This window comes from Dasypus novemcinctus, chromosome 19 (genome assembly GCF_030445035.2).
Source record: "Dasypus novemcinctus isolate mDasNov1 chromosome 19, mDasNov1.1.hap2, whole genome shotgun sequence".
Classification (NCBI taxonomy): domain Eukaryota; kingdom Metazoa; phylum Chordata; class Mammalia; order Cingulata; family Dasypodidae; genus Dasypus; species Dasypus novemcinctus.
In genome coordinates, this window is record NC_080691.1 from 68,806,580 (window position 1) to 68,878,668 (window position 72,089).

The window sequence follows — 72,089 nt, forward strand, 5'->3', positions numbered from 1 at the left end:
TTCAAAATCTTGTAGTAGATGGTGGATTCTATACCCTTGGTGGACCTTACACCCACAACATGAGCAAGAATAGAAAAAATAGATAAATGGGACCTCCTCATAATTCAATACTTTAGCACCTCAAAGAAGTTTTTCTAAAGGGAGAAAAGGTCCATGGTCTTTAAAGAGATTCTACAGCTTAACAATAAAAAGAGAACCTTCCCTAAAAATAGGCCAAGGATGTGCATAGGCAGTTATCCAAAGAAGAAATACAAATGGTGAAAAATCTCATGAACAAATTTCAACATCACTAGAGATTAGGGTAATGTAAATAAAATAAAAAATACAGTGAGGTATATCACACCTACTAGAATGGCCACTATTAAATAGTCAGAAAACTCTAAGTGTTGGATAGGATGTGGAGAGATAAGAGTACTTATTCACTGTTGGTGGGAATGTTGAATGATGCAGACACTGTGGAGGACTGTTTGGTAGTTCCTAAGTAAGTTGAATATAGACTTGCCATGTGATCTGGCAATAACACTAGTAGGCAATAACTCCCCAGAAGAATTGAGAACAGTGCCACAAATAGACATATTGACACTAATGAGACATTATTCCCAATTCCAAATAGATGGAAACAGCCCATGTGCCCATCAATACTGTATGATTGCATTACTGTGAGCTAAATATACTGTTGAAACATGGAGTTAATAACTAGAATATAGGTCATCAGAAAAATAAAAGAAGGCAGAGAGTGGAAAGCTGGGGGTTAATTAGTACAGAATTGGTAAAAAGGTTGTAAATCTTTGGAAATGAATAGAAATGGTGAGAGTACATCATGCTGTTTTTAGTTGGCAGAACTATTCCATGGGTATGACAGTGTTTGAAAGGGAAAAATCTAAGGACATGTATATTACTAGAAGGAACGCTAAAAAATGTAAAATGGGACTGTAAAACATCATGAAACCTCATGTGAAATGTGGATATGGGTAATATTGCATATATAAGACTTTTTTACAAAATATAAATACAAATAAACTAGAGGGATGACAGGGAAATTATGGAGAGATTGAGAGGGGATGAGATTTTTTGTTTTTTTATTATTACTGAAATAATGAAAATTATCTAATACTATTTGAAGAATGCACAACTATGTGGTTATGCCAAATAGCAATTGATTGAATACATTGGATGGATTTATGCTTTATTAATATGTATCAATAAATTTGATATGTTAAAAAACAATATGCAGGACAAAGTGTAAACTATTATGTAAACTGTAGTCCACGGTTAGTAGCGATGCTTCAATATGGTTTCATGAATAGTAACAAATGTATAACAGTAATAAAGGATGTTATTATTGTGAGAAAATGTAGGTAGAGGAGGGAGTGGGGCATTTGAGAATTGCTTTTATTAATGCAACATTTATGTAATTGAAATCTTTAAAAACATAAAAAAGAAATATAACACAAAAATATACAGATAATATTTATGTGTGTGTATGCTCTAGAAACATGAGTTCTTAAAAATATTTAATCATTGTATTATCTTAATATATAAATTGTTTAATGTGCTGTTAAAAAACCGCAGGTTCTCAACAAGTAAGGTTGAGGGTGGGGAACAAAATATCTCATTTTCTTGTTCTCATAGCATAAGCTATATTTTCTCTTTCATGTTTCTTTCACTTTGAGACTGTTCATAGTAACTGATATTTAGACTAATGAAGAAAAACATTCATTGCAGAGATATATTTTAGGTACTAAATTGCTGATGGGTAATGGGCTAGAGGATTCAGATCCTGCATTGATGTGGAAGAGGATGTTGCAAGCCGACAGTACCTAGAAAACACATTTACACATTAAGAATAATACTTTTGTACTTTATTGTAACAAGGTAAACATTTTTGCTTTGGGCATTACCAGAACATTTTTAAGAACCTGTTTTTTTGTTTTTTTCTTGGTCATTGTCAGTTCCAGTGTGCTGCCTCAGTTTTTCTATTTTTTTCTGTGTTTGAATGAAGAGTCAGAAAAAGAAAATTCTTAGGTGTTCCCTGCCTTGCCCTTTTCAATGTTTCTTCTGATAAATTCATAGATTAACCCAACACATATTTGTTTAGTGACCCCTCTGATCCAGGCACCTAGGACATAACAGTAAATGGTAGGCAAATTTCCTGACCACATGAAGTTCACAGTCTAGTGGGGAAAACAGGCTTTGTGTGAATAACTGCCATTGTGGAGAAGTTAATACATCATGGTGCTAGTAAAGCCTGGAAGAGAGGAGACTCACCCAGAGAGTCTGGGAGGGTGGTCAGGGAAGGACTTCCAGATATTTAAGTGGAGATGGGAAGAATGAATAAGGAGAGGCAGAGACATGTGTGGTCTTGGTAAAGGAAACAGTCTGCAAGGAGGCAAGACAAAACAGAACATATTCAGATTCCTGAGGAAATGATGAATTGCCAAGAGGCAGGGGGTTTGTGAAATGAGATTGCATAATTGTGGATACTTAGCTGGGTGTTCTGACTCAGTTCTCAGAGTGGCCACACTGATAAGTTCCCATTGGTGAGGAGCAAGCCTTTTATACCTAATTCCTGGCAGCCACTTGCCCCATCTGGACAGAGGTCTGCACTGGTCCCCTTTTTTCATTTTCTTCCATTGCTAAAGTCACTTGATTTTTAGCCAAAACTGGTTGCCATTACTGTTCATAGTTCTGAAAACAATGCTACCTTATCTTTCTCCTAAAGCTTCTGGGTCTCCAGATGTTAAGATACCTTCCCTGAAGGATTTGACCTTGTCTCCTCCATTCCTCATAATATTGGAATTGCCACTGTCTACAACTACTCTTGCTTGTGACCCTGCCTTAATCACCCCACCCCCCACACACCTGAGGAAATGTATAGTATGTTACATAAATAATAGGCTATGTAGGTCTCTAGGAATTTAGAAGTAAGCACAAGGAATTAGAACTTGAATCCTACTTTCAGCACCTGCCAGGACTAAATATAATAAGGTGGATAGTTCACTTGAAATTAAGGCAAATTGGCATTTGTTTTTTAAATGAGACTAAAAAGAATAAGATATTTAGAGAACAGAATTCTTCTGAGTAGAGTTTACCACAAGTAACTAATGGAGTCTTTTTAAATTGATTTTGATGTAAGATCTGAGTCAATCTAATGTACTAATTAAAATAAATATATTGCAAGTATTTTCCTTTAGTCAGATAGTGATCTAAATTCTTTTGAGTCTGAAGATGAAGTTTATTACTCCTGTTTCCTAGAATATAGTATTTGTGAAGATTTTATTTCAAAATCAAGATATTCCCACAATAAATTCCTGGTTCTGTGAAGAATATATTCATAGATGGCATTTCAACTTATACCTAGCAAATTCAGAGATTTATATTTCAGTGGAGTATATTACTTTATATAAAGTGTCTTACTTCATATAATTTAAAAAAAATTTCTATTTTTATTTAATATTCTTTTTTAAGATACATAGTTGACTAAAAAAAGTTACATTAAAAATATATATAACAGTTTCCCGTATACCCCACCCCCAGACCCCTACTCCTCCCAAATCAGCAACCTCATTCATCATTGTGGCACATTCATTGCATTTGGTGAATACATCTTGGAGCACTGATTCACCACATGAATTATAGTTTACATTGTAGTTTACACTCTCCCCAAGTCCATTATGTGGGCTATGGTAGGATATATATTGTCCTGCATCTGTCCCTACAATATCATTCAGGACAAGTCCAAGTCCCCAAAATACCCCATGTCACATCTCTTCTTCCTACCCTCAGCAACTCCTGTGGCCACTGTCTCCACAATGGTACAATTTCTTCCATTGCTAAAGTCACAATACTTCTATAGTAGAATACCAATAGTTCTACTCTAATCCATATTTTATTCCTCCATCCTGTGGACCCTGGAATGTTGATATCCACTTCACCTCTGAATCAAGAGGGAGCTTAGATGCCACATGGCAGATGGATGTGATTCTCTTTTTTGCAGTTGTAGACACTCAGTTCCCTGGTGTGGTGGTTGACCATTTTCACCTCTCTCTTAACTGACCTGGGGAAGTCCATCAAAGTAGATAGTAGGTGTTGCAGTTCTGCTGAGGCTCTTGCCCCAGCTGGCACCAGGCCAGTCCAGAGATACAAGTCCCCTGAGTATAGACCAACCCCAGAGCCACACAGGGTCAGTAAAAGTGACAGAAGAGGCATCTGTAGAAAGATCCCATCTGAGTCCAACTCCATGATACTTCAGAGCATGAATTCAAAAATAGGGCCCACTGGCAAGGCACTGAACTCTAGAGCCACCTGCTATGATTGTGGAACCTCTCTATCCCTCAGGAGTACCAGTATCTGATGTTGTATCTACTTTGGCTATCTCTGGGATCCTGCTGAGATGTGCATAAGCACAACCCCTCTGATGACCTCCCAACTCATTCTGAAGTCTTTTAGCCATATAAACACATTTATCTTTACAATTTCCCCCTTTTATTCAAGGACTTTTTCTAGTTACATCAAATGCTGGTGATTGGTACTAATCCCTGGGCACCAGCGAGGCTCATCCCTGGGAGTCATATCTCACACTGGGGGGAAGGTAATATATTTACAAACTGAGTTAGTCTTAGAGAGTGGCCACATTTGAGCAACATGGAGGCTCTCAGGAGGTTACTCTTAAGCACCCTGATGCTCTAGGCCTAGTTGAAATTTCAACCACACAGGCTCATAGCATAATCATCAGTATCAAGGGCCCTTCACTAGACCATCCTTCTTCACTGGTCTTTGCCCTTGTACTTGGGGGATTTTTTGCTTTTCCATTGGGAATGTGACAGAGCTTCCCTGGTTAGGAACTCAGCACTCCCTCAGTTATGTGTAACTCTACCTACTATGACAATAAACAAATGAATATCTGAACAATTTTATAAACTCTATATACATACCCTGGAGAGCTCCCTCCAAACCATGCATCCCCCATCAATGACTCCCCACACCAGTGCTCCTCTCCTGCCATAGTGGAACTCCTTTGTGATGCAAAACTTCTTCAAAAATGAAGTCTAATATATTGTCAAATTCAATTATTAGGAAAAAGAAATAGTAATGATAGGTTTAAAGATTAGAAATAGAATACATACTAATTTATAAAAACTAAAATAACACAAAAAAAATAAACTGCAGTAGTAAAAATGAAAAATATCATGAAACTTTTTTTTTTCTTCACATTTTGCTTTCATCACTGTAATAGGTGTTGCCCTGTATGTATAGTGGCAAGGCTATCTCTTCAATTTCCTTAGTGTCTGCATCCTTTCTTTTTTAATTTTTAATTTTATCTTCAAAATAATTTTAGAACACAACAAAGTCACATATAAAATGTAGGGGACTCCCACATATCCAACATCAGACAATTTCCCCCCTTCCCCGGCATGATCTTTTTACATGTGGATGTTATATTTGCTATAGCTGAGGTACAGATATTGAAACATAACTATCGACCATGATTCCATTTTGGTTTGCATTATGAATTACATTTTAGACTATACGCTTTTATAAATTTTTGGTGTAATTTAACATAGTCTATATGCACCATTGCATGATCTTGTGGAACACTTCCCTTGAACCCCAGATACCCCCTCTTCCATCTAATCTATTCCTCTCTAATCCTCTCCTTGGCTGCACATTGACAGCCAAGCTTCACTGCAGATTCATAGATACTTGCAACAATGCTGAGGTCTTGACACACTAGACTGTCCTCCCCAATTAGGAACCTCCAATGCTTTCAAGAGACACCCTTCATTCTGTTTGAGGATATCAGGCTTCCCCAGGTTGGGGGTATAACACCTTCCCACTCATTTTATGGGTCTCCACCCAATGATATAACACACTATGATAAGATGAGCACTCCCACATTCCCTAGAAGCCTGCCCCAGGGGCACCCTGTGCCAGATGCCCCCCATCTAACACCTTAAACAAGTAAACCTTCCTTACATTTTCTAAAGAGTTTTCTCAACATTATAGTTTCAACCATATACTTGACAATCTCCAATGCTCACCTGCTCCCCCAAAATCCATGGATCATCTGACCCATCCTCTCAATCGTAGCCTTCCTCAAGCCTGCAAAGCCCCACCCAATAGCAACCCTGTGCCCCCATCTTATCCCTTCCTTGCACAACTATTTACCTCCATTTTATCATAGATTTCATCCATGTAGGCATCAGCTCACAACCTTCTTTTCCCCCAATTTCCTGTAAGGCTATCATCCAATCCCTAACTCTCTGAGGCAGCTTAATTTGCTGAATTCATATCAGAGAGATTATGTAGTATTTTTCCTTCAGTGGTTACTTTGCTTAACATAAGGTCCTCAAGAGTCATCCATGTTATTCCATGTGTTAGTACTGCATTCCTTCTTACAGCTGAGTAGTATTCCATTGTATGTATATACCATATTTTGCTTATCCATTCATTTGTTGATGGGCATTTGGGTTGATTCCAACTTTTGGCAATAGTGAATAATGTCGATATGAACATTGGTGTGCATATATCGGTTTGTGTCCTTGTTTTCAGTTCTTCTGGGTGTATACCCAGCAGTGGAATTGCTGGGTCATATGGTAAATCTATAGCTAGTTTTTTGAGGAACCTCCAAACTGTCCTCCAGAATGGCTTGATCCTTCCCCATTCCCACCAGCAGGGGATGAGGGTTCCCATTCCTCCACATCCTCTCCAACAATTGTAGTCTTCTGATTTTTATTAGCTGCCAGTATAATAGGTGTAAGATGATATCTCATTGTAGTTTTGATTTGCATTTTCCTAATAGCTAGTGATGTTGAGCATCTTTTCATGTGATTTTTAGCCATTTGTATTTCTTCTTTGGAGAAGCGTCTGTTCAAATCTCTTGCCCATTTTTAAAATGGCTTTATTTGTCTTTTTATTTTCAAGATATTGGGTTTCTTTATATATACAGGATGTTATCTTCTGTCAGATATATGGTTACCAAATATTTTCTCCCATTGGGTAAGCTGTCTTTTCAGTTTCTTGATTAACTCCTTTGAGTTGCAAAAGGCTTTAATTTTGAGGAGGCCATATTTATCTATTTTTTTCTTTTGCTACTTGTGATTTAGGTGTGAAATTCCAGAAACCATTTTATATTACAAGGTCCTATAGATGCTTCCCTACATTGTTTTCCAAGGTCTTTATGGTCTTGGTTCTTATATTTAGGTTTTTGATCCATCTTGAGTTGTCTTTATTTTAATCCCACACATCTTTTGCCTTAACTGTGACTTGGTTGCAAATTTTGTATTCTCTATCCACGCTAAATTTGCATTAAATGTAATGGTTTCTGTGGTAACTTAAAACCCATGATTTGAATTTAGAAATTTTATCTCCTTTTGATTTATTACTCACAAAAGTATTTTAGCTTATTGTCCCTTGGTCTCCAGTGAAATCACCTTTCCGCAGTAGTTTTTCTACCTATCAGGCATTTGGGGTTAGAGAGATCTTTGCTCAGCTATATTCTCAGAGGTGCAATTAGACAATAAAATGAAACCAATTAGAGGTTTGTATCAAGTAGCACTACTGTGAGAAAGAAGTTGGAATTCCCAGGGATTCTTTTCTTTAAATCAGCTACCCCTGCCATACTCTGCTGCTGAAATGGAGTAAAGTCATAGTGTGAGCCTCTAAGCCCTGGAATTCTTCCTTTCTTTGAGTTGATTCAGTGGATGGCTGGGGCTGTGTTTTCTCTGTAGGAACCTTGCCCATAAAAATGTCTTTTTTCTCTTAAGTGCCTTACATGGAATTGTGTCTATCTTAAATACTACCTGCTCGTCACAAGCATCTTAAAACACAGGCTACAGTTCTTACTATTGTTACAGAAATTGGGTGGGTGTGTTCATTTCTATAGACTTTTGGCTAAGAGGAAGTTCTGAAATATGAGAGACCTCTGGGTTCTTCTCTAGTTGCTATCAGTTGCTGCTTTTATGTTCATATGGTACTACTCACAATTGCCAAGATGTTAACACAGGCAACACGCCATTTAACAGATGAAAGGTAATCACAATGTGATATTCACATACAGTGAAATATTATTAGACTGTAAAAAGGAATGAAGTTCTGATACATGCTACAACATGGATGGAACTTAAGGAGATCAAACTGTGTAAAATAATTCAGAGAAAAAATAACAAATATTGTACAGTCTGTTATATAAAATAATTCTTGAAGTCATAAACTAGAATACAGATTACCAAGGATGTGTGGTATGGCAAATGGAAAGATAATGCATAATTGTAATGGTATTTCTGTTTAGGGAAATGGAAATTTTTGATAATGGATGGCTTTGCTAGTAATATATTGAGGTTGTAATTAACACCAGTGAATTGAGCAATTGAAAATGGACTGGGAAACAGACTTGGCCCAGTGGTTAGGGCGTCCGTCTACCACATGGGAGGTCCGTGGTTCAAACCCCGGGCCTCCTTGACCCATGTGGAGTTGGCCCATGCGCAGTGCTGATGCGTGCAAGGAGTGCCATGCCACGCAGGGGTGTCCCCCATGTAGGGGAGCCCCACGCACAAGGAGTGCATCCCATAAGGAGAGCCACCCAGTGCGAAAGAAAGTACAGCCTGCCCAAGAATGGTGCCATACACACGGAGAGCTGACGCAAGAAGATGATGCAACAAAAAGAAACACAGATTCCCGTGCCACTGACAACAACAGAAGTGGACAAAGAAACAAGATGCAGCAAATAGACACAGAGAACAACCGGGGTGGGGGGGGAGGGGAGAGAAATAAATAAATAAATCTTTAAAAAAGAAAACGGACTAACAAAATTTCATAATAAAATGAATGTATATATGTAAATATGGACTATAATTAATATTTCATTTATAATAATATTGTTTCACCAATTGTAATAAAGTCACTCAAATGCAAAATGCTAATAATGGGGAAAAAGGTGTGTGGGAGTATATATGGGAAGTACATATTATTTACAGATTTTTTTCCTATAAACCTTCAATTATATTAATAGAAGTTTTTAAAAGGCTATTAATGAAAAATGATACAATGAAAATATCTGCAGTTTCTTAGATATAAATGTACCAATATTAATTGCTTAATTAGGACAAATGTATTATGGTTATGTAATATGTTAACATTAGGTAGTACTGGGATGGAGTAACTCTTTATTTTCTTTGAAATTTTCATATGAATCTAGCATTAGGTGAAATAAAAAGTAAAGTTTGTATAAGAAAGAAATTTTACCATAAAAAATAAAATCACATTAACTTAGGGAATAGGCTTCTTGGAATTCTATTATTGCGTCGAAAATTATGAATTTAAATTTTAGATATATAGTCAACTACTATCATGAAGGTGAAAATAAAGTTTTCGGCAGCAGTATATACAAAGCACATATTTTTTAACTTCATAGATGGAAATCCTATTTATTTTATTTGCTATTATGCAATGGGTAAAAAGTATTACTTCTAGCATTTCTTTGACAACAGTGAGCATGAGAGTATTACAAACTTAGTAATTTCAAATTCTATACGTAAACTTCATAGTTACAGTTCCTACTGCATGAGAGTTTTCCCCCCAGCAAATTTGGTATTATACCATTAATATATCTAACTTCCTTATGGATTCCAATATTACCATTCAAAATATTTTCATTTTTCATTTACTTTACACATTATATTTTAGCGTGTCAAAAATTTAGATTCTATGAAGAGATAACTTTATATTTTATATCTTCTTAATAACACACATACCTACACACACATATCACATACACACCCAGAGTCAATTATGTTTCTATATTTTGGATCTATTAGAAATCTCTTTTGTATATAGTGTGAGCTAGCACTCCAAAAGTTTGCTTTTCAATTTGTATGTATATCTGTTGTATTAGCCAAACGGGTGCTGATGCAAAAATCAGAAATCTGTTGACTTTTATAAAGGGCATTTATTTGGGGGTAGAATCTTACAGTTACCAGGCCATAAAGCATAGTTTACTTCCCTCACCAAAGACTATTGCCATGTATTGGGGTAAGATGACTGCCAACATCTGCCAGAGTTCAAGCTTTCTGGGTTCCTCTCTTCCTGGGGCTTGCTTCTCTCAAGGCTCAGCTCCTCTGTTAGCTCCACAAGGCCTGCTGTAGACTATCAGGTGAATTGCCCCAGGTCCTTTTCTCTTTCCACAATCAAGCTCTCTGTGCACTTACTTCCTGGGGCTACAGCTCAAAAACTCCAACTCTCCTGCCACGTCATTTTCTCTGTAAGTCCCCACCCAACAAGGTGGCAGGGATGTAATGTCCTACTGACATGGTCCAAGCAAAGCCTTAATCATTATTTAATCAAGTAAACCTCTGAATTAAATATAATCTCGTATGCCCAGATGAATTCTTTTTGGAATTCATCAAAAATATCAAACTGCGAGAAACGGACTTTGGCCCAGTGGTTAGGGCGTCCGTCTACCATATGGGAGGTCCGCGGTTCAAACCCCGGGCCTCCTTGACCCGTGTGGAGCTGGCCCACGCACAGGCGCGCAAGGAGTGCCTTGCCACGCAAGGGTGTCCCCCGCGTGGGGGAGCCCCACGCGCAAGGAGTGCACCCGTGAGGAAAGCCGCCCAGCGTGAAAAGAAAGTGCAGCCTGCCCAGGAATGGTGCCGCCCACACTTCCAGTGCCGCTGACGACAACAGAAGCGGACAAAGAAACAAGACGCAGAAGCGGACAAAGAAACAAGATGCAGCAAATAGACACCAAGAACAGACAACCAGGGGAGGGGGGGGAAATAAAATAAATAAATAAATCTTTAAAAAAAAAAAAAAAAAACCAAACAAAAGAAATCCCTCAGGCAAACAACTTTAAAATATATATATATATATATATCAAACTGCTACTCTTATCTATTCCCTGCTTGACTAACATATTTAAAAATATTTTGTTTCAATAGAATCTAAACGCTAAACTTGCATACACAACATGACTGTAAAATGATTTATTTGTATGTTGTGTATTACTTTTCCATTTATGCCAATAGCACTCATTTCACTTCAGGATTTATTTTTTGTAATAAATTTAATTTTTAAAAATGATACTTAGATTACATAAATGTACTATTCCAACTCCTCCCACATTTTCTCACATTAACATCCTTCATTAGTGTGATACACTTGTTAAAATTGATGAACACATTTTGGAGCATTTCCATAAGCATGGATTATAGTTTATGTTGTAGTTTACACTCTCTCCCATCAAATTTTGTAAGTTATGACAAAAAATACAGTGGCTGTATCTGTCATTCCAATGTCATTCAGGACAATTTCCAAGTCCTGAGAAGGTTCCCATTTCACCTTTTTCCCTCTCCCCTCAGAAACTCCAGTAACCACCGTCTCCACATAAATGATAAAATTTCTTCCACTGATAGAATCATGATGCCTATACTAGAATAACAGTAACTCTACTCTAGTCAATCATTCATTCCCCTATCCTAAGTATTCATGCATGGTGATGCCAACTCCACCTCTGAGAGGGAGTTTAGATCCCATGGGTCAGATGGATGGGACTATATTGCCTGCAGTTGCAGACTCTATTCCTTGGGATGTTCATTGTCCAGCATCCTCTCCTTGTTAGTTGTCCTCAGTGAGTCCAATTAAATGGAGAGTAGGTGTTGCAACTGTTGAGATTCAGGGCCCAGCTGGCAAATGGACAGTGCAAAGATTTCTCTCTTGTACATACATTTACCAATTATAGCACTATCTATAGGTTCAAATAGAAGGGGCAGAAGAGCCATGGATAGGGAAACCAAAATTGAGTCCAACTGTTACACTGAGGAGCATAAATTCCCAAGAAGGGCCCACTGGCAGAGTGCCAAACTCCTGAGTTATCAGACCTGCCTATAATGTCTGGATGTTTCCACTATGTGAGGTAATATTTACTTTCATAGTCATTGAGATCCTGCTGAGATGTGCACAAGTGTAACCTCTGGAATGACCTCCTGACTCACTTTGAAGTCTCAGCATATATACTCATTTGCCTTTACACTTTCTCCCTTTTGCACAACGTCTTTTGCCAGTTGCATTGCTAGCTGGTGCTTGGAAGTAATCCCTCAGTGCCAGGGAGGCTCAATCTGGGGGTCAGGTGCCACCATGGGGAGAATTTAATGCATTTATACACCGAGTTTAGCTTAGAAAGAGGCCACATTTGAGCAAAAAGGAGAGTCTCAGGAAGTAACTCCTAGGCACCCTATAAAACTAGTCTAAGTTTCAATTTCAAAAGTAAAGGTTCATAAGCACAGGCATCACTGTCAAGGGCCCACCATGATCAAGCCTCACTTGTCATTGCCCCTATATTCAGGATTCTTGCTATCCCATTAGAGAATTTGGCAGAGCTCCCAAGGATGGGAATTTGATACTCCTTTGGTTATTGTGTTAATGTCCACCCACAGTGACAATGCCCCGTAAAACTTGAACACATTCATATGTCAAGCAGGTATATTCCAGGTGAACCACCTCCCATGCATCCCCCATCTATGACACCCCATAACAATGATAATCCCCAGCCACAGATGAAACCCTTCTATGATCCAAAATTTCTCCTAAATGAAACCAACAAAATAACTGAATACATTTAAAAAGAAAATGAAATGATAGTTTTAAAAATAAAATACAAAAAAATTTTAAATTATGGAATAAAAATAAAAAATATAAAATTAAAAAATCTTTCATCACAGTAAGATGTTATCTTGATATGTCATAACATTTTCTTCCATTTATTCCCCCAGCATCATAATTTTTTCACTTTGGCTTCAAAGAAGCTTTAGGTTACAAAAATGTCACATACAGATTATAGTAGATTCCTGTATATCCAACATCCTCCCCCATTTCCCCTTTCCTTTATTAATAACATTTTACATGTGGACAGTACACTTTTTACAACTGATGTACAAATATTGAAACACTGCTACTAACCATGGTCACTGACCTACATTATGATTTACATTTTGTACACTTTTATAAATTTTGATGAAATTTAACATGGTCTGTATCCATCATTGCAAAACACTTCCATCACCCCCAAAATACCTTATGTTCCATCTATTCTATTCCTCCACCCCTCTTCCCTTGGGACCCATGGCAACCACCTAGCATCACCCTTGAAGAATAAGATGTTACTTGCAACAACTTTGAGGTCTTGACATACTGACCTGTGCTCCCCTATTAGGCACTGCCTATGTTCTTGAAAGACTCTAGTCCCTCTATCTGAGGACATATTAGGACTCACCAGGATGGGAGTTCCACTCCTTCCCACTCAATATATGGGTCTCCAACCACTGATATAGCACACAATGCCAAGATGAACACTCACACACTCCTAGAAGCCTGCTACAGGTGTGCCCTGTCCCTAATGCCCCCAACACCCAACACCCTAAACAAGTAACCTTCCCCTGACATATTGACAAAATAACACTCCCAACATTGTAGTTTTAAGCACATACCCCAAAATACCCACCTACTTCCTTCCCCAACTAACCCCCCCAGTTCCATGAACACTCCAAACCACTCTCCCCACTCTACCCCCATTACAAACCAGCACTGTCCAACCCAATAGCATCACTGCACCACTGTCATGACCCTCCGCTATATAAGCTACACACTTTCCCCTTATCATACATTTCACTCATATGGGCATTAGCTCACAACATTCTTCTATCTTCCTGTCTCCTGTAAAGCTATCTTCCAGACCATAACTCTGCAATTCTGTTCAATTTGCTTAATTCATATCAGTGAAATCATGTAATATTTGTCCTTCAGTGCCTGGTTTGCTTCACTCAACATAAGGTCTTCAGGATTCACCCATGTTATTCTGCGTTAATACTGCTTTCCTTCTTACAGCTGAGTAATATTCCATTGTTATGTATATACACAATTTGTTTATCCATTCATCTGTTGATAGACATTTGGGTTGATTCCAACCTTTTGCAATAGTCAATAATGCCACTGTGAACATTGTGAATATATCTATTCATGTCCCTGCTTTCAAATCTTCTGGGTATATACCCAGCAATGATATTGCTGGATCTATGGCAGTTCTATATTTAGCTTCCTGAGGAACCATGAATCTGTCCTCCACAATAGCTGCACCATCCTACAGTCCTACCAGCAGCAGATAAATGTTCCTATTCCTTCACATCCTCTCCAACAACTGAAGTCCTCTGTTTTTTAATAGCTGCCAGTCTAGTGAGTGTAAGATGATATCTTCTTGTTGCTTGATTTGCATTTCACTAATAACTAGTGATGTTGATCATTTTTTTCATGTGATTTTTAACAATTTTTATTTCTTCTTTGGAGAAGTGTTTGTTCAAATCACTTGCCCATTTTTAAATGGGTTATCTTTTTACTTTGGAGGTGTAAGATTTCTTTATATATGCTGGCTATTAGTCCCTTATTGAGTATATGGCTACTGAATATTTTCGCCCATTGAGTAGGCTGCCTTTAAGACTTTCTTGATGAATTTCTTTGAGGTGCAAAAGTTTTAATTTTGAGGAGGTCCCATTTATCTATTTTTTCTTTCATTGCTTGTGCTTTGGGTGTAAAGATCATGAAAACATTTCCTAATACAAGATACTGTAGAAGCTTCCCTAACATTATTTTTCCAGATATTTATGGTCTTGGTTTTTACATTTTTATCTTTGATCCATCTTGAGGTAATTTTTGTATAAGGTGTGAAACTGTGTTCCTCTTACATTCTTTTGGATATGGATATCCAACTCTACAAGCACCATTTGTTAAAGAGGCCATTCTCTCCCAGTTGAATAAGCTTGATGGCCTTGTTGAATACCACTTGGCTATATATGTGAGGATCTATTTCAGAACTCTCAATTCAGTTCTACTGGTAGGTATGTTTATACTTGTCCCAATAGCATGAAATTTTGATCACTGTAGCTTTGTGTTATGTTTTACAGTCAGGTAGTATAATTTCTCCAATTTCATTTTTATTTTTCAACTTGTCTTTGTCTATTCATGTCTCCTTTCAGTTAAAAGTAAACTTCATAGTTAGTTTTCCCAATTCAGTAAAAATGCTGAGATAATTTTTCTTTAATTGCATTAAATCTGTAGACCAGTTTGTGTAGGGTAAAGATCTTAATAATGTTTGACTAAACATTATGAACAGGGAGTATTCTCCCATTTACTTAGGTCTTATTTGATCTCCTTTAACAGTGTTGTGATTTCTGCACACAAGCCATTTATATCTTTAGTTATTATTAATATTCCTAGGTGTTTCATTATCATATTTCCTACTGTAAATTGGATTTATTTATATCCTCCTTAGGCTGCTCATTATTGATGTACAGAAATGCTACCAACTTTTGCACATTGATCTCATAACTTGCAACTTCACTGAACTAATTTATAAGCTCTAGAATCTTTGTTGCAGATACCTCAGTGCTTTTGAGGTATACGATTGTGTCATCTGCAAATAGAAATTTTTAATTCTTCCTTTCCAATTTGGATGACTTTTATATCTTTTCCTCGCCTAAGGCTCAAGCAAGTACTTTTATCACAATGTTAAAGAAGAGTGGTCATAGTGGGTATCCTTGTTTTTTCCAGATCTTAGATGGAAAGCTTTTATGATTTCATCACTGTGTATGTTGTTAGCTGTGGGCTTTTTATATATACCCTTTATCTTGTTGAGGATCTCTCCTTCTATTCCTATCTTTTGAAGTGTTTTTTTAATCAGGAAAGTGTTCTGTATTTTGTTGAATGCTTTTATTGCATCTTTAGGGTCACTTTATGTAATGCAATTTTAATACATTGAGTGATTTTATGTTGAACCACAACTGCCTACAAGGAATGAAACTACTTGATCAGGGTGTACAATTCCTTTGATGTGTTGTTGAATAAAATTAGGAAATTTTTAAAGAAAGATTTATTTATTTATTTCTCTCCCCTTCCTCACCCCCACCCCGTTATCTGTTCTCTGTGTCTATTTGCTATATCTTCTTTGTCTGCTTCTGTTGTTGTCAGTGGCACAGTAATCTGTGTTTTCTTTTTGTTCCTCTTGTGTCAGCTCTCCATGTGTGCTGCACCATTCCTGGGCAGGTTGCACTTTCTTTCACACGGGGTGGCTCTCCTTACGGGGCACACCCCTTGATCGTGGGGCTCCCCTACGTGGGGGACACCCCTGCGTGGCACAGCACTCCTTGTGTGCATCACCCTGCACATGGGCCAGCTCCACACAGGTCAAGGAGGCCTGGGGTTTGAACCATGGACCTCCCATGTGGTAGACTCCTAACCACTGGGCCAAGTCCACTGCCAAAATTAGGAAATATTTTGTTGAGGATTTTAACATCAACTTTCTTTAGAGAGATTGGTTTATAGTTTTCCTTTCTAGTGGCTTTGTTTGGCTTTGGTGTTAGGGCCATAATTGCATTACAGAATGAATTAGATAATGTTCCCTCCATTTCTATTTTTTGGAAGATTTTAAGCAGCATTGGTGTTAGTTCTTTTTGTCATTTTCATTCATTTCTCAAAGAACCAGATTTTGGTTTTATTTTTTCTAATGTTTTATTATTTTCAATTTCATTTAGCTCTGCTCTAATTTTTGTTATTTTCTTCTTTTTACTACCTTTGATGGAAATTTGTGGTACTTTTTCTTATTCCTCCAGGTGTGCAGTTAGCTCTTTGTTTTAGCTTTTTCTTCTTTTTTTGTCTTTTTTTAATATTACTTTAAAAAAATATGAGGTCCCAATATACCCCCCACCCACCTCATGCCACTCCTCCCCCCATAGCAACAATCTCCTCCATCATCATGAGACATTCATTGCATTTGGTGAATACATCTCTGAGCACCACTGCACATCATGGTCAATGGTCCACATCATAGCCCACACTCTCCCACGTTTCACCCAGTGGGCCATGGGAGGACATACAATGTCTGGTAACAGTCCCTGCAGCTCACCCAGGACAGCTAATATAGGAATTTATGGCTATAAATTTCCCTGTCAATAGAGCTTTTGCTGTATCAGATAGGTTTTGATACATTGTGTTGTCATTTTCATTCATTTGAAGGTACTGATTTCTTTTGCATTTCCTCCTTCATCCACTTATTGTCTAAGAGTGTGCCATTTAAATTTCATATCTTTCTTTGTGCCTAATTGCTTTATCTTCCCCATACTGATTTCCAGCTTCATTCCATGGTGGTCAGAGAAATTACTCTGTGTAATATCAATCTTTCTGTATCCACTGAAAATTATTCTGTCGCCTACCTAGCATGCAGTCTGTCCTGGAGAATGATCCATGTGCACTTGAGGAAAATGTATAGCCTGCTCTTTGATGTCCTGTTGTGTATATATATTTATGTCCAGATCCTCTAATGTATTCTTCAAGATTCTTTATTGATTTTCTTTCAAGATGTTCTAATGGTGAAAATTGTGTATTAAGATCCGTATCATAACTGGAGAGGCATCTATTTCTCCACATAGTTTTTTTCAATGGTTGCCTCATGTATTTTGAGGTGCCCTGGTTAGGTGCATAAATGTTTATAATTGTTCTTTCTTCTTGATAGATTACCCCTTTTATCAATATATAGTGGCCTTCTTTGTCTCCTAAAATAGTTTTATATTTAAAATCCCTTTTGTGAGATATTACTATAGCTACTCCCACCTTTTTTTGGTTATTGCTTGCATGTAAACTTGTATTCCAGCCATTCACTGTCAGCATCCTTGCATCCCTGAGTCTAAGGGGAGTTTCCTGTAGGAAGACTATAAATGGGTCATATTTCCTTATCCTTTCTGTCATTCTGTATCTCTTAATTGGAGAGTTTAATCCATTAACATTCAATGTTGTTACTGTCAAGGAATTACTTACATTAACCATATTTTCTTTAGGTTTATGGATGCCATTTCTTGTTATTTCTTTTACTTTTTAGTTGTTCTTACACTCTCCTCCAATTCTCTCCTTTTTTCCCTTTCAACCTACAGAACTCTGTTTAGTATTTCTTGAAGACATGTTTCTTATTGACAAGCTCTCTTTATTTTTGTTTATCTGTGAATATTTTGAATACATCCTCATTGTTAAACACCAGCTTTGCTGGATAGAAAATTCTTTGCAGGAAGTTTTTCCTTTTAGTACCGTAACTACGTCATAGTGCTGCCTTCTTGCTTCCATGGTTTCAGGTGAGAAATGAGCACTTAACCTTATTGAGCATCCCTTGTATGTGATGGGCATGCCTTGTATGCAATGGATCTCTTTTCTCTTGCTTTTAGCCTTTTTCCTTTGTCTTGAGCATTGGGAAATTTGACAAGAATATTTGTTGGGGTATATAGTGCTTGTGGTGTGCTGTCTTTCCTGGACATGTAGTTCCATATCCCTCAATAGAGTTAGGACATTTTCAGCCATTATTTCCTCTAACATTCTTTCTGTCCATTTCCTTTTCTTCTCCTTCTGGGATGTTTATAATGTGTATGCTTGTAAGTTTTGCATTTTCATTCAAATCCGTAAGACCCTGCTGGAATTTTTATTTATCTGTTCTACTATGTGTCTGATTTTAATTGTAATGCCTTCAATATCAATGATTCCTCTGTCTGTTCAAATGTTCTGTTATGTGCTTCCAGTGTATTTTTGATCTTTTGCATTACATCATTCATTACTGTCATATCTGTTATGTTTTATGCATGTTTACAATTTCTTCAGTATGTTCTCCCAGTGTCTTCTTAACATTCCTAATCTCTCCTTTCACTTCATTAAGTTGATTCATGATATTTGTTTGGACATCTCTGATTAAATGTTCCATATTCTGCATCTCCTCCTGTTTTTTTAGTTTGCTCATTAGACTGTGCCATGTCTTCTTGTTTCTTAGTACAACTTGTAATTTTAGTTGGTGTCTTGGCATCTGTTTCTCTTGGTGCGTTTATTTGGTTGGTTAACTTCTCTTTCTCTTCTAGGGTTTTATTTTGTGGTTGAATTTGTGTGTATGTTAGATTTCAATTTGACACTCGATTCTTCTTATTTTACTTCATTTTAGAAGAGGAACTGTTCAAGACCTACAGAAATAAATAACATGAGTCAGAAATCATGAGAAATACACAGGAATAAGAATAAAAATGTGGAATAGAAACAATGAAAAAGAAAATACAGAAAAATGTATAGAATGAATTAAAAGACTGGAATGATGGGAAGAGAGGAAAAAAGAAAAAAGAAAAAAGGAAGAAAAAAAGAAAAAAGAAAACTTGAAGGTCAAACAAAAAGAGGTAGAATGAAAGAAAAACAACAGAAAACAGAAGATAGATAAAAGAAGGAAAGAAATGTGATAATGTAGGCAGAAAATTTTGTAAAAGAAAAAGAGAAACAAAGAAAGGGGAAATACAATAAGCAAGACAGAAGACAGCAGCAACTAAAAAAACACAAGGAAAAACAATGTTCCTTCTGGGGTCCTAGGTATCTTCTGTCTCAGGTGTTCATCAAGAAATCTCCCTGAAGCCTCCCCTCTGCAAGTGATGTACTGGATTTTAGGGAGTAAAATAAGGAAGAAAAAAGAGAAAACTTAAAAAAAAAAACATATCCAAGAAAACACAAGGCAAAAAGAATATCTATATGATCCCTGTCATAAGGTACCAGCTAGATGCCTGATAACCCAGTGGATCATTCTCTGGATCACTTCTCTAAGGAGACTCAGGAATTGAACCAGGGACCACATATATGCAAGGTAGAAATTCCTCTACTGAGCTAAACTATCTCCTTAACTAAACTAGCCTTCAGAAAGCTATCTGCCGCATTTCCCCAAGGTGTTTTAGACTTCTACAACTTGCTAAAGTCCTATTGATTAGCCTCTTGTCATGGGCCCCTCTCTCATCTAGTTCCTCTCTTTCACTTGCTGCTGGATATGACAGCTTGCCTGAGACGATCCTCCCACCCCTCTCCCCATTGGGTTAGGTCCCTTCTGAAATTCAAAGGAGCCTCAACTGGCTAAACTCAGGGCAAATTAAACATTATCTACCCTTCCAGACCCCTCTTCCTCCAAAAGAATGCCTCCTCCTACTCCACTGGAAGCAATGACCTAGGGGCTCCAGCAAGGCTAATTGTCCTGAGGGCAGAGTAGGTGTGCTGTTTCCAGCCACAGGGGCAAGCAACTCATGGTTTTCCTTTGGCTTCTTTTTCTTCCTAGTACCCTCCTAATTGACTGAGAGCATCTTCCCATTCTATATATATCCAAAGCAAATCCTTTAGACAGGTCTGTGTCTTCTCTATGATTTTTTATTGTGAGAGGGTCAGGCTCTGCCTATATACTTTGGTACCATTTTCCCAGAACTCATTCTTCAATATATAGTTTTTAATCCTATATAACATATGAGAAATGCAAGGTCAGCCAAAATGGTCTTGGGTGATATAAAAAAGATACTAGCTAAAATAACAATATGTCTGTAGTAGAATAACAGTAAGCCTACTCTAATGCATTGTTCATTCTCCAATCAGTAGGATTCTGGGATGGTGGTGACAACCCTACCTCTAATTGAGAGGGGGCTTAGATCCCATGGGACAGATGGATAGAATTATCTTACTTGCAGTTGTAGACTCTCTCTATTCCTTGGGATGGTCATTGTGCATCATCATTTCCTTGTTCATTGCTCTAGAAAGAAAGTGGGAATCACAGGCAAAAACAAGCAAAGAAAAAACAAATAAATAACCTTTGCAAGTCCAATGATTTTAGAAAGCTTTGGGGGGGGGGTGGAAAGAAAGCTTTACGCACGGTATTGTATGTTGATACTGCAGTTACATCTAAAAGGCAATTGGACTGTGTATTCCTCATTTATAACTTATGATCATTAAACCAGTCAAGGCAGCTATAACTGTTATTCACAGGTAGCTTAGACTTCAAAAAAAGTCAGATAAAGATTAGAAGCATGATGAAGAGTGCTATACAAGGGGATACTGCCTCTGTGACAACATGAAGATGATTCTAATTTCATGATATATGGCTAGAAAGCCTTACTGTATTGTATTAAAGAATGACTATCACATAGCAAATAGATGTAATGGCAATTTTGTATCTTTCATGTAACAAGGCCACTTTACTTGATAGGATATGTAAGTTTAGTGCAAATGAATTGCACTCTCTAAATAAAGAAGTAATCGTTTTTCTTGTTTTAACTTTATGAGCTGTTTTATTAACTAAAAAAATGTGAGTTAAAAAAAGAAAGCAATTTAGCTGGGCCCAAAATGGGCAGGAGGAATAATGGGACTCTCTTATTGACTCTTTGTGTAGCATAGCACCACAATATCATTTCCTGACTATTTTACATTAATATGAATTGTCTTCATCTATAAAATCAAGAAATCTATTTCTTATTTCTTTCCCACTAATCTTCCTGGTTTCTTTCTTCCTTGAAGGAAGGTTCAAATAGCACCTCGGTCCATGCTTGTTAACCAACTTCCATACACTCTAGGCCCTTGTCCAAGTCAAGTAAAGTTTCCTGAGTAATATGTGAGCTCCACCTCCAATTTGTTTTAGTTTGTGTGTCCCCTAGCTCCCTTGGAGGACATGTTAAATGAGCTTCTGAGTGACAGGGTAGATGAGGAGGCTATTATCTACTGCCAAGATAAAATCACCTGTTTTTCTCTAAGATAGATATGTTCCTTTCTTGGATTCATTCATTTTCAATTGAGTACAAATAGGAAACCATGATCATGTACATCACAGGTGTTAGTTACCAGTTTTTGGAAGGAGAAATTTTGGAGATAGGACCCATAATAACAGTTATCTGATACAAGAGGCAGTCTCAGCTTATAAATTGTATGGTACGGAGCCTTTTCCTCAGAAGCAATTTTCCACCTTGTAATAAGACTTTTGCAACTGCCACCAGATGGACAGGAAATCTCATGTATTTCTCCCAGGTATCCTCTACACTTATTCTTTGAGTACTTTCACTTGACCAATATTTCTCTCACCTGGTTTTCTAAAATCATCAAGATCTGATCACACACTGCAGAGCATGAACTCTCATAGTGTTTCCTTTTATGTAATTGCAGGTGGTCTCAAGTGCAATAAAAAATGATATGTATATGGAATTGCTCAGTTTTGAGGGAAAAAAAATAGATGATTTCAAATCCAGGGCCTTCTGGTTGAGTCTGGAAACTATCCTGGTCTCTGCTTTCTGATGGGAATGATGATTTGGGATGTGGATAAAGAAACTGATTTTCCAGGTAAAGACCTATGAATATGTTCTAAAGTCTTTGTAGCTCTCTTGCTTGGGGGTGGAATGGGTTTGTTTGCTTGGAGTTTTAGGGTATCCACATGTGGTGTGATTGTGAATATGTGTGAGTGTGTGCATTTCCCAGTTGATATGTCCAATCTACATATGACAACTGCAAAAGTCAATTTCCACAAAAGAAATCCCATCTCTACACATACTTTATACACATTAATTTGTTCAGCCCTCACCACAGCTGAATTCAGGTTTTGCATACTATCCCCACAACACAAATGGAGAAACTGAGATGCAGAGATGAACAGACCAAGCTTTCAAGCTCCTAAATGGAAGGACCCCTATGTAGCACAGGCATATTGTGCCAATGCTGGAGCTCTGAATAAATTCTTGCTCTTATACATTCAGCCATGGCATCATTAGACACCATGACAGGGAGCTCCAGCATCTATGTATGTGACTACACAGGAATTACCTGGGCCTACAGAAAGAACAAAAGTGACCATCAGTATAAGGTAACCTCAGTGGCCACTAGACCTAGAGAAGCTAGCTGTGCAGATTACCACAGAATCTGGCATTGCTATTTGTCTGAAAAGCTCATAGAAAGCCCACATGCTTCTGGTCAGCTCAAGATTTGGAGAGTTGTGAGATATCACATAGGTCAACTTAATCAATTTGTTAGGCATAAGGTCAACCCTCAGCAGCCTGCCCAAACCAGATAAGCACTGGAAAGACATTTTAGTGTATTTGACAACATTATCACCAGGAACCTGAGTGACGCTCAAATCCTGTGAGGGACACACCTCAAGGATATTAACAAATAGAACTCAAATATCACTTGATCCTCAGCCTGGTATCAAACACCATTTGTGCAATGCTTTTTGAGAGTGTTTGCACTCAAGCTGTGCCTCCTCTCCATGATGACTGCCCCATTGTTGATTGGTTACTGTGAAGTTGAACAATCACTCAATGAATACACACACACTATAGAAAAAGAAAAACTGGAAGAAAAATTTTAGATTAATAATGGTGATTTTTAAGTGGTAAGATTTCAATATTTTCAAATTTTGTATAATTGATTGTCTTAACCAAAAAATAATAGTATAAAAATGCAATAGAATGTGTTGCCTAGGATTGAATCCAGTCCACCAAACTGATTGCTTTTTATCAAGTGGAAATTCATATAAAACATATGGTAAATGCAGAGTCAGCATATGTGGATCTGTAGAGGTTAAAATGATCTGGTCAAGAAGACACTGGCAATTTGGGGAACTTAGGTGAGATACAGAACAAACAGGAGGCACAATGGACCCTGTCATTTTATCATAGCATGTATTTTAGTGCCATTTTTAGACTGATTATTGCTTATTACTTTAAGTTGCCATTAACTACAAAGTCATACAAACACTTTGATTTGCATTTCTTTCCTGATACTCTTTCTGCTATTCTTACAGTAAAAAGGATGGACCAGCAGTTCATAATGTCTTTGTTAATCCACAAACTCCAAACACTCTACCCTCTCGTCCAAGGCCAGAATACTCCTTCAATAATTCATGGATAAGACACTGAAATGCTTAGAGATACTCTCTATCCTCATAGCTCCAAGGAGAAAATGATGGTGGAGCTGCTGCAGAATGACCAAGAAGATGAGACAACCCCATCTAATGCTGAGGTGGGGTCACTATTCTTTTTCTAAGATGTTACCTTTTTCATTTCTCTTTCTCTTGACTTCAGATAAGATATCTAATCATGTACATTTTATTTGGAATACACAATTTCCTATGAGAGGAAACGTCAATTAGGGACATCTTCAAACTGACCCATGCATCAAGAAGGCATCCATAAAATGCAGCAACAGATTAAAAACTACATGGTAGGGGACTTTTCCTCAGGAGCAAATTTTCCTTCATTGATGAAGAATTTTGTAATCACAAAGCAAAATGGACTTGAGAGATAAATGTCCAATAAAAGCATGTTCCCTTCCACAGATGTCCTTACACTTGCTTATGTGGCCTTTGACTCGACTGTTTCCCATCTGTTTTTCTAAAGTTACCAGGAGAACAAAGTTCCTGAGCTACATAACATGATCTGATCCTCAGAGAGTTTTGACTTCTGTAATTGTGCATGACACAGAGTAAGAAATACATATCTTGGAATTGCTCACTTGTTGAGGAAAAATCTGCATTAGAAAATCAGAGCATTCTTTCTGGCTTTGTCTGGAGAGCCATTCTGGTTCCATCTCCTTGTAGAAAGGGGGATTGGGTTATGGTTAAGAAAGTGATTTTCCAGGTAAAGTACTGCAGCTCTTATAAGCACCAGCGTTCCCTTAAGGTGGCATGGATTCTGTGTACAGGGACTGGGGAGTGTCTATGTGCAAGTCTGTGTGGTGTTTATGGATGTGGGGGCAGGGTAGGGGGTGAGAGTGTGTGTCCTGGAGAGGTGCAGTGGGATGCATATCCAAGAACATACTTCCAGTCTTCACTCTTCACCCAAATCCAAAATCCCATGATTAGGAATAAAACCTGAATTTGCTTCCACTTGAGAGATTGCTATCCAGCTGACCCTCAATACTTTCCAAGGCTTGGAAGGGTTTCTGGAAGACTTGTGTGATGGGGTCACTATCTGGCTTGTTTTACATACTGGCTCTCACACTCCTGCTGACCTGGTCTCCTAGAGTGAACCAGGACAACCACAGAGTCTCTGGATGGCAGGGCTGGGGGGTTCCTTCTCCTCTCAGAATCCACAGCTCCAGTGAGACAGGTCTGCCCTCTACTCTACTCATGTCCCTCCCTGTGAACTTTCCTTAGGCCTCACAGGTGTTTTCTGCACTGGGTGACTTGGACAGGCTTAAAATCTTTTCTTCCCTTCTTCCCCCAGCACTCAACACTCTTCCAGAACCAGTGTGGTTGAACCAGTAGGTTCAAGAAAAGAGATTTGGGAAGTAAAAAGAGATGAAGAGAATAAAGAGGAAATTTGGATCAGGTAAGAAGAGGGGAAGAGAAAAAAGTGCATATGGAATCCACTACATTTCTTTCTGGCACTTAAGGAAATTCAGCAAACCTGAAAGAAACACTAGGATAGCTGCTGTTTTATGAGAACATGCAAGTGGAAATAAGAACTAGGTGGTAAAAATAGGCACAGAAAGTGAAGGATATCCTGAGTTGTTCTTCTCAGGGAACAGAAACCCTTTCCATATAAGCCCCTAGGCTACTCAGTCATCCATTCAAGGGCTACTTAATGTGGAGAAGAGGGCTGTAGGTGCCTGTAGGGTCACCATGTATAGCTTCCTCCTCCATTCATTTCTATGCCTTCCCAGGTTCCAAAACTTGTGTTTTCTTGTAGATCCTAGTATTGACAGCTATAGCGATGATGCATGACCTGAAGGTCTCAGCCTGAGCCTCAGCTAAACTGGTGTTTGGAGAATGAAAGAAGACATAATACCAAAGAAATGGAGATGCCTCAGAAGTCAACCCTTTATACCCATTCTCTAATCATCCAATTTAGTGAATGTTTGGTTTTTAGTTTGATAGATTGAGAGCGAATTTTAGAAATAGGTTTTACTTTTAATATTAGGTGTTATTATATTAAATAATAATTATCTCCACCTAGTTGTTTTTCTTAACATTTATAAATAAAATAAACCCATATACAGATAAGCACCCTAAACAAAATCAGAGCCTCATGAATTAACACATATCTCCCTAGCAGCTTCCACCAAGGACACTCCCTCTCTCATAGAATCCTCATTTAGTCATAGTTGAACAAATAACTTCAAATTTATAATACAGCATTGTCCTCAGGCCACTATCTTTCTAAAGAGTGAGTATTTTTATTTCATTGATTCATTTTCACCACAACCCAGTGTTGGAGCATTTCTATCATGGTGTCTTTTGAGGCACAAAAATGTTTAATTTTAATCATGTTCAATAATTTATTTTTTCTTTATGATTTGAGCTTTTGGAATCACATCTAAGACTCTTTGGATAACAAGGTTACAAAGATTTTCTCCTATATTTTCATCTAATTGTTTAATCATTGTAGCTCATACATTAGGTCTACAATTCATTAAAATAAATAGACTACCCACATACTGACAGAAAATATTTGCAAATGATGTCAGAAAACAGACTTATATCCAGAATATATAAAGTATTTTTATAGCTCAATAATAAGAAGAGAAACAACACTTAAAAATGGGAAACTTGTGAATAGACATTCAACAAAGAAAAAACATTCAATGTTTTTTATCATTAGGAAAATATAAATTAAAATCTGCTATGAATTATCACATAAACACACTACTAGAATGGCTAAAATCAAGAAAAAAATAAGAAGTGTTAAAGAAGATGGGGAAAAACTGGAACAGTCGTGTATTTCTTGTAAGAATGATACTACTACATGGGAAACATTTTTGACAGTTTCTTAAAAATATAAACTTACCATAATTCTTGCTAATTTCACTCCAAAAAACATATTCAAGAAACATGAAATCATGTCTGTGCAATGAATTGTAGCACAAGTTCGTGGCAGCCAAAACTTTTATAAAAGTACAAATGTCTATCAAACTGGTGTATGGATAATAATATGTACTACATCCATAAATAGACTTAACTTTCACAGAATAGAAGTGTCTATTGGTGTCTGAAAAATGCCAAAGTTTGAAGATACTAATATTGCAAGCTCAAATAAAAATCAAGAAATTGCAGCCCCCACCCTTAATGAATATTACACAATTACTGGAGTAGCCATATATGTGGCAAAAAAGCATAATGATATATTTCAAGTAAATCATTTGATTGAAAACATAAATTATCAAGAGCTGGTATTATCAACAGAAATAGCATAGTAGAAAAACTTGAAGCTCCTCTTTGCTACAGCACTAATTATGCTGGAATCTACAGTCAGAATAACTTTTCAGAGCTCTAGAATCTAATCAAAACTTAAAACAACCAAAAGAATCCATAATGAAGAAAGAAGCATCTAAAATTCAGACGAACACGCAGCAAATGGACACAGAGAACAGACAACTGGGGTGGGGAGGGGGGGAAAGGGGAGAGAAATAAATAAAAAATAAATCTTAAAAAAAGTAAAAAATAAAATAAAATTCGATAAGAGTTTTGTGGCATTTTAACCACCCACCTACCATCCCCATGCCTTAGTTCAAGAGAAGCTATGGAGACTGTGGCCCACATTACTAAGGTAGCAGCTTGCTGATGCCAGAGGAAGAAATACAGAAGTTGTCTAAAAGAAATGGAGTTGTGCCTCTTTATCAAGCTAATGGCTGCCTGAGGGAACACCCCAGGATTTTCCCTTTCTTTTTTCTGCCTTTGAAATGTCTCAGACTTGGAAAGCCTTCCAAATCACATTTGTTGAAAGCATATAAGGGCAAATATAGTACACATAGCTGCCTTTGAGACAAAAAGCATGGAAGAAAGACTCTGTGGAAGAGATGCATGGCATCACCAGGGCTTTGGAAAGCTCCCAAATAAACACACATTGTGGTGTGTACACATGATGGAATATTATGCCACAGTAAGAAGAAATGGAGGATATTATGTAGAGTGAAGTAAGCTAGACACAAAAGGGCATTTACTGTATGACTGTGCTATTACTAACTAAATATTTTCTGTAAACTCATGGAGTTAATAATTAGAATATAGGTCACCAGAAAATAGAAGGAGGGTAGAGAATGGAAAGGGGAGGTGTAATCTGTGCAGCACTGGTAAGAAAGTTGTTTGCAAATATTTGGAAATGAATAGAAATGAGGAAAGTATATGGTGTTAGTAACTAACATTGCTATTTTATGTGTATGACAGTGATTGAAAGGGAATATCTAAGGTCATGTATATTACTAGAAGGAAAAAAGTGTACTTTTTTCTAAAAGTACTTTACTAAAAAGTGTAACATGGTATTGTATATGACCGTAAAACCTCATAATATCACCTCATATTGTGATAAGTGATATTGCCTATAGAGGACTTTTAAAAATATATAAATACAAATAAACTATGAAGAAACTATGTAAAATATATAAATACAAATAAACTAAATAGAGGACTTTTAAAAATATATAAATACAAATAAACTATGAAGAAACTATGTAAAATATATAAATACAAATAAACTATGAAGAAAAATAATAGCAGCTATGTACAGCAGGGGATATGGTTGATATTGCATATAGAAGAACATTATAAAAACATAATTACAAATACACTATTAATTAGCAAGAAGGAAAAATAATAGCAGCTATGTACAACAGGAGAAGCAAAGAGAGATTGAGAAGTGATGAGTTTTGTTAGTTTTTTGTTTATATTATTGGAATAATGAAAGTGCTCTAAGAATGACTGATGTGATGAAGGCACAAATATGTGATTACATCGAATACCACTGATTGTACACTTTGGATGGATTTATGCTTTATAAGTGTGTACCAATAAAATTGATGTGTCAAAAAAAAAAAAAAAAAAAAGGCTCAAGATCACTGAGGCATGCTAAGAAAGTCCTGAAAAAAAAACAACAAATATTCACCTCTGGCTGACTAGACTCCACCTAAGCAGTATGTGAAGGCTAAGTCATAGTGGTCAATGGGTTAAGCATGTGAAGGAGTCCTCCAACACAAAACCAACCAGGACAAACCAGATTTGCCCATCCATAGCCCCTTTAGTTCCAAGCATGTAAGGAAATATCTGTCAAATCACAAACTGACTAGTGAGCTAAAAGAATAGAAACTTCTGTGACTACATACAACAAAGACTAAAATCTTTACAAAAAATATAATTTTAAAAAGTCATTAAGTAAATGACTACAACATACAATTAGCAGCAAGAGAAAACTCTGGCCAGGGGGAGGAATTTAATCTCCAGAATTACAATATTTAATGTTTAAAATATCCACATTTCAGAAAAAAATGAAAGGTTGTGCTGCCACCTACACAGAGCTACTGCTCAGAGCCTGACAACTGGCAGTGCTGCTCAACATTTGTCAGCACTACCCCATACCTCTCCATGTTGGGGGTTTCAGCAGCAAACAGAGTGGATACCTAACGTCTAAACTCCCCTCTGGAGCACTTGGCATGACAGAAGAAATAAGGGGGACCCCTAGAACCACAGACACCTGGGTAGGAAGCTTGGTCCCAGACAAAATGGGAGCCCTGAAGCTAGAACTCCCTATGGTCAGTATGTGTTCCTGTACCATTAAGGATAACACCAAGTCTGGAGGTACCTTAGACCTTTTTTTTTTTTTTAAATAAATCAATTATATTGATACATATAAATGAACATACATTTCATCCAAAGTGTACAATCAATGGTATTAACTATAATCACATAGTTGTGCATTCATCACTTCAGCCATTATTAGAGTATTTTCATTATTCAAATAATAATAAACAATACAGACAAGAAAATTCCTCATCTCTCAAACTCTCTATGTACCCTTACTGTACATAGCTGCTGTTTCTGGCTATTCTATCCAAAGCTTTTGGGGGTGCCATAGTCCTTATTTTTAATTATAGCACCAGGGTCCATACAGGCAGAGTCCACTTACTGCAAGGAGAGGAAACAGCACCGCTGACAGCAAATGCTATATTTAGATGTATAATTGTTCAGCACTTTACTCCAAATAACCCCATCTCTAGTACAGAGAACAAGTAATGGCCTTGTCTATACAGATCGCTACTCCCATGCCCAGAGCTTTGTTGAACAAGGAACTATTGGGCCATGAATAATTTGTTTTCTGTTTCAGGATCCATGATCTTAGGATCTAGTAAATAAAAGTTGGCCTGAAAAAAACACTCTCAAGAAGTAGCCAATGTGCACATAACCCTAGTAGGACCTTATTTTAGTCCTGTCTAGGGGTGTAGTGCAAACTTACCCTTGATCTCTGCTTTCCTCAAGTATGCTGGAGTCCCAAGACTTTAGCTGGGTGTGAAGGAAAGGTGCTAGGATGAGGAATCAGAAAGGTGTACACTTGGCAATGAGTTCCACTGTGGAGCCTGAAGAGAGGTATAACCCTATTGCCAACTTGGTTTCTCCTGCCTCCAGCTGCAGGAAGCCAGCTAGAGCTTCCCTTTCTTTGCCTTGAAGTAGAATTGGGCAGGAATGACAGAATCTTCTTCTTGTCATCTTTGCAAGGGCATAATGAGTCTCCCCAAACCTTCACACAGCCTAGCATGGCAGCAAGAATAGGTTCCCTTCTTCAGGACCCAGGTGTCTGTTTCCCAAGTTTTGGTGCATTATCTCAACGGATTTTTTGGATAATCACTGAGAGAGACAATCATGAATCTAGCTTTGCCTTGGTGTTCAGCTTTTGAGGGAGCAGGGGGAGCTGGGCGTACTGATCCACATTCTAAGTAAGTCATCTCTTTCCCCAGAGATGTGGCCATCTCCTTTCCTGCAGGTTGTCCTTATATATGTGGAGTGTGAGTCAATTGGCCTGGCAGTACCTACAACCCTTGTGAAAAGAGAGGGAGGCTCTCAGCCCATTTCCTTGCAAACATGGGGCAGGTAACATGCACACTGCTGTCTAACATTTCTTTCTCTCCATTCTGCAGTTTCCTCCTAAAATCCTTGACTGTCATATATATTTTATGAATAGAATCCTTTGCTTGTTCCTTTATGTAATTCTCATGCATCTATGCCCTGTAAATCAATTGTAGAGAACATATTGACTTGTATGAATTGTGACATGTTAAATTAGACTTAAGCCAGACTTTATTATTTTAAGTGAGCCATCTAATACAGAGTGAAAAGGAGCACAAATTGATGGCAAATGTGTTCTGAGTTGAAGGGATCTGACTCAAAGATAAAATGGGCTGAGGACAGAAAATGAAAAGGAGACTCAACTCTGCCTCTTGGATCAGCTGTGTCTCACCCACTTCTCTGCCCTTGGCACTGGTGAATCATGTTTAATGTACACTAGGAATTCATACTCTACTCATTTAGCATTTTTTAAAGAATCATTTCCCCCTTTCCCAGATTGTTCTCTCATCTTTCTGCCCACTGTTTGCTTGCTTTCCCCAGGAGGCACTAGGAACCAAACCTGGAACTTCCCACATAGGTGGAAAGTGCTCAATGTCCTGAGCCACATCCACTCCCTAAGGGCTACAGCATCTGCTGGCTTGTGGCATCTGTTCATTTAGGCATCTGCCTGTTGTGGCAGTGTGGTGTCTACCTTGTTGCATGAGGAGCAGTATCTAGCTCATTGCAGCAGGTATGGCACATTGTGACTGGTGCAGCATCTGCTCATCTTCTTTAGGAGGCACCAGGACCCAAACACAGAACCTCCCATGTGGTAGGTAGGCATGTAAATGGTTGAGCCACATCCACTTCCCATTTAGCACTTTTTAATGTGACATTTTCTTTTGGGGGTGTTCTCTACTATTTATTTCAGATTTAGGCAAATCATCCATAAATACTGTTCTTCACCTAGAAAGTTTGTGATGAGCATCAAGGTTCCTGGGTTAAGGCAAACAAGGAAAGAAAACTCACTTCTCTAATGAAGGAAAATGGGAAGTCTTGGATGTAACTTATTTCTGAGCAATTCTTGTCATCCTGCTTATAAAAATAATGACTCCCTGAGGTACAGCTCTTCCTTTTGTCAGGAATACACATGGATGCAGACCACTGTGTGGGAGGAACAAACCAGACTTAGTTAAATTTTTTAAAAAAGAGTATAAATTTTACAACCATCCTCTGATGGAGGTATTTAAAAAATACATATCCTCATTTTAATAAGTAAAGAATAAGCACAAAGATGCTAGGTAATTTGTCTAAAGTCAAAAACTAGTAACTTCCACATCCTAGAAACAGGTAAGTTTGCCTCTAGTCTAAACAATGGCAAATCTCAAACCACAAGAATTTAATTCTACCCAAGTTGGGTTGTCTCCAAATTACATACTGTGTAGTGTCTCTGCTACATTTAAATAGATGAAAATGTAATCCTTTTAAATCACTTCATCACATCAGCATCACAGGATTCCCAAAAGGAGAAGCAAGAAAGGGCAGAAACATTATTTGAAGAAATAATGGTCCAAATTTCCAAAACTGATGAAAAACATGAATCTACATACTCAAGACACTCAACAAACTCTAGGTAGGAAAGATTCAAAGAGATCCACACCTAAACACAAAGAATCAAAACCTAAATGAAAAAATTTTTTAAAGCAGCCCAAGAGAAGCAACTCAGCTCGTACAAGTGATCCTCAATAAGATTAATTGCTGATTTCTCATTAGAATTCATGGAAGTCAAGAGGCAGCAGGATTACATATTTAAAATCCTGAAGAAAAAAAAAAGTGAAACCAAGAATTCTCTATCTCGCAAAATTATCCTTCAAGAATGAAGGAGACTCAATAAAATGGTGGGGTACAAAATCAATATACAAAAATCAGTGTTGTTTCTACACATGGACTTGAAAAATTAAAAAGAGAATAAAGAAAATTCCATTTTCAATAGCAACCAAAAGAATAAAATAAATACGAAAAAAATTAACCAAGTACATAAGGGACTTATATGCAGAAAACTATAAATCATTACTAAAAGAAATTAAAGAAGACCTGAATAAGTGGAAAGATATTTTGTGTCCATGGTCTGGAAGACTTACTACCATTAAGATGTTCATATTACACAAAGCAATCTACACATTTTATGGAATTCCAATAAAAAATTTCATTAGCCTTCTTCACAAATTGGAAAAGCTAATCATCAAATTCATATGGAACAGAAAGGGATTCTGAACACTCGAAAACATCTTGAAAAAGAACAAAGTTGGAGTACTCACAGTCCCCAATCAAAACTTAATACAGGGAAGCCGACTTGGCCCAGTGGTTAGGGTGACCGTCTACCACACGGGAAGTCTGCAGTTCAAACCCTGGGCCTCCTTGATCCATGTGGAGCTGGCCCACATGCAATGCTGATGCGTGCAAGGAGTGCCATGCCATGCAGAGGTGTCCCCGTGTAAGAAAGCTCCACAGGTAAGTAGTGCGCCCCATAAGGAGAGCCGCCCAGCACGAAAGGAATGTCACCACACACACAGAGAGCTGACAGAGCAAGATGACGCAACAAAAAGAGACATAGATTCCAGTGCCGCTGACAACAACAGAAGTGGACAAAGAAGAACACGCAGCAAATAGACATAGAAAACAGACAGCTGGAAGGGAGGAAGGGGAGAGAAATTAAAAAAAAAACAGATTCATCTTTTTAAAAATACCTGTTACAAGTGGCAGTAATCACAAGAATGTGATACTGGACAAGAACAAACATACATGTAAGACTGATTGAAGAAAATTGTGAGTATAGAAATAAACCCACTCATTAATGTCAATTAATTTTTTAGGTGATACTGGGGATTGAACCCAGGACCTGGTACATGGGAGGCAGGTACTCAACCACTTGGGTACATCTGCTCCCCATGTCTAGTTAATTGCCATTATGAATATTTTTTTAAAGATTTATTTATTTTATTTATTTCTCTCCCCTTCCCCTCCTCACCCTGGTTGTCTGTTCTCTGTGTCTATTTGCTGCATCTTCTTTGTCCGCTTCTGTTGTTGTCAGTGGCACGGGAATCTGTGTTTCTTTTTGTTGCATCATCTTGTTGTGTCAGCTCTCCGTGTGTGCGGCGCCATTCTTGGGCAGGCTGCACTTTCTTTCGTGTTGGGCGACTCTCCTTATGGAGCGCACTCCTTGCATGTGGGGCTCCCCTATGCGGGGGACACCCCTGCGTGGCACAGCACTCCTTGCGTGCATCAGCACCATGCATGAGCCAGCTCCACATGGGTCAAGGAGGCCTGGGATTTGAACCGTGGACCTCCCATGTGGTAGATGGACGCCCTAACCACTGGGCCACGTCCGCCACCCGCCATTATGAATATTGATGTGAATATCTGATCGAGTCCCTGTTTTCAATTATTTGGTGTATATACCTAAAAGTAGGATTGCTGGGTCATATGGTAATTTTATGCTTAACTTTCTGAGGAACCACCAAACTTTTCCACAGCAGCTACATCATTTATATTTCAGCCAATATTGAATGATTGTTTCCTCTTCTACACCCTCCCCAACACTTGTAATTTTTAAAAAGTAACCATCCTAATAATGGGTCCACTCAAAGGGACCCTTATAATGGTACCTCCCTGTGGTTTTGTTCTATATCCCTAATGGTTAATGATGTTGAGTACTTTTTCACTTGCTTTTTGGTGACTGCTAGGTAATGGATTCTTATACTTCACAATGAATACATGAGCAATAAAAGAAAAAAATAGATAAGAGGGACTTCAAAATTTTAAAATTTGTTCATCAAAGGACATTTTCAAGGAAGTGAAAAGACAACCAACAAAATGGGAGAAAATATATGCAAACTATATATAAGATAAGGGTTTATATTTGAGAATATGTAAAGAAATCTTACAACTCAATAATAAAAAGCAAACTCATTAAAAATGGGCAAAGTATTTAAATAGATTTTTCTTCAAAGAAGATATACAAATGGCCAATAAGCATATGAAAAGATGCTCCACATCACTAGCCACTAGGGAAAACCAAATCAAAAGCTTGATGAGTTATTACTTTACACACATTAGAATGGCTATTAGTTTATAAATATGAAAATAACAAGTGCTGGTGAGTATGCATATAAATAGGAAAACTTGTAAACTGTTAGTAGGAATGTAAAATAATGTATCCACTGTGGAAAACAGTTTGGAAGTTCCACAAAAATTGAAACTTAGAACTACCATATGACCTGGTAATTCCACTTCTAGATATATATCCAAAAGAATTGAAAGCAAGGAATCAACAGATATTTGTATACCAATATTCACAGCAAAATAAACAAAAGGGAGAAGGGAAATATCCACCAGCAGATGACTGATAAAGAAAATGTGGTAAATACACTCAATAGAAAATTATTCAGCTGTAAGAAAGAATGAAGTCTTGATACATGTGGGAACATGGATGAACCTTGAGAACATTACATTGAGTGAAATAAGCCAAGCACAAAAAGACAAATAATGTATGATCTCACTGATCTGAATTAAAATAAGCAAACTCATAGGTTTAGAATCTAGAATATATGTTACCAAGGGTAGAATCAGGGTAGAGAATAGAGAGCTGATACTTAAATTTGAAGAATTTCTATCTTGGTTGATTGTAAATGTAATTAACTGTGCTGAATTAAGTTTGTAAATGTGGTTGTAAGGGGAAGTTTTGGGCCATGTACATTACCAGAAGGAAAGGTGGAAGCCATAACATGGCTCAGAGATCACGGGTAAGTATGCATTACACCCCTAGACAGGACTCAGTGAACTGAGTGAACATTGTTGTGCATGATGGACTGGGGTTAATAGTACAAATATAAGATTGTTCTTTCATAAAGTATAGCAAATGTATGATACTATTACATAGTGTTAATAGGACGGTATATGGAATAAATACACTTAATGTAAGTTATGGACAATAGATAGTAATACCTAAATATTCTTTCCTCAACCATAACAAAGGCACTGCATTAATGTGAAGTGTCAATAGAGGTATATATGGGAACACTGTATTTTTTGCATGATGTTTCTGTAAACCTAAAACTTCCCTAATCGAAAAAGTTGCAATATTTAAGAAAACATGCTAAGTGAAAAACCAGACACAAAGTACTGCATATTCTATGATTTCATTTACATAAAAGGTAAAGATAAATAAATTTATAGAGATGGAATTAAATTAGTGGTTATGTAGGGCTGGGGAATGATTGAGGGATTGACAGGTGACTGTTAAGAAGTATGGGCCTTTTCTTCTTGGAGTGATGAAAATGTTCTAAAATTGATTCTGTTGATGAATGCACAACTCTGTGATTATACTAAAAGTCATTTTACACTTTGGATAGATTGTATGCTATCTGAATATATCTCAAAAAACTGTCTTTAAAATTTGGGACATACATTGTGGAGTTCCTTGTTGTTCAACAGAAGAACTTTGGATTTTACTGTAAGCTGGGAATGAATGGGGGTTTCAGTAAAGAGTAAGAAGGAACTAGACATGCCTTAGGTTTTATCAGGATCATTCTGACTGACAGGTAAGAATGGAGCACAGTGGCAAGCAGGTAAAAAGTCAGACTAAATCCAAAAGATAGAGGAATGAGCAACTTAAGGGAAGAATGCAACTATGGACTAAAGTAGACATATTATTCTATTAATGGAAGATCTTGTAACATAGATATAGACAGTGATCACCAAATTTTCTGAGGGAAGTGAGAGGGAAGAATAGGTATATCATGGGGCATATTTCAGACATTGGAATTCATTTGAATGATAATGCAATAAGAGATAAAAGTCACTATATGTTTTGTCAAAATATAGATCATGCTTCAATATCCAAAATGTGTGCAAAATGTACCACATTAATGGAAGATGTTGCTAATGGGGCAAAGCAGGGGGTAGGGTATATGGAAAACCCTATATTTTCAATGGTAAACTTACGTCATCTAAAGCTCATTTAAATAGACATATACAGAACATTACACCCAAATACAGCAGGATATACATTCTTCTCAAGTGCACATGGATCCTTCTCCAAAACAGACCACATGCTAGGCCACAGAGAAAGTTTTAATGAATTCAGAAAGATTGAAATCATACAAAATAATTTCTCTGACCACAGTGGAATGAAGCTGGAAATCTGCAAGGGCAAGAGACCCAGATTTGGTAGGAAGATATGGAAGTTAAACAACACACTCTCAGAAAAACAGTGGGGCAAGGAGGAAATCTCAAAAAAGATCAAAAACTACCTTGAAACTAATGAAGATGATAACACAACAATTCAAAACTTATGGGATGAAGCAAAAGCTGTACTGGGAGGGAAATTCATAGCTATAAACTCATATATCAAAAAATAAGAGCTAAAATTGAAGAACTAACTGCACACTATGAGGAATTAGTAAAAACAAAACAAAACAAAAAAACTAAACCCAAACGAAGAAGAAAGAAAGAAATAACAAAGATCAGAACAGAAATAAATGAAATAGAAAACAAGAAAACATTCAAAAAAATAAAAAAACCAAGAGTTGGTTCCTTGAGAAGATCAATAAAATTGACAAACCCTTAGCTAGACTAACAAAGAAAAAAAGAGAGAAGATGCTAATATACAAAATAAGAAATGAGAAAGGGGATATCACCACTGGCCCCGTAGAAATAAAGCCTATCATAAGAGGATACTTTAAAAAAGTATATTCCAAAAGAAGTACAATTTAGAGGAAATGGACAAATTCCTAGAAACACATAAGCAGCCTACATTGATGAAAGAAGAAATCGATGGTCTCAACAAACCAATCACAAGTAAAGAGATAGAATCAATCATGAAAAACCTCACAACTAAGGAGATCCCTGGGCAAGATGGCTTCACAGGTGAATTCTACCAAACATTCTGGAAAGAACTAACACCAATCTTGCTTAAACTCTTCCAAAAAATTAAAACAGAAGGAACATTGCGTAACTCATTCTCTGATGCCAACATTTCCCTAATCCCAAAGCCAAACAAAAACACTACAAGAAAGGAAAATTACAGACCAATCTCTCTAATGAAACTTGATGTAAAAATCCTCAACAAAACACTTGCTAATCATATTCAACAACACATTAAACAAATTATACGCTATGACCAAGTGGGGTTCATTCCTGGTATGCAAGGATGGTTCAACATAAGAAAATCAATTAATGTAATACACCACATACATAAACAGATTGAAGGAAAAAAATAACATGATCACATCTATAGATACAGAAAAGGCGTTTGACAAAATACAGCATACTTTCATGATAAAAACAGTGCAAAAGATCAGAATAGAAGGAAACTTTCTGAACATGATGAAGGGTATATATGAAAAACTCACAGCTAAAACCATTCATAATAGTAAAATCCTAAAATCTTTCCCTCTAAGAGGTCCCAAATAGCCAAAGACATATTGAAAAAGAAACATTAATTTGGAGGAATCACACTTATCTGACTTCAAAACATACTCCAAAGCTACAGTAGTGAAAACAGCATGGTATTGGCTCAAGGAGAGACACTGACCAATGGAACCAAATTGAGAGTTCTGATATAGATTCTTATATACACAGTCATCTGATTTTTGACAAGGCTACCAACTCATTCAACTGGGAGAGAACATCCTCTTCAACAAATGGTGCCCGGAGAACTGGATATCCATACGTAAAAGAATGAAAGAGGATTACCAACTCACACCTTATACAAAAATCAACTCAAGAGGGATCAAAGACATAAATATAAGAGCCAAAACCATAAAGACCTTGGAAAGCAATGTAGGGAAGCACCTACAGGACCTTGTAATAGAAAATGGCCTCATTGAGCAGCAAAAGAACAAATAGATAAATGGGACTTCCTCTAAATTAAAGCCTTCTGCACCTCAAAGGAGTTTGTCAAGGAAGTTAAAAGACAACCTACCCAATGGGAGAAAATATTTGGTTACCATATTTCTGATAGGAGACTGATATCCTGCATATATAAAGAACCGTTACATCTCAAAAATAAAAAGACAACCCATTTTAAAAATGGGCAAGGGATTTAAACAGACACTTCTCCAAAGAAAAAATATAAATGTCTAAGAAGAACATGAGACCCATACAATGAGTGTGAAGGTATACCCACATCCTGGGGAGGACTGATGTTCTCAAACAGAGGGAATTGTGTCTCTCAAGAGAAATGGTGGCTCCCAACAGGTTAGGGCAGTCAAGTATGTCAAGCTCTCAAAATTATTGCAAGTATCTGTGAATATGGTCCTTCAAGTAATGAAGAGTGATTGTCACTGTGGGCCATGAGGTGAGGGGGAGAGAGTTATTGAATAGATGGAATCAGTGTAACTGTGGGGCAATGAAGTGTTCCACAAGATCATGCAATGATGGGTATAGGACATGTTAAATTACACCAAAAATGTATAAAAGTCTATAGGCTAAAATGTAAACCATAATGTAAAATATAAAATAACCAAAAATTTAAAAAATTGTAAGTCTATAATATAAACCATAATGTAAAGCCAAATGGAACCATATTTGAAAGCTATGTTTCAATATCTGTACATCAGCTGCAGCAAATAAAGTATGAACATGTAAAAAGATCATTGCTGGGGAAGGGACAAAATGCTTAATGTTAGATATGTGGGAGTACCCTAATTTGTATATGTGAATTACTGTGATCTAAAACTTTTGTGAAGACAAAATAAAAAATTAGAAAAAAAAAAAAGATGTAGAAACTGAGGAAGAAATGGAAGAAATTGCCTTGCCACTGTACATATAGGACTACTTCTATTGCAGTGATGAAAGGCAAAAGGTCAAAAACAAAGTTTTTTCATTTTTTTCATTTTTTGATACCCTAATTTATTTATTTTTTTTGTAAATTAGTATGTATTCTATATCTAACCTTTCAACCTATCGCAATACTACATTTTACTATTAATGGAACCTGGCAATATATTAGGCTTCATTTTTGAAGAAGTTTTAGACCACAGAGAGGTTCAAATATAGCAGGGGAGGAACACTGGTGTGGAGTGTTATTGATGGGGGCACATGGTTGGGAGGGAGTTCTCCAGGGCATCTGTACAGAGTACATAAAAATGTTTGGATATTTTCATAGTAGTTACAGTTAAAAATGATAACTGAGGGAGTGCTGAGTTCCTAGCCAGGTGAGCTCTATCACATTCCCCAATGGAACAGGAAGTATCCCCCAAGAGCAATGGCAAAGACCAATATAGAAGGATGGTCCAACAATGAGCATTTAATACTGATGACTATGCTTATGAGCCTGTGCACCTGAAATATGAACTAGGCCTAGAGCTGCAGGGTGCCTGGGAGTTGCCTCCTGAGAGCCTCCATTTAGCTCAGGTGTGGCCATTCTCTGGGCCAAACCTGGCATGTAGATGCATTTCCTTCCCCTCAGCATGGGACATGACTCCCGGGGATGAGCCTCCCTCAAGCCAAGGGATTAATGCCAAGCACCAGCTGATGATGTAACTAGAAAAAGACCTTGAATAAAAGGGTCAGCTCAAACCAGCAGAATATCTCAGCCTACATGAATATCAGGTATTAAAAAGTGCTTTTTGACCTTGGATAAAAGGAGGAAATGGAAAAGACAAATGAGTTTATATGGCTATGAGTCTCCAAAAGAGCTGGGAGGTCATCAGAGGGGTTGCGCTTATGCATGCCTCAGCAGGATCCCAGAGACAGCCAAAGTGGATACAACCCCAGGTACTGGTCCTCCTGAGGGCTACAGAGACCCACAGGTTCTATAGTCATGGCAGATGGCTCTGGAGTTCAGTGCCATGTCAGCTGGCCCTATTTTGGAGTTTGTGTTCCTGAGTGTGATGAGTTGGACTCAGATGTGACATTTCTACACATGCCTCTTCTGTCACTTTTACTGAACCTGTATTTGGTGCTGGGGTTGGTGTATACTCAGGAGACTCGAAACTCTGGACTGTCCATGTGACAACCAGTTTCTGATCCTCAACAGACTTGCAACTCCTACCCTCTGGTTTATTGGACTTACCCTGGCCAGCTAACAGGGAGTTGAAGAAGGTCAACCACCACACCAGGGAGACAAGAGTGCCTAGAACTTCAAGCAGGAGAACTGCATCCATCAGCCATGTGGAATCTAAACCCCCTCTCAATAAAGGTGGAGTTGACATCACCATCCCAGGGTCCACAGGATGGAGGAATAGAGTATGGATTACAGTGGACTTACTGATGTTCTATTCTGTAACTATTGTGATTAGTAATCAAAGAAAATATAGCATTGATATGGAGAAAATGGCCATGGTAGCTGATGAAGCTAGGGAGAGGGAAGAAGAGATATAATGTGGGGGCATTTTCAGGACTTGGAGTTGTCCTGGGTGGTACTACAGGGACAGATACACCCTGTATGTCCTGCCTTTGCCCACTGGTAGACTGGGAGAGAGTGTAAACTACAATGTAAACTAAAACCCATGTGGGGCAGCAGTGCTCCAAAATGTATTCATCAAATGCAATGAATGTGCCATGATGATGAAAGAGGTTGTTGATGTGAGAAGAGTGGGGTGAAGTGGGGAGAGGGGGTATATGGGGACCTCTTATATTTTATTAATGTAACATTAAAAAATTAGAAAGAAAATAATAAAGTTCATTTAAATATTAAGAAAAAAATTTACGTATATGACAGAGGAAGAAGAATCAGTGGAGTTATCAGGTGAGGTAAGATAAAGACTGGAGCATCATCAAAAACATTTGATATTTGAAAATTGGAAACAGATTCCTAAGAGAGAGTACATAGAAAGATCCATAAAAAACAAAAATGATCCACTGGTCTTCACCAAATGTTAAAACTACTGGCCTGCAAGGGACAAATTGAAAAGGCAAAATACAGACAGGAAAAATATTTGCAAACCTCTAATATGACAAAGAACAGATATCTAGAATATCTGTTATCAGGAATGAATTAGCCTCAAGCAGTTGAGTTCCTGCTTCCCACATGGGTGGTTCCTGGTTTGGCTTCTGGTGCTTTCTAAAAAAATAAAAACAAACAACAAGCAAACAAATAAAAAAACAACTTGGAGAGTGGATGTGGCTCAGTGGTTGAGCAAAGGCTTCCCACTGAGGTCCTAGGTTCAATCCCTAGCTCCAATAATACTGGGAAGAAAGAAAGAGAGAGAGAGCATAGTTTTATACTTTGAAAAGTTAATCAAATTGCTAAACCTCTAGCTAGGCTAATCAAACATAAAATGGAGAAGACACAAATTATCAATACCAAAAATGGAAGATGAATCATTTCTACTGGTGCCACAGACATTAAAAAGATAATTGAAGAAGACTATGAATAAGCCTAAGTCCAATAATTTAATAATTTAAGTATAATAGCCAAAAACAGCTTGAGAGATGCAAACTATTAAAACTCACACAAGAACAAATAGCCCTATAGCCATTAAAATTTTGCATCAATAGTTAATAACATTCAAAAAAAGAAAGAACTAGATTCAGGTGGTTCACTAGCAATTTCTACCAAACATTAAAGAAAAAAATGAAATCAATTCTCACCATCTATTTCAGAAAACAAAGCAGAATGAACATTTCCTAATTCACCCTACGAGGCAACATTTTCCTAATACCAAAACCAGATAAAGGTATTAAAAGAATGGAAAATTACATACCAATAAGTCTCATGAACATAAAATCAAAATTTTGTCCCATCCTTTGGGAATGTCCATGTGACTAGGGGTCTCCTGAAGGAATATTCACACAACAGGACATACTTCAAACACCTGTCATTACCCCTTCACATAATATTTATTATTATTGTATATTTTGTGGAAAAGAAGACCATGCTCATATTAATAAAAAACAAATCAAATATTGAGAGTGGTACATAATTCAAGGTAAGCCTCCCTCTCATCTAGCCCGTTTCCTCAGTTCTACCCTCTCCCAGACACCCATTTAGCAATTTCTGGCATCTCCTTGCATGAATAGGCCAGCCATGTACAAACTTATATGTCTGTATCTGATTGTACATCCTATTTTTGTGTGCATTTTTAAGTTTTTACCTAAATTATTGTTATTCATTCATTAAGTCAACCCTTTTTGAAGAAATTTCCATAATAGGCCTAATATCATGAGCATATTACATAGTCACATCAGGATATTCTTAGTGAAAGGTAGTGACATGAAAAGGTATGACAACAGACATAAACCAGGACTGCCCTAGACAAGTGGGAACTTACAGTCTTCCTGGAGCTCACCAATCTAACAGCTGTATGGTAATCCAGTTCATGGACTTCCTGGATGCTGCAAAGTTCTCTTCCAAAACTCCAGGCCCCAAAAGACTAACAATGGCATGTGAAAACCACTGAGTCTTTCTAGGTACAAGGACACTGGGATCTATGAAGACCAGAGACTCAGAGTCTAGGATACAGGTCTGGCTGACTGAGTTGACCATGATCTGAAATGTCCGGCCTGCCCCTAAGACCCACCTTCAAGCTAGGGCCTGTTGACCATCTTCTAATGCTCTTCTCAGAACCATTCATCCCAGGAAATGAGCAGAGCCTCCATGACCCCTATGTATACATATCATGTGGCACTGTTCTGTTGAGTTCACTGAGTCCTCCCAAGATTGCCCTGTCTTTGATCCCTTGTGCAGGCACAAAACTGGGAACTGAGTTGTCTGCAAAGCTAGAGCTAGTGATCACCTCTAGCATCACCTCTCCCAGAGCGGGGCTTGTCAAGCCTGGCTTGTCTCCCTGCAGCTTTACATAAGAGGGACTCTGCAGGGCTTTGGGAGCCTTTTTTTTTTTTTTCCTACAGATGTCAGAGGTGTCCATGCCCTTAAGTCTGGACTTCTCACCTTTGACCAACCTGGGCTTCAGAGAAGCTTCTGGCAGGGAGGCTGCTAGGCAGCATGGAGGCCTGTGGTCCCCTCCCACCACAGCCCCTGTTCTGGTTCTGGCAGGCTACCAGGGTGACCTACCCTTTCCCATGAAGGGCAGTGAGCAGGGAGTGGGAGTGGAAAGAACCTGCTGAGGCTCTCCTGAGGGGTTCTGGGAAGCCAGGCAGGGTGTGTGCCTGGGCCTTTCTCTGCCCAGCACCAAGCTTCACAGCCATTTGAGGTGCCTCTCACCATCAAATCCACCTTGTGTTGAGGGACCCTGGCTCCACCACCCTGACCCTTGGGACCAAAAAATAATAATGCACTCCAGGAAAAAGCAGTGAGTCTAGAATCTCCTGTGCCAAGCTGGTCATAAGCCAGGGGAGGTAGGTACCCTCCTCCTCACCCCAGGGCCTGTGTCTGTTCTTTCCAGAGGGAGCTGGTGTCCACCTTTCCTCCCCCCCACCAGCCATGTGCGCTCAAGGTCTGCACTTACTCTTAGCCTGGTTCCAGGCAGGGACCACAGGGAACCGCTCACAGACAGCGGAGAGGGTGGCAGCCTGACCCCATCCCCACCGGTAGACTCCCGCCCTCACCCCCACCCTCGCCCCGCCACCTGCGCGGTCCCCCGCACCCGATGCCTTAGTGCCAGAGAGCAGACTGAGAGTCTACCTTCTTCAGGTCTTGGCGCTGCCAGAATAAGCAGCCTCTGGCCTCCCAAACGACCCGCACCTACACCCCACACCCAGCTGTGAGCTCCCAGCCCCCAATGCACCCTAGATCCCACCCTCACCCCCACCTCCACAGCATGGCGCCCCTCCATCCTCACCCTTGATCTCTCCCAGCACCGCCCTGCGGGAGCCATCCCCGACCTCCCCATCTCCATCGCATCCCTCCCCTCCACCCGGGCTTGGAGGGGCTTTTCGGAGCCGAAGCCGCGGGGCTCGCAAAGGGGTGAGGTTTGGCGGCGGGGGGCGATTCGTGGCTAAATCGAGAGAATAAGCCTGGCCCTTACCGCTCTGCTCCCCAGGAACACCAACTTCAATTTCCTCAGCGGCTCCCAAAATCTTCCGCTGCAGGCAAGGTGCTCGGCACCCGGCTGGGAGAGGAGCGGGAGGAAGAAACAAAGGAGCAGGGAGGGGACAGGAGGAGGGCGAGAGGAAGCGGCGGCGGGGCGGGAGGCCGGGGGGAACGGCAGGCTGGGCGTCCCAGAAGCCTCAGAATTAACAACCCAGACCTGGGGCTGCGTGTCAGGTGACAATGGAGAGGGAGGGGAAGGGGGAGGGGAAGGTAGGCTGGGGCTGGGCAGCTGCTGTCAGGGCTGGCTGCGGTGCCAAAGGCGCGCGCTGGAGGCCAAAGCGAGGGGAATGCAGCGAAGCGTTGGCGCAGGGACTGCCGCCTGGTTGGAGGAGCGCTCTCCGAAGTCGCGCAAGTCTACCCACCTGCCGCCACCTTCGTTTTATTTTATTTTCTTTTTATTGATTTATTGTTTTGAATTAAGCATACTTTTACTGAGGCATAAATTGTGGTAGAAAAATACATTTCCACTGATTTAAATCCAACACCGTGAAAAGATAATTTATGATACGAAATTTCCTCACCTTTTGCACACTCAGATTTACTTTACTATCTAATCTATAGGAATTGTTTCACTTACTCTGCAAAAAGACTATTAAGTCCACTTTTACAGAGGGGTATCCTGAGCACAGAAAGGTAGAGTAACTTTTCCAAGGTCACACAATAGGCATGTAATGGAGCCAATATTCAAAAACCAGGCGCCAGATTCTGACCTCGCTGAGCCGATGGATATGATGTTTTTTTTTCTTATTATTCTATAGAATAAGTAATAAGAAATATTCTCATTACTTCTATTGCAAGAGACCATCTCTATTTTGTTTCTCCATCTAACTTTTGAATATTTCTTTTTAAATCTAAACTCTTGTAGAGAAAGGTTACATCTACCCAACCCTTTAAAATCTACTCATACCCTATAAATGTGCTTCTTTTCATTATCAATTATCTTTAAAAGAGTTTTCAATTATATGTTTTAAAATATATTTCATTTCTGAATTACCTTATTTTAAAATATTTGTATGTATTTTTTGTGTAATTGTAAAATTTCTGTTTCTTGTAATAATTTGTATTGAATTTTATTAGGATTTTATAATAGATTTCAGTGATTATTTCAGAGTTTCAATTTTCTTTTTATTTTGTTTCAAGTCAATATATTTTCATACATATTGGGTGTTAATTTTTTATTTTCTTATTTTTTAATATGATTCATTATAATTTCAGAGCTGCAAATGACAATCAGATCATACAAAAGATGATAATTACTATTGCTTATGCAGAATCACAACACAGAAAAGTTTCTCTTTTCTCTCCAGTTCTCTTGAGTCTGTCATTAGAATTGAGGGTACCACTTTTCTCATACCAAGTCCAGGTTAATTCTCATCTTGATATGGGTCTCTCTGATACAAACACACATACATATCTCTTTTAAATAAAAAGCTAAGGCTCTTTGTCTTTATTTGACACCTAAGGTCACCTCTCTCATCCCCGTCCCTGGTAAAGGGAAAAAAATTAGTAAGAGAGAGTGAAACCAAAGCTGAGGCACAGAGCAGCTTGGTGATATCTCTAGATCTAAAGTGAGCTCCAGCAGAATCAGGTTTGGGTGTGGCCCCTGCCACCTCCAATGGCCTTGCTCCTGTCCCATATTTTTCTGGGTTGTGCCCCAAGAAGTGCAGATTCTTTTGACATGACCTGTGAGTTGGTCATGACCAAAGCTAATGATCCAGTCCTCTGAAAAAGACTCTCAAGTGTTGACAGTAAAAATCTTCTGGCATGAGAAAGCAGTAGGTGTGAAGAATGAAGAAATCCTATTTCAAAACTACCTGGACACCCTTCAAGGTTCTTTTATTCAATTTCAAAAATTTGAAGAGCAATTTTACATACCATACAACTCTCCTACTTTTAATCTATTGAGCCATTCACAAATCTCATGCAGAGAAGATAATGTCATCATTTTTTAATCAGAGTTAACGAGGGAAGTGGACTTGGCCCAGTGGTTAGGGTGTCCGTCTACCACATGGGAGGTCCGTGGTTCAAACCCCGGGCCTCCTTGACCCATGTGGAGCTGGCCCATGTACAGTGCTGATGTGAAAGGAGTGCCCTGCCACGCAGGGGAGCCCTACGCGCAAGGAGTGCGCCCTGTAAGGAGAGCCGCCCAGTGCAAAAGAAAGTTCAGCCTGCCCAGGAATGGCGCCACACACACACAGAGAACTGACACAAGATGACGGCAAAGACACAACAAAAACACAAATTCCCATGCCACTGACAACAACAGAAGCGGACAAAGAAGATGCAGAAAATAGACACAGAAAACAAACAATTGGGGGTGGGGTGGGGTGGGGTGGGGTGGGGGGAGAAGGGAAGAGAAATAAATAAATCTTTAAAAAAAAAAAGAGAGAGAGTTAATGAGCACAAACCACACACAGGTTTGGAGAGGTAAAAAGATGACTCAGTATAGAACTCACCCTACAGATGCTTAAAATTCACTTGGAATTTTTGTACCTAAAAGATTAATATACTTTTGTGGGTAACAGAAAGTGAGCATTGGGTTCTTAACAGAGGAGGTTACTGAATGTTCTTTACTTTTAACGAGGAAGGGACAGGAGGACAATGGCAGATCAGACACCTGGGAGTCACCCTTGAGCTCCTGCTTTTTCATCCCACACACTTTCTACAGAGCAGGACAGAAAAATGGACACTGTTTCTAGGGAATGTTGGATCCTTGCAAGACCTACTCCACATACTCAGAGGAAGACAGAGGCATGTCAGATGCTTCTGTTGCCTGTAGAGCACCTCCTCCCAGAAGCCACCTCTGAAAACCTACCCCTCAAAACTGAGTGGGCTGTCCCTGTCATATGCTCTTATAGCAGCCTGTTCTTCCAGAGTCATGGCTTTCATAGACCTTTACTATACTTATTGTGCACAAAGGTCTGTGTTCCTTGGGCACCAAAAGCTCCAGACACCAAAGCAGGAATTCTATAATCACATTCAAAGATTTGATTAAATAAATAATCAGATGATGCAGGGAGAAACTGAGAGACGGGATAGGGAGAGGAGAGGAAGAGGAGGATGCCTGAACAAATGACTGAACAACCCAAGGGAAGTTGCAGGTCACTGGGCTGTGCAGCTCCAGGAGACACCATCCACTTTTTGTCTACTGGGCAGAACTTCCTGCCAGTGCCAGGGGAGGGGGCTGGATAGAGGGAGAAGCTGGGCTGCTGGCCTTGGCCTGAGGAGCAGAAAGTCCTTTTCTTATGTCCATCCCATCTCCCAGCTTCAGCTGGAGGTGTCTCAGGAAAGGGGAGATCAGAATAGATCAGAGCACATCCTTCTCCCTCCTCATTACACACAGGGATGTGACCAGTGAAGACTAAATCCCACAAGTCATGATGGGGAGTAGCCTTTAGCACTGAGGAGACAGATGAGTGTCCAGCAGGCCCACGTTCCTTCCTCAGACACTTGCTCATGCCTGTCATCTCTGGATGCCACTGATGCCCCCGTGGGGACTGATATGCTCATCTCCCTCCTCCCCCCCACCACTGCCACCAGCATGAGGCTGTGCCTTGCAGGCCCAGGGAGCCTCTGGACCAGGAGCAGCACTGCACTGCCTCCTGTTGCAGGAGCTTCCTCAGCCTGACTCAGTAGTGCCCTCCTCACAATTCCACCCTGCACCAACCTGTGTTCTATGAACTAGGGGACAGCAGTCACTCTGCCAGAGGAAGGGAGCCTCTTTCACTGTGTTTGGAGCTTGTTCCAGCATCAAGGACTTCCCACTCAAACCAGTTCCCTGGAATCTTTGTACACCTGATGCCCACTGGGATTATTTGGCCCAGGGTACCCTCCTCATCACCCAGCTCTGGGCTGGGCACTCATCTTCAGAATCCAGCTGCCCTTGCCCACTGACCTAGGCAGATGCTGCCCCTATACCAGGCAAAGGAAACAAGAGAAGACCACATCCTTCCAGCCCCTTTACTTGGCCTCCGTCTGAGGGACTCATCTCCTAAAGTCAAGCACATGCTGCTTTAGAATGCTCCACCAAGCTTAACTGGCCAAAGTTCTCCATGTACAAATCATGAGGAACATCCAAGGCCACACAGGGACATCCCACTGTGCACCAGTCCCAAATCCACCCCAGATCACACCTTCACCCCCACCTCCATGACCTGGCTCCTCCTTCATTCTCAGCCTTGGTCCCCTTACAGTGTGGCCCTGCCTGAGCCATCTCCAACCTCCCCATCCCCATCCCCATCCCCATCCCTTCACATGGGCACAGAGTGGCTGGTTGAGTCCTGAATTTCAGCAGATTTGCCACACCTACTCTCCAGTTCATTGGACTCACCTAGGACAACTAACAAGGAGATGAGGATGGACAAGGCCCATCCCATGGAACAGATAGTCCCTGCATCTGCCCCATGAAAACTAAACCCTCTCTCACTTAGAAACAGAGTAGGCATTGCCATCTCAAAATCCTCTAGATTGGAGAAGGAACACTGGACTAAAGTAGACATTATTATTCTATTATAAACGTATTACTCCAGAAATGAAAGAACTCTTATCACTCATATAAAGGCAGGCACCACCAGAGGTTCTGAGAAGAAGGAGAGGAAAGAACAGGTATAATATGGGGGCATTTTTCAGACTTTGGAATTGCCCTGCATGACATTGCAGTGATGAATACAGGCCATTTTATATTTTGTTGTAACCTACACAGTTGTGCGGGATAAACTATAATGTAAACTATAGTCCACGGTTAGTAGCAATGCTTTAATATGTTTTCCTCAATTTTAAAAAATGTGCCACATTAATGAAAGATGTTGTTAATGTGAGAAATTGTGGGAGGGGAGAAGTTGGGGCATATGGGAGTCCCCTAACTTTTTTATGTAACATTTATTTAAACTAAAGCTTCTTTAAAAATAAAAATAAAACAGAAACCTTCTACATTTATATAATGTTTATGTAATCGAAAGCTTCTTTTAAGTTTTTATTTAAATTTAAATTTAAAAATTAAAATATATTTTTTCAAGGAAAAAAATGAATGTTTAACTGCTTATTCTTTCCTAAATTTAATTTAATGTTTAGAAAGAACAGAAAGGAATTCTTGGTCACAGATTATCTATGGGTTTCATGAGGTACTCGACATACCAGTTCTAATGAGCTGCAAAAGGTCACACTGGGAAGTAAACCAAAGGCCAAAATAATGTGATATGGAAGCAGGAGCAGTGACCTCATTTCCCTATAGAAGTGAAACAAATACATGCCCTGCATGGCATTGCACTGGGAACTGAAGAAGGAGAACCCAAGCAAGGGGAAGACAAGTCCTCAGGGAGATAGGCTCAGTGGAGAGGAAGCTCCAGACACTGAAAGGAAATCTTTCCCCTCCCTGCATCTGCTCTTGGGCTGAGTCCTGTCCTCATTGGTCCTGAGCACCCCCTGTAGCCCTTCCTCCTCCTGCAGGGGAGGTTTTTGTCTGAACTCACACTGCCTTCCCCTCACTGTGCCTCTTGCTCAGTAATACTTGGCTGTGTCCTCAGTCCTTATGGAGCTCAGCTACAGATAGTACCCCATCTTGGATGTTTCAGTAGTGATGGAGATGTGGTCTTGGAAAGATGGTTTATAGTCTGTGCTTCCTGACTTGTGCCAGTACCCCATCCACTCCAGCCCCTTTCCAGGATTCTGGCAGATCCAGCTCCATTCATAACTGCTGGTGATAGAGCCACCAGAGACAGAGCAGGTGAGGGAGAGGGTCTGTGAGGGCTTCACCAGCCCTGGGCCTGACTCCTTCAGGGAGAGCTCAGACAGGACACCTGGGGAAAAGAAGAGTCATTGTGAGTCTGTCTCCCTACCTCACAATGAAGTCCCCATGAACTCCTGAACCCCTGAGACCTTACCCAGGGGAGCTGTCAGCATGCAGAGGAGGACCCCCAGCTTCTTCATGGCCATCTGGAGGATGAAGACCCACCACACAGGCCCAACCTGTGATGGGGATTTCTTCTGTGAGGCCCAGGGTGATTTGCATCTGGGGTCCCTGTGGGTAAAAGGGGCTGAGCTGGTAACAGTCACTGGGTTTTAAGGTGCACCTTTGCTGCATGGGGGATGACCCAGCCTGGGCCTGGCTTACTTGGTTCCAGCCCTGCCCATGCCATCCTCTAGATTTGTCCCCCTAGTGAGGGGTTGTGCAGTCTGTGCACAGAGCAAGGTCCTCTCACTATTCCCTGGATCCTTGACCCCAAGGGAGAATGGATGGAGGAGCTCTGCTCAGATGAGCAGGAGGTCTGGTGTTCAGTGCTCCTCAGCCTCTCCCACTCTGCATTGCCAAGGAAGAACAATGACTGGTGGCTCAGACCAGAACCCTGTCTGTGAATTCAGCTTCCAGGACCTGAGCTGATGACTCCATTAACTGGCTTCTCAGACCCAAGTGCTTCCCACTGTCCTGATATAAATGGAGAAAGTGGTCTTCAGGGTACATGAGAATCTTGAGGAAAGATGATGTGGAAGAAGGTGGATCTTCATCCTCCAGAACCCAAATCTTTGGGGGAAAAAAACTTAGTTGCATGTAAATCTCACTGTATCTGTCTATATCTCAAGAAAATAATTATTGGTCTCTATACTCCATGATTTTGAGAGAAATTGCCTTTTTACATGAGTTGGGTGGTATTGCTTCTGTTCTCAGTGACATGAAATTTTGTGAAATTTGAGGCAATGTGCAACTGGAGAGGAGAGTTACCAGAATTTCCACAACCTGGAAAGTGAAAGCTCCAGTCTGTTTTCGATATAGAAATTTCCTGGGAATATCAGCCAATCTTAATGTTGCCTGGCAGGAAGTGATAAAATGTATTTTTATTAAAACTGACCAATATGAGATGTATAAAAATAATATGCTTAAATGTAGATTCCTTCCAGATCTTTCCACAAATACAAAAACCTGGACAACAATATACCTAATCTCTAATTCTTTTCTTTGTGATATTTTTCTAATTATAAAACATTATCATTATTACAAATTTTGAGGAAATATGCAAATCAAAGTACAGATAAAAGAACAAGGATAAGCAAAGCAATACTTGAATAGGAAATGACTTGGAAGTACAGGAACATAGGGAATAAAAATCTTATAATGAATTATTAAAATAAATTAAATTGTGATAGATTATTGAAAAAAGGAATATGAAAGCATAATAAAACTTATCTCTACTCCAGGAATAGAAAAGAATATTCCAAAAAAAAAAAAAAAAAAGGTGCAGATAGGAAAGAGAATGCCATTGGATATTTTAAGTGATATTGGAAGTTTGAGTAGGTTGATTTACTTGAGATAATTTCAAAGAATATAGAGCAAAATGAGACATTTTTTAAAGGAAAGATATAATAATGGGGGGGCGGGACAAGATGGTGGCTGAGTGAGCACACCTGAGATTCTCTCCTGCAAAGAAGCGCCTGGGCAGCGTTGGAAATTCTTTGGGACCTGGCTGTTTCTGGATTTTGCAGGGCAGGAGGTGTCTGGACATCGATTTGGTGGGAAGGTAACAGAGAAAATTCATGTATAAGATATAATTGAAACTCCATTACACGGAGGTGGGAGCTGCGTGCAGGACGCTCCTTCCTGGAGTGGGCGGAGCTGTGTGCAGGACGCTCCCTCCTGGAGTGGGTGGAGCTGCAGCAGGGTCGCTGCAGTGGCGATTTCTGGAGGCTCTGTGGTACTGGGGAATTCATAAGCCCTGAGTGGGCTATTGGGGGGTTAACAGGACAGGAGGCCTTCGCAGACTGATTTGGGGAGACAAATGGGAGTTTTTTTGCGAAGTGGGGAATTTTTGATTGCTGACACAAATAATAGCGCTTCTGCCTAAAGCCCCGCCCCCCAAGGCCGGCTGCCGATCTGAAGCAGCCTTAAATTTTTCACAATAACGAGACATCACCAGGAGACTGTTTCAGGGCCTGCAGGGTGGGAGACGTCTGGAAGCCGATTAGGGGAATATTTTCACAAAAGTGTGGGAATTTCGGTTTTGGACTCTGTTATCGGTGTTTCCGGCTGGAGCCCCACCCCCAGGCCTGGCTACTGATCAGCGTCATTAAATTGGCTGCAGTGTAGAGGCGCTCCCAGGAGGCCGTTCGGGGGCTTACAGGGTGGGAGGTGTCCTGAAGTCGAATTGGTGATACAGCCACAGAATAGACCCAGTGAGTGAGTGAATTGAGGGGTTCAGACACATAGGTTAGAGTTTGCGGATGTGACCTCTCCCATAGGGCTGGCACCCAGTTGTGGGGATCCCTGAAGGCTGTGTTGCACTGCGGTGCTCCCAGGCTCCCTGTTAACCAGATTTGAGGTTGCCAGATCTGAGTCCCCTAAACCCTGGTGGCCCACACCCCAGAGACTCACACCTCTTGAGTCTTAAATATCTCAGACTTTCCATTCCTGAGTCCATCATGCCCTGAGGTCCATATGAGGTCCTTGAATGTCCTAGCCCTCAACGTTTGCGTTTTTTCTTTTTTGTTTTGTTTTGTTTTTATTTTTATTTTTATTTTTATTTTTATTTTTCAATGTCCTGATTGCTAACATTGCATTGTCTCCTAGTCTTTTCTCCCAGTGTATCCCCCAGTCTTTTTTTTTTTTTCAGTTATTTAGGGTTTTTAAGTTGTTGTTGCTGTTGTGGTTGTTCTATATCTTTTTTTTCTTTTCCCTACTTGTTCCCCTCCCTTTACCCACCACCTTTTTCTTTCTTCCTTTTGTCTCTCTCTCTTTTTTTTAATGTCTCTCTTGTCCCTCATTTTCTTCTTATTTTATTTTATCTTAATTATACAATAGGTGCAGCAGGAAACACCTCACATTTGCTGGGTTTCCTCATCCTCCACTGCCTCATTTCTGTGTGATTTGATTTTGGCTACCTACTCTCTCCCCTTTCCCCTACATCTTGATATCCTCCATTATCTACTGTCTCTCCTAAATTCCACCTCCCTTTCTTTGATCCCCAAAGTGTCTAACTCTTAATTTCTAATACCTTTGTTTTGTTTTCTGTCTTTTATCCACTCTTGTAACTATTGCCTTCCTTTCTCTTTCCCTCTATCATGAAAAGAATAGCTTTTTAATGCATACCACATTCCTCCCATATTCATTCGACTACCTCGTTATAGGTACTCTACCTACTGCTATAACTCTACACAACTTACATGAACTTAATATCCATCCTCCCATATCTCATATTGTTGCTCTGTTAACATTTATCACCAATACTACTTTACACTTTTTCCTTGCTTACACAATTGCCTTCCCCTGGCCCTAATACTTTCCTTTAAAGTGAACTTAACCAGCAATAAGAAATTAGAATAAGAAGAACAAAGTGACAAAGAGAAGATATAACACTTATGCAAAGACAACAGCTAATTAATCCCCAAGACTAGAAAAAGAAGCTAAGGAACTGATTAAACCTATCAAGATAAAATGATGACCAGACAGCAAAAAAATCTACAAACCAAACCAGTAATCCGGAAAACATGGCTGAATTCAATGAACAAACTAAACACCAGGAAGGGGAGCACAACTTCGCACAAGTAATTAAAGATCTCAGAACATTTATCACCAACAAATTTAATGAAGTAAAGGAAGAGGTTAACAACATGAAGACAACACTTGGAGGGGAAATTGCAGACATACGCAAAAACATAACAGATATGATAGGAATGAACACCACAGTTCAAGAAATCAAAAATACACTTGCAGCAAATATCAGCAGACTAGAAGAGACAGAGCAGAGACTTAGTGATGTGGAAGACAGTCTATCGGAAATCAAACAGATAGTAGAATTGATGGATAAAAAGATAGAAAAAAATCCAGCTAGGACTTAGGGACCTGAATGACAATGCAAAACGCTCAAACATATGTATTATAGGCATCCCAGAAGGAGAAGAGAAGGGAAAGAGGTCAGAAGGAGTGTTGCAGGAAATAATGGCTGAAAACTTCCCAAGTCTACTGAAAGAGACAGATGTACATGTCCAAGAAGCACAGCATACCCCAATCTTCAGAAACCCCAACAGCCCCACCCCAAGACATATACTTGTCAAATTATTCAATGCTCAAGACAAAGAAAATTCTAAAAGCAGCAAGAGAAAAGAAAACCATGACATACAAGGGAAGCTCCCTAAGATTAAGTGCGATTTCTCATCTGAAACCATGGAGGCAAGAAGGCAGTGGTATGATATAGTCAAGGTACTAAAAGAAAAAAATTTCCAATCAAGAATACTCTATCCAGCTAAACTAGCATTCAAAAATGATGGAGAGTTCAAAATATTTGCAGATAAACAGAAACTGAAAGAGTATGCCAACAAGAAACCTCCCCTTCAAGAAATTCTAAAGGGAGTTCTGCAGGAAGAAAGGAAAAAACAGGATAGGCAGAGTTGGAGGAGAGCAAAAGAGCAACAAAAAAGACAAAAAGAGAAGGGGGAAAAAACAAACAAACAAAATATGATAAACACAAGTCCAATAAAAATATGGCTAACACAAATAATTCCTTGAAAGTAATAACACTGAATGTCAATGGATTAACTCACCTATCAAAAGATTCAGACTGGGACATTGGATAAGGAAATATGACCCATCTATATGCTGTTTATGAGAGACATATCTTAGACCCAGAGACTCATGGAGGCTGAAAGTGAATGGTTGGAAAACAATCTTACAAGCAAACAACCAAAAAAAGGGAGGAGTAGCTATATTAATATCAGACAAAATAGACTTTAAATGCAAAACAATTGTGAGAGACAAAGAAGGGTACTACATATTACTGAAAGGGACAATCTGTCAAGAAGATTGAACAATCATAAATATTTATGTTCCTAACAAGGGCACCTCTAAATATGTGAGGCAAACGCTGGAAAAACTAAGTGAAAGAATAGATGCATCTACAATTATAGTGGGGGATTTTTAATACACTACTATCAACTCTGGACAGAACATCTCAAAAGAGAATCACTAAAGAAACAAAATATTTGAACATTATATTAGAGGAGCTGGATCTAATAGACATATACAGATCATTACACCCAAACACAGCAGGATATACATTTTTCTCAAGTGCACATGGATCATTCTCCAAGATAGACCATATGCTAGGCCACAAAGAAAGGCTTAATGAATTCAGAAAGATCGAAATCATACAAAATAATATCTCTGACCACAGTGGAGTGAAGCTGAAAATTTGCAAGGGCCAGAATCCCAGATTTCACACCATGATTTGGAAATTAAACAGCACACTCTTAGAAAAACAGTGGGTCAAAGAGGAAATCTCAAAAGAAATCAATGACTATCTTGAAACAAATGATAATGATAACACAACATACCAAAACTTATGGGATGCAGCAAAAGCAGTACTGAGAGGGAAATTTATAGCCATAAATTCATATATCAAAAAAGAAGAGCAAAAATTGAAGAACTAACTGCACATTTGGAGGAATTAGAAAACAACAACAACAAAGTAATCAAACAGGAAGAAGAAGGAAGAAAATAACAAAGATAAGAGCAGACCTAAATGAAATAGAAAATAAGAAAGCACTTGAACAGATAAACAAGACCAAGAGCTGGTTTTTTGAGAAGATAACAAAATTGACAAACCTTTAGTGAGACTAACAAATAAAAAGAGAGAGAAGATGCAAATACACAAAATAAGAAATGAGAAAGGAGATATCACCACTGACCCCACAGAAATAAAGACTATCATAAGAGAATACTTTGAAAACCTATATTCCAACAAAAATGACAATTCAGAGGAAATGGACAAATTCCTAGAAACACATAAGCAGCCTATATTGACGAAAGAAGAAATTGATGATCTCAACAATCCAATCACAAGTAAAGAGATAGAATCAGTCATTAAAAATCTCCCAACTAAGAAGAGCCCAGGGCCAGATGGCTTCACAGGTGAATTCTACAAAACATTCCAGAAAGAACTAACACCAATCCTGCTGAAACTCTTCCAAAAAATTGAAACAGAAGGAACATTACTGAACTCATTCTACGATGCCAACATTACCCTAGTACCAAAGCTAAACGAAGACACCACAAGAAAGGAAAATTACAGACCAATCTCTCTAATGAACCTAGAAAATACTCAACAAAATACTTGCTAACTGTATTCAACAACACATTAAATGAATTATACACCACGACCAAGTGGGATTTATTCTGGGTATGCAAGGATGGTTCAACCTAAGAAACTCAATCAATGTAATACACCATATAAATAGATTGAAGGAAAAAATCACATGATTATACCTATAGATGCAGAAAAAGCATTTGACAAAATACAGCCCCCTTTCTTGATAAAAACAGAAGAATACAAATGCTGGAGAGGATGTGAAGAAATGGAAACACTCATCCACTGCTGGTGGGAATGCAGAAGGATCCAACCATTCTGGAGGACAGTTTGGCAGTTTCTCAAAAAACTAACCATAGATTTGCCATATGACCCAGCAATACAGCTGCTGGGTATATACCCAGGAGAACTGAAAACAAGGACACAAACTGATATATGCACACCAATGTTCATAGCAGCATTGTTCACTATCGCCAAAAGTTGGAATCAACCCAAATGCCCATCAACAGATGAGTGGATCAATAAAATGTGGTATATACATACAATGGAATATTACTCTGCTTTAAGAACAAATACACTACAAACACACATGATAACATGGATGAATCTTGAGAACCTTATGCTGAGTGAAGCAACCCAGGCATTGAAGGATAAATACTACATGACCTCAATGATATGAAATAAGCAAGCTGCCTCAGAGAGCTAGAGACTGGAAGATAGGTTTACAGGAAAGCAGGGGTTGGAGGAAGGATGTGAGCTGACGTCTGCAGGGGTGGAATCTATAATGAGCTGGCGGTAAGTATGAGCACAAAGAAGAGATAAAATGGGGGCCTTTGGGTGGGGCTTTGCGGGTTTGAGGGAGGCTGGGGATGGGCGGATGGGTAATATTGCCCAAAAAATTGGGGGGAGGAAGGGCCAACATACGAACATTGGAGATTGTCAGGTGTTGGTTGAGAGTAAAATGCTGAGAAAACTGTATCAAAATATAATTAGGAAAAAAGAAAAGAAAAAGATAGAATGTAGAATTTTTCCAAATCAATACGTATTCTATATCTAACCTTTAAACTCATCGCTATATTCCATTTTACTAGTAAGGGAACCTGACATTATATTGGGCTTCACTTTTCAGGAAGTTTTGGATCACAGAGTGGTTCAACAATGGCAGCGGAGGAATACTGGTATGGGATGTTATTGACAGGCGATATATGGTTGATAGGGCATGTGTCCAGGGTGCATGGAAATGTTTGGATATACTCATAGTGGAAACAATTAAAAACAACAGCTGGGGGGTACTGGGTTCCTGGCCAGGGGGTGGGGGGGCTCTGACTTAGTCCCTAGGGGAGCAGCGGCAGTCCCCCAGGTGCAACGGTAAGGACCAGGAAGGAATGAGGGTCCAACAGTGAGCCCCTGATACTAATGACTATGCTTGTGAGCCTCTGCACCTGAAATAAGAACAAGGCCTAGAGCAGCACTGTGCCTAAGAGTTCCCTCCTGACAGCCTTCGTGTTACTCAAATGTGGCCAGTCTCAAATCCAAACTCAGCATGTAAATGCAATGCCTTCCCCCCAGCGTGGGACATGACACCCAGTGATGAGCCTCCCTGGCACCGAGGGATCACTACCAAGTACCAGCTGATGACATAACTAGAAAATGACCGTAAATTAAAGGTTCAACGTGGACCAGCAGAATATCCCTGTCTACATATAATAACAGGAGTTAAAAATGCTGTTTGACCTAAAGCAAGGGGGAAATGGAAAAGACAAATGAGTTCATATGGCTATGAGTTTCTAAAAAAAGAGTCTGGAGGTTGTCAGAAGGATTGCCCTTATGCATACATGAGCAGAGTCTCAGAGACAGATAAAGTAGATACAACCCCAGATATTGGTCCTTTTAAGGGCTAAACAGACCCACAGGTTCTATGGTCTTGGCAGATGGGGTTCACTGCCATGCCAGTTGGCCCTTCTTTGGAGCTGGTGTTTCTGTGTGATGGAGCTGGACTCAGATGGGATCTCTTTTCACAAGACTTTCATACTACTTTACTGGAATTGTAGTTGATGCTGGGGCTTAAGATATATCTAGGGGATTTGAATCTCTGGACTGACAATATGATAGCCAGGCCCTGAGCCTCAACAGACTTCAGCTCCTACACTCTGATTTATTGGACTTACTCCACTGAGGTAACATGGAGTTGAAAAATGTCAACCACCACACCATGGAGCCTAGAGTGCCTAAGGCTGAAAGCAGGAGGATTGCATCCAGTATCTATGTGGAATCTAAACCCCCTCTTGACATAGATGTGGAATGGACACAACCAAGCCAAGGTCTACAGGAAGGAGGAATACAGTAAGGATCAGAGTGTACTTAATGATAGTCTATTCATGAACTATTGTGGTTAATAATTGAGAAAATGTGGTATTGATGTGGAAAAAGTGGCCATGGTGGCTGCTGAGTGCGGGGAATGGGAGGAAGAGATGAGATGTGGAGGCATTCTCGGGACTTGGAGTTGTCCTGGGTGGTGCCCCAGGGACAATTGCTGGATGTTGTATGTCCTCCCATGGCCCACTGGATGGAACGTGTTAAAGTGTGGGCTATGGTGTGGAACACGGGACATGGGGTCCAGGGTTGCCCGGAGATGTACTCACCAGATGCAATGGATGTGACATGATGATGGGGGAGATTGTTACTGTGGGGGGAGTGGTGGGGTGGTGGTGGTGGGGGCGAATGGGGACCTCATATTTTTTAATGTAATATCTTTAAAAAAATGAATAAATTGAGTAGAATTTGGGAAAAAAAAGAAGCTGCTATAGGAACAAGAAAAAAAAAGAAATAATAATATTTCATTGTATGGCCATACCACATTTCTTTTTTTTTTTTTTTCATTTTTTAAAAAATATTACATTAAAAAAATATGAAGTCCCATTCAACCCCACGGCCCCCCCCCCCCCCTTCCACTCACCCCACAGCAACACTCTCTCCCATCATCATGACACATCCTTTGCATTTGGTAAGTACATCTCTGGGCATCGCTGCACCTCATAGTTAATGGTCCACATCATAGCCCACACTCTCCCACGTTCCATCCAGTGGGCCCTGGGGGGATCTACAATGTCCCCATACCACATTTCTTGATTGATTCATGTGTTAAAGGACATCTTGGTTGTTTTCATTTTTGGTGATAATGAATGAAAATGGTATGATCATTCATGTATAGGTTTTTTAATGGTTATTTATTATCGAAACAGCTGGGTGATTACATAGGAGCAAATTTTCTGGCTTCCCTGGTGAGGCTAAGTTTAGCCTTGCAGGAAACTGTCAGATTGTTTCAACGTGGCTGTGCCCCTTTGGATTCCCACCAGCAGCGGTGGTCGTGCAAGTTTTTCTCACCTAACCAGTAGATGGCAGTAGCAATTGTTTAAAAATCATTTTAGCCTTTCTAACACCTGTGTTAGACAGGTAGCTTTCTGGTAGTTCACTGTTGTTTTGATTTGTGATTCTGAGACAACAAATAATGATAAACATCTTTTCATATTCCTTTTTAAAAATGTATACAAGAACTTTATATATAAAACTAGTAAATTAGCAACCATTAGAACGGAATCTTCTTTAACTTGATCTTCTATTTTTTTAAGTATTTCATGTTTTTAAACATTTCCTTGGCATTTTCAAAGTCATCCTGGTGGAAAGCTTTACTCACATTGTCAGTATATTCTTTCTGTTTAGCTGGAATTTAGCAGGTAACTGTGAGGAAGGAAGTTTAAGACTTAATCCTAGTGAAGGATGAGAGGGAACCCCGTGAATTCCATTTTGTACAAGTGGAGCTGTAATATATAAATTTCATGAAGGCCTGGGCCATGCTTTTCTTGTTCACTGTCTTCTCAATGCCAAGCACTGTGCCTGATAATGTCATTGTCATATCACAAACATCTCTGACAACAAAATCGATCTCTTTCTCACAGCTTCACTTTAAACTTATGCAAGTTTTTCATTGATTTCCATTATTATATGAGAAGTTTGCTGTCCATTTTACAGTATGTCCCTTCTCTAAATTCTATACCACAGAGCTTTAGCTCACCCATCCTCAGATCAGCTAGAATGCTACTCTGAGAAATCTGTTTTAGTCTGAGACCTCTGGCTGGAGAAATCTGGATGGACAAATCACTGTGATTTCTGGCACATATGCTTGAACTTCTTGATGTCAACTCTGAAGAAACAGTTAATGAATAGTCCAGCTCCAAGCAGAAGACAACACCTCTCCAAGTTTCTCAGTCTTCATAGGAAAAGGGGAGCTACCCATTACTTGACCCTTCCCATCTAAATCCCTTTTCATATTAGTTTTGGCCTCTGCCTATTTTCTTTCATGAGTTGTCCATACTGACCTTTTGCATAACTTTAATTGAATTGATTGTGTTGTTATCATTAGGTCATAATGGTTCCTTTTTCATTTTGTATATAAGTTCTTTATCAGCAATGAGTTATGCAAGTAATTTCTCTTAGTGTGTGCCTTGACTTTTATTTCCCTATATAGTGTCTTTAGTAAAGAACTTACTGTCAATAAAGTACACATCATTTTTTCATAAATTGTGCCTATGGTTTTCTAAATAAAAATTTGCCTATGCTCTAGGCTTTCTCCAATGTTATCTTGTACAAGTTTTATAGTTCATAAAGGTCTATGAATCATTTTATATTATTTTTTTTAAAACATAAGGGTCCAATTTATTTATTTATTTACATTTGAATACAATACCATTTGTTGGAAAGACTTTCTTCCCTCCTTTAACTTGCTACTGCTTCTGTCTCAAATATCAGTTGACAATAATTGTATTTGTCAATTTGTGGGTTTTCTATTCTTTAACATTGATCTCCATGCCTATTTTTTCACCAATTACAAATTACATTGATTCTCCTAGCTTTATATTCAGTATTGAAATTAGTTTGTGAGCCATCCAACTTTGCCCTACATCTTTAATATTGTGTTATTAATTTACACCTTTTCTCTTTCCACATAAATTTTAAAATAAGTTTTTTTTATATCTATAAACTAGCTTGCTGGGAATTTGTTTGAGATTGCATTGAATTTATAGACCAAGCTGGGAAGAACTGATCTCTTACCAGCCTTGAGTCTTTCATTACATGAACAAAAATATCTTTAATTGATTTAGATTTTTGTTTTCTTTCTTCATAATATTGTAGTTTTTTTTTGCAAAAAGAGACTGCATATTTTGTTAGATTTCAATCTACATATTTCTTTTTGTGACTATTGTTAATTGTATGGCTTTTTGATTCTCAAATTCTAACTTTACATTACTGGTGTATAGGGAAACTCTTAACTTTTATAGATGAGCCTTTCACCTGTAATATTCCTATATTGTTTATTCATCCTAAAAATGCTTTCCCTGTTGACTCACAAACATTTTCTATATAGACAATCATATTTCTTTCAAATATTTATTTCTTCTTCAATGCAATATACAATTTTAAAAAACTTTTCTGTGTCTATGTGTATAGGAACCTAGATTGTGGGAAGGAAAGAGAGTGTGGAGGACAAAGTGTGAGGTCCATTATGGTGCTCTGTGAGATCATGAGGAGGCCAGTGTGTTGGAGGATAAATGGTTTCAAGAAACTCAAAGACAAGTATATTACATGTGTCATGTATGTTGTATCAAAATGATCATGAATCATAACAGATCTTACGGGAGTGAGTCATAGAGCAGGTGGAGATGGAATCCTCAAGGAAGGCAGAAATCCTGAGGGCAGTAGGTAACCACATGAGGACAGGATTATGTGTGGAGTAGTGCTATCATACAAGGATGAAAGCTGTAAAAAGGGAGGAGGGAAACGTGAGCATTTAGTAAAACTGAGAATGAGAAACTATTAGGAAAACATTCAGGCTGTATGAGGAATATAAGAAGAGAAACAACTCATTTGAAAGGGTTTCAGAGGAATGTTACAGGTGGGAATCTAGTTTCAGTTAGTATAGGAAGATAAAAGGATATTCAGAGATGGGCATGCAGTCCATAAGTTTGCCCTATTATTGATTGAAGATTCAGGAGGCACAATAGAATGAATTTGAGTGAGGGGTGGGAACTGCATAATGAATTTAGAGAAGGTGCTGTTGTGACTCCAGGGCTATTAGAATCCACAGGATAAGAGAATAGACCCTGGATTGCTGATCTGCAGTGGTGACTAATATGGTTTGGAAGGGCAAAATGACTGTGCCTGGTATTCCCACAGCAGAAATGGTTTTTGTGGTTCTGAGAGCTGGGAGGGGTAGAGGATGTAGGTCTTGCCAGGACCTCAAGAGATTCTGGCTCCCCTTGTAGTGGTGGCAGCATGGTCTCAAGGTAGGGAGGACATAAGGGCCCACAATTCTCCTAGCATCTCTTCCACCCTTAGGATTCCCCTTGCTCACCTGGCATATTGTTCTTAAATCGTGCATCCTTCAGAATTCAGGATATTATCTTTAATTAAATTACTCTGACTGCCTTTGAAAACCATACAAAATAAGAAAAACGTTTAGTTATATGTGTCCATTGAACATGAGTATAAATAACAGTTTACTTCACATTATGACACAAAATTTATGAAACTCTTATCTTCAGACTTTGAATTATAAAGGGATACTAAGGTCACAGTGAGGGGAGGCCTGAATCTATCAATAATTCTGAAAACTCTATTGACGAGTCATCACAAGTCAAATTAGAATAGTCCCAGATTTAATAAATTTTGATATTCATGGTTCTAAGACCTGCAAAACCTCCTTGGAAACTATCTACCTGCTGAACATTCTGAGATTCCCTCATCTCACTCAAAGGAAAAGCAGTCATCTCTTCAATATGAGAATGGAGGTTACTGGACCATGACAACAGCCCTGTCCTCTCCTGTTTATTGCTGCCTCACCAAACTCCTGTCCAGGGGTCACCCTGCTGCTCTGGGCTCTTCCAGCTTTAGGTCCAACTTAGAGCCAATGGAACGAGTAGGCAACTACATACTTGCCACTTTCAGTCCAATTCCAGCTCCTAGGATCAAGTGAGGCAGGTAAGCCTGAATGCATCTTGAAGAAGAGGAATGCCTGTCAGTGCAAAAACAAGGCTTCAAACCCTCTGTGTCCCATTTTTTTCTACTTCTAATTTCTCTCTTAAAAATACATCCCATTCCCCAGAGGTGGTAGATCTGGGAGAATGCCCAGGGTTGCTGATGAGTCGAAGCTCTTACTACCCCATAAGGCATCTGCTTCCAGTGTGAATTGGGTTGTTTGTCCCAGTTCATCCCACCAGCTGTACCCATGCGTGTTTGGATAATTTGGAATATATAAGTTCAGAAGCACTGGTCATAATGGAGAAAACAAGGTTGAGTCACCTGGACAGTACACCTAAGGCCATGCCAAGTTCTCTCCCTTTTCTGATCCTTCCCTCTGAGTTCATGGTGCTCTATGTGGTGTGGAGAACTAAAGCTGTGACCACAAACTCTGCATAGCCTTGGAGAGGAGGAATATACCTGCTCACACTTGGGAAAAGAAGGTGAGGATTTTAATTTTCAATTCCAATAAAATAATTCTGCCATAAAATAATCTGTCCTTATAGTAACTGAACAATCAAAAAATTTGACAGTGTTATTTTATTACTGTTATTGCTATTATTATTGTTATATTTTTCCAGGCCACACCCAGGAAAGAAATTTGATTCCCAAAAACTAAATGCATAATACCAGAGTGTCACTTAAATGCAATTTTGTTCATACTTCCAGTCTAATCCTGCAGAAAAATATAAAGAAAAATAATTTATTTGTTAAAACATATCTTATAAAACATACAGTAGTATCATACATATGACATTGTGAACATGGGAAAGGCTTTTGGGCAATGGCATGTCCACTGGTGGGTACTAAGGGCTGCCCTATTTTCTGATTCATGTTCAATGGGGTATTGAAGAGCGATGAATGTGAGGAATGTTTCCTGTGACATTATGGAATTAAAATACACTGGTTGTGGCTAATATAATGAAAGGTTTATGTAAAAATGGCAGCAAAATCTTCAAAAATCTGATGAGAATGTGGGAGGTAGGAGGTCAAGGCAGGTCATAAATCAGGTGCAGGTGTCCAGCAAGAAAGTGGAGATGGAGTCAGGAGAGAAGCTAGGGACATGTTGCCCATTTATAAAGCAGATCCCAGTAACGGAATTGGGACTGTTGGAATAGCTTGCCTGGCTCTGAGGAAAGAGAGAGATGGCCAAGCAGGAGACACTGGGGTGTTGTCTCTAACTCTCCGTCTTATTCATCTATCAATATGTTTGTTTGTGTCAGCATTATCAAAGCATAATGGATATTTGATAGTAATCACATATTTAAGTATAAAGTTAGCTAATTAAATATATATGTGTACACATGTGTAACCATCACCACCACCAGAATAGTGAACTCCCAAGAGGTTTTACTCATAATTTCTGTCTCCCACCTATTCCCTTCTCCCAGGGAAGAATTAATCTTCTTTATTTAAAAGATAGTTTTATTAAGATTTAAATCATACAGTATAAAGTTCATCCATTTAAAGCATATATTTTAGATGGTTATTTTTATACAAAAATATGAGCTACCATAAACAGAGTAAATATTAGAAAATTTTCATTAACTTATAGAGAAAATAAACTTACCCTTTACCTAACATTATCCTATCCTTCTACCTCCCATTTAGCCCCAATGAATAATAAATCTACCTTAGACCTCTATACCTACCCTTAATTTTGGTTTTAATGTTACAGAAAATAAATTATATTTTGTAATTCATGCCTGGCTTCTTTTAGTTATTATGTTGTTTCATGGTTTATCCATGCAATAGCAAATAACAATACTTCCCCATTCTGTCCTGAATCTGGTAGCCTCTAATGTACTTCCTGTATCTATGAATTTGCATATTCTAGGGATATCATGGAAGTGAACAATACTTTTCCTTTTGTATTTGGACTATTTAATGCAAAACTATGTTTCAGGGAAGCGGATTTGGCTCAATGGTAGAGCATCTGCCTACCACATGGGATGTCCAGGGTTCAAACCCAGGGCCTCTTGACCCATGTGATGAGCTGGCCCACATGCAGTGCTGTTGCATGCAAATAGTGCTGTGCCACACAGGGGTGTCCCCCACCTAGGGGAGCCCCATGCACAAGGAGTGCATCCCATAAAGAGAGCCTCCCAGGATGAAAATATGCAGCCTGCCCACGAGTGGCACTGCACACATGGAGAGCTGATGCAGCAAGATGATGCAACAAAAAGAGACATAGGTTCCCAGTGCTGCTGACAAGAATATAAGCAGACGCAGAAGAACACACAGCGAATGGACACAGAAAGCAGACAACTGGGGGGGGGGGGGCGGGGTGTGGAGGGGAAGGGGAGAGAAATAAAATGAAAATAAATAAATCTTTAAAAGAAAAAATACTATGTTTCAATTTTCATGCATTTTATATCATGTCTTCCCTTTGTGCAAGTGAATGTTATGCCATTGGCTGTATACATTTGATTACCCAGTCATCTGCTGATGAAGAATTGGATTTAATACAATTTTTGGCCATTGTAAATGATGCTGTTATGAACTTTGCTGTACAGATACATACTTGAACCCCTGTTTTTTGATATTTTGTGTATATATATAGAAGTGGAATATTAAAAAGATAATTTTAATTTTTTTTTATTTTTAGAGAAGCTTTAGAGCACATAAATATTATATTAAAAAATAAGGAATTCCCATATGCCCCACTCCCTCTTTCCCACACTTTCCCACCTTAGCATCCTTCATTAGTGTGGCACATTTGTTACAACTGAAGAACACATATTGAAGCATTGCTACTAACCATGGGTTATAGTTTACATTATAGTTTACAATTTGTCCTGTCCAATTTTGTAGTTTATGACAAAATATACAATCACCTGTGTCTATCACTGCAATGTCATGCAGAACAACACCAATGTCCCAAAAATGTGCCCACATTACACCTATTCTTCCCTCTCCCATCCCTCAGATCCTCCAATGGCCACTGTCTTTATATCAGCAAGAATTATTCCATTGCTAGAATAAGAAGTCCTTAGTAGAAGAACAATAAACCTATGTTAGTCCATTGTACATTTCCCAATCTTGAGGATTTCGAGATGGTGATGCTACTCTGTTTCTAATTGATGCCCGCTCTGTTTCTAATGTGCATTGCTGTACAAATATATACTTGAATTCCTTTTATCAATACTTTGGGGTACATACCTGAAAGTGAAATGGTAGGTTTGAAAGATAAATTCTTATTTAATAACCAGAGGACTTGCACATTTGATTTTCAAGAGGATTGATTATTTATCAATCCCAACAGCATTGCCATAGGGTTCTATTTCTCCAGATCCTCTCAAATACTTGTCATTATCCAAGTTTTTGAGTCTACCCCTCCTCTTGGGAGCTAAGTGGTATTGCATTGTAGTTTTGATTTATATTTCTGTGATTACAAATCATTTATTAACCATTTTTATATCTTCTTTTTGCCATTATTGTTGAGATGTTTGTAATTGACAAGTTCTTGATACAAGTCCATCATTAAATGTATGATTTATGTTTTCTCCCATTCTATGGGCCCTACATACACACTTTATGTTGATTCCCTTCAATCACTAGTTGTTAATTTTGATAGTCACATTTACCTAATAGTAAATTTGCTAGAGCGAGTCTCCAAGGAGCCAGATTACTACTGAATTTCATGCATTCCCTCCAGAAATAGAGAAAATCAAAAGAAATAAACAGCACAAAACTTGCAAAGAAAACTAAAATCTTCTCCCTAAGTGATGCTTGGGGAGCGGGAGAGCATCCATTGTAGACTGAATCTTGCATACATCATAGCACTGCTTAGAAACTATAAAATGGCTATCCTCTGGGGGTTACATGTTGTGGAGCAAGAAGAGGGGGGGTCTTAGTCAAGTCCAGGAATCTCCTCTCTAGTCCCTCTCTGCATCTGCCACTGGTGTTTGCCACGGAGTGCCCCCTGGTGGTCACTAACACCCTAAGCAACCAACCCTATCCTGTGCTCTGAGGAGAGGTTTGTGTCTGGGCTCACCCTGACTTTCTCTCACTGTGTCTCTTGCACAGTAAGACATGGCCATGTCTTTGACTCTCAGGCTGCTCATCTTTAAACAAGCCTTCTTTTTGGAGGTGTCCCTGGTGATACTGATTTGGGACTGAAGAGTTGGATTGCAGTTTGTTCTTTCACTACTAAGTATCCTGCCAACTCACCCCTGCCTCTCTCCTGGAGCTTGGCAGATCCAGTCCATTTGATTGCTACTTAAAAAGATTCCAGAGACAGTGGAGGTGAGGAACAGTGTCTGTGAGAGCTTCACCAGGCCAGGTCCTGACTCTTGTAGCTGCACCGGGGACAGGACTCCTGAGAACAAGGAGAATGACAGTGAGTCCTGTGCTTAGATGTAGCATCCCCATTACCTTCAGGTCTGAATCCCTGTGAAACTCACTGTTGGGAGTCATCACTGAAAAAAGGAAGAACCAAAAGGCCTGCATATTCTTGTGCATGAGGTCCATGAGGCCTGAAAAATGTATTTCTTGATAAAGAAGGAACCTAGGTTTAAGTAAATTTGTCCTCTGGTTTCTTCTGTCTGCCCAAGTGGTGATTTGCATCTGGGAGGTAACTCTGTATGTAAAATGAAAGGGAATGAGGGAAGGTCTTTGTCTTAGGGGCACCCTAGGAGGAGGATGCTGGATGAGTCCTTGGGGAACACAGTCATTTCCCTGGGGTATCCCCTCACCCAGCCCAGTATCCTCTACTTTCAGCAGGAAATGTTTTGAATTAGGTGGTCAGAGATTCAGATGCAGCCAAGGATCAAGCATGGCTTTGGAATATGATCATTGTGCCACTACCCCAGCAATTATATATGGGTATTGTGTGTATATAAGCCTCTGGAATATATTGTTTGTATATATTTCCTGACAATGTTGGCTATAATGGATTCTGGTTGATTTTCTTTCTTTTCTTTTTTTTGTCTTTATTTATTTTTTAAATGCTATATTAAAAAAATATGAGGTCCCCATATACCCCCCAGCCCCCTCACCCCACTCCTCCCCCCATAACAACAACCTCCTCCATCATCATGAGACATTCACTGCACTTGGTGAATACATTTCTGAGCACCACTTCACCTCACGGTCAATGGTCCACACCATAGACCACACTCTCCCACAGTCTACCCAGTGGGCCATGGGAGGACATACAATGTCTGGTAAATGTCCCTGCAGCACCATCCAGGACAACTCCAACCCCCGAAAATGCTCCCACATCACATCTCTTCTTCTCATGGTTGATTTTTGAAACAGCAATGTGAGTAAGGATATTTGGTGCCACTTTTCCATTTTCCTGAAGTTATTCCTTACTAGTAACTTTAGGATTGTAATTTTAGTAAGTTGTCAGTGCTATTAGAAACTGTCACTGCTGTCATTATTAGAATTACTCTCCATGGGAGTCAGGAAGGACCTATATGTGACCTCACCTTGGACACCAGAATTGCCCAGGGAGCACTTGGCTTGGTACTGCCCCTGACTTGTCACACCTGTGCAACTGAGGAAGGTCGACCCTACTCACCCTCAGTCTCCTTATCTGAGAATTGAGTGATGTAGCTCCACTCATCTCTGAATTATCTTTCTACTTCATCATATCATAGCGATAACTTGAATACAGCATATTGCTAACTGGCAATTTAATAATATCAGTGTTGATTTAATAATAAATTTGCTAAGATCTTCATCCGTAGTCATGTTTCTTGTGGCTGAGGCAGCAACATGAGACCAAATGATTTGGCCTGGACACTAAAGTCACAAATTATTATGGCAGAAATATAGGATTAAGAGAACATAATAAAGCATGTTCCAATGTTAAGACCTGGTACATGAGACATTCAGAAAGTCCACGGGTGGAAGTGCTGTGAGGGAAGATTCGGAGAAAAAAAATAAAATCTACATATGGAATAAATTATGTCACTGTGAGAACACTGTGCTGAAGGTCAAATTGCAATTTTCACTGAAGACTTATTTGCATATCTCCTTGTTTCTGAATTCACAGTGCCATTGGCATTTCACTAAATCAATTCAGTTGAATGAACTTCTCTGCATATTGTTTTATTTAACTTTGTAGATTTTCTCAACTGAATCGCCTAAATAGAAGTGATTTAATGAAATTCCACTGATTCTCTATCTTAAAAAAGCTTATCAGGGACAAAACCAAAACCTTCCCTCAGAGCTGAACAGAGAAGTCATGAGAAGAAAGCCCAGACGCTGCAGGGAAGCTCCTTATCCTTCCAGTGCATCTGCCTCTCAACCTGGTCCTGGTGTTTAATAGACTAGGTCTCTCTTCATCTGTCCCTGGTCTTGGTCCCTGGACTCTGTTGTCCTGAGTGACTCCTACCCCTGCCTGAGCATCTGCCTTGAACCAGGTCCCTGGGCTCAGTGCTCCTCAGAACCCCAGGGGTCAGTCCAGCTGGCCCTGCAGAGAACTGAGGGCCTGGGCTCCTTCTGACTTCCCTATACTGTGGGTCACATTCTCTGGTCCTGAGTGTTTGTGTTGTTGGCTGTAGGTGGCAGCTGGAACTGTCCTTGGCATACATCCTGACCATGGATAACTGAGCTAGAGTTGTGGACAGTTTGGACAGTATGGTTGTTGTAGCTGGCCAGCGTCTGCAACCCATTACCAGACTCCTGTGGGTTCTAACAGATCCCATGAGCATCAAAACCACTTATTCTGCTCTCAGCTCCTGGACTCTCCATGTGGCCTCATGAACATTAATCACTTGTCAGAACAACTGTTCACTGGGAGAGAAGCAGAAATGCAGACTTTGAAGGAAACTCCCTATGAAGAACATACCTCTTGTCTTTTCTCTCACATGATCCTGGAGATGTGGGTTCCTTAGTGTCCCCTGGAACGAACTCTGCATGGAAGATTTCAGTCTGGTCTCACACTGCCTTCCCCTTACTGTGTCCCTCAGACATAATACCAAATATGGCCATGTCCTCATCTCTCATTCTGTCTATTAGCAGACACAGCAAACTAATCTCCACCACAACCTGTATCCTGTGGGTAAGGTTATCTCCTTAGAAACTGGGAAGGGAATAGATTCTACCCCAATACTCTCTCACCACCTATTGTCTTGCCACAGAAATAAAAGACTTATCTCCAGGGAATGTCACCAAGACAAGTAGCCAAGGACTCTGTGGGAAGGAAAACCTCTACAGGTGTGGGAGTGAAGAGATGGAAAAACAACACTTGACCATCAGGAACAGTAAATCATTTTAGCTCCAGATCTGCCTCAGTTCTGGAAAGGTAAACATAGCCAGCAACTCCCCAGATAAGGCAAGCTTAAGAAAAAGTCTCAGTCAAGAGATCAGAGAATGCACCCCCTTAGTCCAGCCTCCTCTTCCACACTGACAACCATTAGGAAACATGAGGGCAGCTTTCAGCTTGGGGCACAAAAAACAGACCACAAACCAAGCAGGGATACAAAACAAGGTATCACTATAAGAAACTAATATTTCTTGTGCCACAGAAGAAAAAATTTGAACTCAGGAATACATGGCAAAAATGAAGTCCAAATAAACTTTCACAAGACTCACCCAAATACAGAAAAAGGCACTGCAGAAGGTAGGCTATGGTCACATAAGCAGAAACAAAAGGAATTGTAATAAAAATTAATAAGAAAGAAAAATAAAATAATACAATAATAGCCACTATTGCTTTGTTTCCACAAAATGTTGGGAAAAATGAAAGTCCAGGAGAGCAATCAAAATGGACAAAAGAATAGAATGAGTTTAATATGTAACCTAAATATTGGAAATAAATTTTAAAATAAAGAATCTAATGCAATTATGATTAATACAATAAAATCTTTAATAAAAGGGAAAAGGTAAACAAATGGCAAAATTAGATAGGCAACTTCATCATAAATATTGTACTTATTAAAAGGAATTAAATATAAACTCAAGCAATACAGAAAAGCAACACACAGACTGTAATGAATATTGCCATCCTGAAGAGATTTAGTACATATGCTACAAAATTAAAAATTAAAAATGAACTTAGGTCAATATACATTATATAAATGGAAAACAAAGTAAAAATTTGAAACTTGGAAAAAGAGAGGTAGACCATCTTAGAACTGTGGGCCAATATCACAAAGTTTAATGTAGCTATAGTCAGAGAGTGGAAAGGATAAAAAATAGAAAACTGAAGAAAAGAAACACTTGATGGGATATTGGTCAAAATTTTTCTAAACTTAGAGACAGACACCAAATTAAAGATTCAAGAATCTCAGATAGCCACAAACATGATAACATACATGGAGAGAGAGAGAGAGAAAGAGGGAGGGAG